At 47.7% G+C, this 72089-nt stretch overlaps 1 protein-coding gene across 2 annotated transcripts; it reads left to right on the forward strand.

Annotated features, from left to right (window-relative positions):
• Positions 1 to 1305: 1305 nt before the first annotated feature.
• On the forward strand, positions 1306 to 32598 carry LOC132208412 (utrophin-like). 2 transcript variants are annotated; one of them, XR_009444489.1, is made up of 5 exons: positions 1306 to 1462; positions 19245 to 19381; positions 21158 to 21316; positions 27871 to 28139; positions 32239 to 32598. XR_009444489.1 is itself a non-coding variant. In XM_059643997.1 (4 exons), the coding sequence occupies exons 2-4, from the start codon at positions 19309 to 19311 to the stop codon at positions 32383 to 32385; spliced, it is 489 nt and encodes a 162-aa protein (XP_059499980.1). In that variant the 5' UTR covers positions 1306 to 1462; positions 19245 to 19308; the 3' UTR covers positions 32386 to 32598. The 2 variants fall into 2 exon arrangements, 1 of the variants encoding a protein (XP_059499980.1); XM_059643997.1 differs by lacking the exon at positions 21158 to 21316.
• The last annotated feature ends 39491 nt before the right edge of the window (positions 32599 to 72089 follow it).

Below are 72089 nucleotides of genomic sequence, written 5' to 3' on the forward strand. Positions count from 1 at the left end.
GATATGCCTTCTTGACCACCCTGTCTACTTGTGTGGCTACTGTCAGGGAGTTATGATCGAGGACCCCAAGATCCCTCTGGACTTCACTGCTGTTTGGGGTCCTGCCATTAACTGTGTATCCCTTTCCTTAACACTTGGTCTCCTAAAATGTAACACCTCATGCCTGCCCAGATTAAATTCCATCGGCCATTTCTCCGCTCGAGTTTGCATTTGGTCTGTATCTTGCTGTGTCCTTTGACAACCTTCCATGCTGTCCACAAGTCCATTGGTCCTTATATCATCTGCAAACTTACTCATCCCCCGTCTACATTTGCCACCAAGACATTTACATATATCACAAACAGCAGAAGTCACATCGATGCGGAACACCACTCGTCACTGAGCTGCAGCCAGAAAAACAGCTTTCCACCACTGAGACGGCAAGAACTGTAGATGCTGGAATCAGAGTTAACCAAGTGTGGAGCTGGAGGAACACAGCAGGTCAGGCAGCATCAGAGGAACAGGAAAGCTGACATTGTTGATGCTGCCTGGCCGGCTGTGTTCCTCCAGCCCTACACTGTGTTATCTTTGTTAGCCTTCCACCGCTCCCGTCTGCCTTATATGGGCAGGCCAAGTCACCATGGATCTCATGGATCCTAATCTTCTGGATGAGCATACCATGAGGAACCTTGTTAAAAACGTTCGTAAAATCCATGTATATGTTATCAACTGTTCTACCCGAATTGATCACCCTTGTCACCTCCTTGAAAACTTCAACTGACTTGGTAAGACATAACCTGCACCGCATAATGCCATGCTGGGTGTCCCTTATTAGCCCATACTTTTGAGACATGAGACACTCACCAGTCTGTAGTTTCCTGGAAAGTCCCTGTTTCCCTGCTTGAACAGAGGAACGACTTTGTCCACTCACCAGTCTCCGCAACCCCTCCAGTGCCTGGCAAGGATATCAGATCCTATTGAAAGTAGTGTGTTGATGCATTTGTGTCATGTTTGTGTTTTGTTTGAGCCCTTACATTCAAAGCAGTGTAAGAATGTCTTTGTGCAGCAGGCGAGGTGTGATGAGACTGAGCCTTCATACAATTGCAAGATGTTGAAAATTTGCCATTATTTGTGAAAACAGTGATAAATTTCCATGATCAACATTTCTGTTACACTGCAATGATTATCCCATGGCGTGTAAAATCAGAAAGATACGATAAAATGAGACTGGGTCATTTGCAGGGAGAATGTTTGCCTTTCATGTCAAGAGAAGTAGTGAAATATTTCCATGAATCTAAGAGTCACTTTTCCGTTCATTGAAGGACACAATCATCGCCTTGGAAGCTTCATCACGATACTACTTTGCATTTCTGAAGAGGGAAGAAGAATCAATGTGCAAATTCAATTCCATGGTTTTGGAAGTCCCATTGAGAACACGATTCATTTGTGCCGGCATAATGCTCTGACCGAGAAAGAATTGAAGGTGAGTTTGTAGTTTAGAAGATCGCAGCAATTTATGCATCAACTTCTTCATCGATAACGTTCCATTGCTTTCAAACTGCATTTTCCACTCTGCGAGATAATAACTGTTAGAACAAGCAACAGCATCGGTAGATGGTCTCTGGGGAATGCAATGTTACAAAACCCGATCCATTCAACAACATATTTCAGATATGTCAACAAATTAAATATTCCAGCACAGGATAAAACAAGGAAGATGAGAGTGAGGAGGCAATAGTTCTGATGACAAAAGAACAGAAATTTACCTTTATCCATTTGAGCAAAAAAGCAGGCACACAAATAAATAATCATCTAACAATGCACGTGTGCAACGGAGGCTACCGGGGGACTAAAAATGCCGAATTGTTGTCATGCGTATTGCTGAAAGGGTGAGTGAAACAGATTCTGTGGTAAATTTGAAGAAATACGGATAATGCATCTCAGGATGTTGGACAAAGAACATTTATGGACTGAGGCAAATCGTATTGCCCTTTTCAGGAGTTAATAGGTTCATAATGAATTGAAAGACTTCCTTCTGTGCTGAAAGCTTTAGTTTAGTTGCAGCTGGATGACAATTTCTGTTCCTGGTAGTATTTAGCAAACTGTTAAAAGTGAATGTCACTGCACAGAATTCCAAACATAACTCCAATCAGTACAGAAAATATCCAAGGGGTGTGATGAGTTGTATCCTCTCATGTTGAAGAACGCAGCTGCAGATACAATGGAGGCACTGATGATAATCTTCCAAGAATCCTTAGATTGTGGAAAATTCTCAGAGGGTTGAAAGATTGTGAACATAACACCATTATTCCAAAGATACTTGGACAAAATAGTAAGCAAGTATTGCCAATTTAGGTCAACCTGGGTAGATGTTCATGCCGGCAATGAAAGATGAAATAACAGGGTACTGAGTGTGCTATAACATCCTACAGAGTTAACAGAGTTAACATCCTTTCATAAAGGGGAAATAATACTTGACAAACTTGCTACAGTGCTTTGAGAAGGAAACAAACATTACTGACGAAGGACCACCAGTTGATGTAGTACATTGAGATTTCAACAAAGCATTTGATAAGGTACAGCTCATAAGGTGTCTCAAAAGAAAAGAGCCCGTGTGTTCAAGGGTAGTATGTTCGGATGGACGGAGGACTGCATCGTAAATAGAAGTAGAGTCGTAGCAGCAGGATGGTAACTTACAAGTCATGTACAGCCACAGAGCGAGTGCTGCGGAGGCTGGACACCTCATGTTGACTGGGTTGATTTCGGAAATGGCGGAGGGGATTGCTATGCTTAGGAAAGTTGGGCGACATTCATTGGAGTTTATAAGATTGAAAAAAATCTTATGTTTTCGCCATTTAAGATTCTTAAAAGGCTTGATAGTGTATATCCGTAGAGATTACTCCCATTTGTGAAAGATTTTACGACCAGAGGCCACATTTTCAAATTGGTTGCCTATTAATTCAGGGAAGAATTACTTCTTTCAGGTTGTAGCAATTTATTGAACACTTCAACCAAGAGTTCAGGCAGACCCTCTAATAAGAGACACCTCCTCTGTATCAATTCTCTAGATTTGACAGAAGATCGGCCCTGTGAGAGGGTCAGTACTGAGGTATTGAAGCTTTGTCAGAAGGCGAATAATGAGTGCGGGCACTGAAGAAGTGCCTCATTGACAGGGGTTCAGTCCTGACCCCTGTGAGAGTTCATCATTGTCAGATGGTCAATACTGAGACAATGCTTCCTTGTAAAAGGATCAGCACTAACGATCTGCCACACATTTTTAGTGTCAGTATTGAGGAAATGCAGCAATATGAAAGGGTCCGAACTGTGGGAGTGCATTATTGTCAGAAGGTCAAGACTGAGGCAACACCTCATTCTAAGGTGAGGCAATGCCATACAAATAGAAGGTCAGTCCTGAGATATTGCTACTGTGAGAGGGTCAGAAATAAAGGTGCCTCCTTGTCAGATGGTCAGAACTGAGGGATTGCAGCATTGTCAGAGCTTCAATACCGAGGCCTTGCTTCGTTGTCAAAGGGTCAAATCTGTGGGAGTGCGATATTGTCAGAGGATCAATGCTGAGGCAGTGCCTCAGAATAATGGTGTGTTTTTGATGACAGCGTGCATCGAGGTGGTTCTTTTGTGATTCTATCAAGTGCAGTTAAAGGAATGCTTGCCAATTTTCTGAAAGATGAACATTTATTGAGGAAATAAAAGATGGAGAAAGAGTAAATAAAAAGAATAACAAGTAGAGAGTAAAAAAGAATAAGCCTCATGTTCTTGTGGCCGTGAGGGACCCCTCGATCAACGGCTGGCCTGGAGGCTGAGGTTGTTCCTGGCACCGTTCGCGGTCTCATTCCGAGATGACGTCCAGTGCCGAGGAACAAAATGCTCCCTCTGCTCCGGTGTAACAAACGACTTGGCAAAGAAAAAAACCAGTTACAGAAATAAAATTAACTGTAAAACAGGAATGCTGACAGGACTCATTCAAAGTCAACCATTTCTCAAATATCAAGAAATGTTACCCTTCAGCCCATCCTATTCATGGGGTTGGAACTGCTAGTACCACACGAATGCAGCATCACGACTGAGGCAATGCAGCACTGTGCGAGGGTCAGTATTAAGGGTCAGTTTTGAGGCAGTGCCTTGATGTTATGGAGTCAGAACATTATTGCCACATGTTCAATACAGACAGTGTGTTGACCCTCTGTCAATGCTTCAATGCCTCAGTGCCTACCCTCTGATAATGAATCACTCCAACAGTTCTGACCCTATCTTGCAAGACCTCAGTATGACCTTTCTGACCCTATTACAGTGGGCCACTGCTGCAGTATTGACCATCTGATAATGATGCAATACCTCAGTTCTGACCCTCTGGCAGTTGTGCAACACCTCAGTCCGCACCCTTTCATCATTCGGCACTTGCTCAATTATGAGCCCTTTGTGAGTTAGTTGTGAGGCAAGACTTCATTGCTGCAGTGTCAGTGCTGAGAGCGGCCTTTTTATTAGCTCATCAGTACCTAAGGTACTGGCTAATTGTCAGCAGGTCAGTTCTGAGGCAGCGTCTCTTTGCCCGAACCCTGACTCTAAACCCAGCCTCAGCCCTGAACCCATACAAACGCTCGCCTCAGGCTAACCCTCACCTCAGCATTAACCCTAACCCTAACCCTATCCTCAGCGTAAACCCTCCCTACCCTCAGCCCTAATGCTGATCCTCAGACCAAACATCTAGTCTCAGCCCTAAAGTGAGCCTCAGCCCTACCACTAGCTATGGCCTCAGCCCTAAAATGAACCGTAACACACAGCCCTAATTAACGCTTAGCCTCGACCCCAACCCTCGCCTAAGCTCCAAGTCTAACCTCAGCCCTAACCTAACCCCCAATACTTGCCTGCCAGAGAGTTAGTACTGATGAAGTGCTTTAGTTTCAGAGATTTAGTCCTGAGAATGCGCTTCGTTTTCAGAGTGACCATCTGAAACAGCGTCTCATTGAAATGGGGTCAGAATTGCTGGAATGCTACATGGAATGGTGACAGATTGTAGGACTGTCAGTGGGTCAGATCTGAGGTAGTGCATCAACGGTGGATGGTCAGTCTTGAGGGAGTTCAGAGGATCAACGAAGAGGGAATGCCTCAATGCAATGGCGACAGAACTGAGAGAGGGCCACAGGATTAGAGATATGCCACATGATTGGAGATGGTAGGAAGTACCTCATTGTCAGCAGGTCCGTTTTGTGGCCGGTCGCCATAGCTGGAGAGTCAGTTCTGAGGCAGTGCGTCTTTGTCAGAGGGTCTGTACTGAAGCAGTGCCTCATTATTCGAGAGGGTTTGGTGTGAGGCAGTATCTGATTGGTGCAAGGTCAGCCCTAAGGGAGTGCCTCTTTGTCAGAGGGTCAATACTGAGTTAGCGCCTCATTGTGAGGAGTTCAGAATTGAGGGACTGCCACGTGATGAGAGGGTCAAAACGGAGGTAGTGTGGCTGTATCTGACAGTCCGAAGGGAGTGCCATTGTTAGAAGGTCAGTTCTGAGAAACTGCCTCCGTGTAATGGCATCAGCATTGAAGCTAACCACGTGACGAGCCGATAAAAACTAAGTTATTGCAGTAGCATCAGAGGGCCAGATCTGTAGGAGTGCATTATTTTCAGAGGTGAATACTGAGGCACAGCCTCAGTGTAAGGGGGTCAAAATTAAGGGAGTGCCACACAATTACAGGGCAGTACGGACGTATTACAGCACTGTGTGCTGCACAAAATCGATGGAGTGCATCATTGTTATACAACCACAAGTGAGGCAGCGCCTCATTGCAATGGATCAGAATAGGGTCAGTACTGAGAGTCAGTACAGAGGTAGTGCAGAACTGTGGAGGTGTCAGAACTGAGGGAGAGCACCATTGTCAGCTGGTCAAAAGTGCCCCATTGTCGTAAGATCAGAACTGAGGGTGTGCCGCACGATGAGAGGGTCAATATAGAGGAAGTGACTCTCTGTCAGTGTTAATACTGAAGTATGACCTCATCTTGAGGGGATCAGTCTTCAGAGAATGCCTTGTTGTCAGAGGGTCGGCACTGCAGCAGGGCTATGTTGTAAGGGGGTCAGAATTGAAGGAGTGCCACCCATTTTAGAAGATCAGTACTGAGGTAATGTAGCACTGTCAGAGGTAAGTCCTGATGGAGTGCCTCATTGTCATTGGATCAGTTTTCAGGCAGTACCTCTTCGGCAGAGAGTCAGTACTGACGCAGTGCCTGATTGTAATGGGATCAGAATTCAAGGAGTGCCACTGCCTCACTGAGGTACTGCAGCTCTATCAGAGGGTCAGTGGCCTATTGTCAGAGGGTCTGTTTGAGCCAGTGCCTACTTGGCAGAGTGTCAGCAATTAGGGAGTTTGCCTTTATCAGAGGGTCAGAACTAGAGAGTGCATTTGTAGCAGAGCGTCAATACTCAGCCTTGTCCGCCCAAGTCCAACACCAGCACCTCCACATCATCCGCCCACCCTGAGGACTGACCCTCCACCAATGAGCTACTGCCTCACACTGGACTGACCAACAATGAGACACTGTCCCTCCAGACCCCCTGACAAAGAAGCAGTGCCTCAGTACTGACCGTCAGGCAAGGAAGGCTCTCTGTCAGTATTGACCCTCTCACAAGGAGACACTGCCTCAGATCATGACCCTCTGACAATAATGCACGCCCACAGTTCAGATTCTATGACGCTGTTGCAGTACCTCAGTACTGAGTCTCTGTTAGTGTGGCACTGCTTCAATTCTGACCCTTCTATAATGAGGCACTGCCTCAGTATCGACAGTCTGACAACAGTTCACTCCCACTATTCTGATGCTCTGACAGTGCTGCTATACCTCAGTACTCACTAATTCAATGAGGGTTAGCGTGAGAGGGTGGCGAGGGTTAGGGTTTGGGTTAGGACCAAGGCTAGGGGTTAGGTGTGAGGATTGGACTAGGTTTTGGATGAGGGTAGAGTGAGGGCGAGGGATGAGACTTGTGTTAGGGTTACTAATGAGGTTAAGTTTGGAGTTCGGGGTAGGGCTCGGGAGAGGTTTTGGGTTAAGGCTGAGGTTAGGCTTAGGGCTGAGTCTATGGTTAGGGTTAGAGCTCAGACCACATTTAGGTTTGGGGCTGAGGCTTCTGCTTAGGTTGAGGGTGAGTGTTAGGCCTGAGGCTAGGCTTAGGCCTGAAGCCGCGGTTAGGTTTGGGGTTGGACTGATTAGACCCACTCTGACCCATTCCAATGAGGTACTACCACAGAACTGACTCTCTGTCGATAAAGAACATGAGACGCTGTCAGCTTGTCCAATCAGAGGTCCAATATTAAGGAAATAGTGCACTGTTGGAGAGTTGATAAATATAATATAATATAAAGGGAGTGCTGCACTGTCAGAGGGTTAATGACGTGGGAGTGCTGAAATAGCGCAGAATCAGACCTGAGAGAGTGCTGCACGTTCAGAGAGTTAGTACTGAGGGAGTGCTATAATGTCAGAGGATTGATATCAAGAGGCACCGCCGAAGGATCAGTAGCGCAGTACTGTCCGAAGGCCAATATTGAGAGAGTTCTGCTGCGTCGGTGGGGGTCGATATTACAGAATTGCGACACTATCAGTGTCTGGATGTCAGACGGTCAGTTCTGAGGGAGGGCTACGCTGTTGGAGGGTCAATATTGAGTGTGTGCGTGACACTCAGATGATCACTTTGTTGGAGTTCTGCACTGTAACGGAGTGCCACACTGGCAGCGGGTTAATATTAAGGGAGTGCTGCACTGTCAGAGGGTTAAAGATGAGGGAGGCTTCTCTTTGTTGGGGTGGGTATGAAAGAGAACCTCCCGTTCGGGGATCAATATTAATGTTGTGGAGTCAGTAGAGAGGCAGTGCTGCACTGTGGAGGGTCAATAAGAAGCTCCACTGGCAAGGTGCCAATGATGACAGAATGCTGCACTGGCAGAGGATCAGCAATGAGGGAAAACTGTATTGTCAGAGTGTCTTCGTCAAGAAAGTGCCACTCTGTCGGAAGGCCAATATTAAGGGAGTGCTGCACTGTCACAGGATCAATATTAGGGGTGTGCTGCACTAACAGAGGGTCAGTGTTGATTGAATGTTTGACTGTTGCAGAGCCAGGACTGAGGGAATCCTGCATCGTTACGGTGTCATCGTTGAGGGAGTGCTGCACTGTTGAAGGGCCGATAGTAAGGGAGTGTGACACTGTCAGAGTGTCATTACTAAAGGTGGGCTACAGTATCAAAGGGTGAGTAATGAGGGAATGCTGCGCTGTCGGAGGGTCAGCACTGGGGTGGGCTGTACTGTCAGATCGTCAATATAAATAATCATGTGAGGGGAGTGCTGCATTGTGAGTTGGTCCATATTAAGGGAACGCTGAAACTGTCAGTGATGCTCAGGGTGTGCAACACTGTCAGAGGGAGTGATGTACTCCGAGTGTCAGCACAGAGGCTGACCTTCACTGTAATTGTGTCAGAATTAAAAGACCGGTCAGAGGATATAAACTGAGGCATTTCAGAGCCATCAGAAGGTCGAAACTGAGGTGTTTCAGATCAGTTTGAGGGTGCCTCATTTTAATGTGGTCAGACTTGAGCAAGTGCTTCATTGTCAGAGGCTCAGAACCAAGTGAGTGCCTCGTTATCACACACTGTCCTAAAGAGGGCCTTGTTGTTGGTGGCTGTGTTGTAAGGCAATTCCTCATTGCTGCAGGATCAGCCTTGAGAGTGTGCCAGTCTGGAAGGAGTGCCTAAAAACTGAGGGAGTGCTACACAATTAGAGATTCAGCACTGAGTAAGTGCCTCATTGTCACAGAGTTAGTTCTGAGGCAGGGTCACATTGCCTTAGGGTCAATTCTGAGGGTGTATGAGGAGCAGACTGTAAATACTGAGTCAGTAGCTCAGTGCATTGGATTCAGAGTTGATGGAGTACAAGATGATTAGAAGTTCAGTCCTGAAGTATTGCAGCTCTGTCAGAGGGTCAGAACTGAGCGGGCAGTGCTTTACTGTCAGCGGATCAGTTCTGCGGCAGTACCTCACTGCTGGAGGGTCAGATGTGGACGAGTGTCACATTGTCAGAAGGCCAGTTCTGAATAAGTGACTTTTTGTCAGAAGGCCAATACTCAGTCAGTGGCTCATTTTGAGCAGATCAGAATTGAGGGTTTGCAACACTTTTCGAGATTCAGCCTGGAGACATTACTGCTACACGCCTGAATTGAGGGAGTGCTGCAAGATTGGAGGGTGAAAATAAACCTGAAAACAGTGACCCCTTTCAATAACCTGTAAAACACAGGGATCACTGTAAATAACCCCTAAAACGCAGAGGCCTTTGTAGGAGTGCCTCAGTGTAATGTTTTCAGAATTGAGGGAGTGCCACGTGATTACAGATTCACTGCTGATGGAGTAGCTCATTGTCACAGGGTCAGTTCTGAGGCAGGGCTGCTTTGCTGGAGGGTCACTTCTGAGTGAGTGTATTAGTATCAGCCCCATGTTGTAGGGACTGTACTTTTCCAGGAAGACAGTTGGAATAATCTTTAATTATAAACTAATCTGAAATACTGTTTGACTTGTTAAGGTTACAATACATCCTGAGTCACCTACAGAATACGCACTTGCTCTCCCTGTGTCTCTGGGTAAGCAAAGGTAGTTTCTTTCAGACGACTCTCAGAAATAAAGTGCTGCGCTGGTGGTCGGGATTGAAGGAATGCTCCATTGTTGGAGGATCAGTACTGAGGGAGTGCTGGCCTGTCACAGGGCCAAGATTATGGGTGTGCTGTGCTTTCAGAAGGTCACAAGCAAACAAGCACTGCCAGACATAAAAAACAAAAGAACTGCGGATGCTGTAAGTCGGCAACAAAAAGAAAGTTGCCGGAAAATCTCAGCAGGCCTGGCAGCATCTGTGCAGGAGAAAACAGATTCAACGTTTCGAGTCCATTGACCCTTCCTCAGAACTGGGGATCTTCCTCAGAACAGTTCAGAGGAAGGGTCACTGGACCCGAAATGTTAGCTCTGTTTTTGCCTCCACAGATGCTGCCAGACCTGCTGAGCTTTTCCAGCACTGCCAGACAACTGACGCTCTGATTGTGAAACACTCCCTCAGTACTGACCCTCCAACACTGCGTACTCTCTGATGACTGATTCTCTGACGGTGCATCTCTGCCACAGTATTAACCCTCCGTCATACTGGTATTCTCTCAGCAATAACACTCTGAGAATGCCATGCTCCCTTACCATTGACATTCTGGCCGTGGGACACCACTTCAAATTTAACCCTTCAGCAGTGCAGCACACACTCATCATTGCCTCTCTGATATTGCAGTGCTGCCTTCATACTGACCCTTTCACAGTGCAGGACACACTAATATTGAACATCTTCAAGTGCCGCTCTCCCTCAGTGCTGACCCCCCTCTCATTTCTGACCCATTCAGTGTAGCATCCCCTTTATTCTGAACCCCTCAGTGCAGCACTCCCTCAACGCTGACCTGCTTCAGTGCTGACCCCCTTCAGTCCTGATCCCCCTCAGAACAGCACTCCCGCAGTGCTGACCCCACACTGTGCTGCACTCCCTCAGAGCTCACCCACTTATCGCTGACGACCCCCTCACTTCAGCACTCCCTGATCACCTGGTCGTGCATCACTCCCTTTCTCCGACCCCTCGGACGGTGCAGCACTACGTCAGCGCTGACCCGCCAACAAGATAATGTCAGAGAGATGTTCTCCCATCACATTGACCCTCTGAGACTGGAGCATTGGCTAATGTTGGCCCTCTCACAGTGAAGCTCTCCGTTTAGTCCCTCTGACAGGCCGCATGCCTTTTATTACAGGTCTTTTCACAACGCACTGCCCCGTCATCATTGATTCTCTGACAGTGTAGCCCTCTGTTAATATTGAATTTGTGACAGTGCACAACTCCATTAATATTTGCCCTCTGATAGTGCAGCCCTTCCTCAGTCCTGACTCTCTGACAATGCAGCAGTCCCCTAATTACTGTCAGAGGGTCGATACTGAGAGAATGCTGCACTGTCAGAGTCAGCTGCCCGCAGTCCTATCAGACATTCAGTATTGAAGGTATGGGAGAGGGTGAGTGTCAGTGAATTCTGCACTGCAACAGGGCCAACAGTGTTGTCCCATGGCCAGAGTGTCCATGGTAAGGAAGAACTGCAATGTCAATGTAACAGGGTCGGGACTGAGGTCAGAATTGAGACAGTACTGCAGGATTAGAGAGTCAGTGTTGTGGCTGAGGAGCACTCTGAGGTTCAGTCCTGAGGGAAAGCTTCATGATCAGTGGGTCAGTTCTAAAGCTGTGCTACTTTGTCAGAGGGCCATACTAATGCAGTGCCTCATTGTAATGGGATAAGAATTGAGGGAATGTCGCACATGCATCACTAGCTCATCATTGACTGTCTAACAGTGCAGCACACTCTTAGTATTGACCTTCCAACAGTGTCGAGCAGTGTGACACATTCAGTATTAAGAGAGTACTGCACTGTCAGAGGGTCAATGATGGGAGAGTGCTGTGCTGTTGGAAGGTGTGTACTGAAAGGGAGCCGCCCTGCCAGAGGGCCTATGTTAAGGCAGTGCAGCATTGTGAGAGGGTCGATATTAAGTGCATGCTCCTGTCTCAGAGGGTCAATTTGATGGGACAACATGCCTCTGAAACTAACTTGTTGGAGTGCTGCACTGCCTGAGGGTTCGTCTGAAGGGAGTGATGCCCTGTCAGATGATGAGCTTTCCCTCATCTTTAACCGTCTGACAGTGCAGCACTCCCATAAGATTAACCCGCTACCAGTGTGGCACTTGCTTACAATTGAACTTCTGACAGTGCACAAGTCCAACAAAATGATCCTCTTGAGTGTCGCACACACTCAATATTGGCCCTCCAACAGTGCAGCACTCCCTCAGGACTGACCATCTGACATTGATACGTGGATCGTGTAGCAATCCTGTAATGTTGACCCACTGACACAGCAGAACTCCCTCAATATTGTTTTTCTGACAGTATTGCACTACTGATCCTTCGGCAGTGCCCCTTGATATCAATCTTTTCACATTAGACCACTCCCTCAGCACTAACTCTCTGAATGTGCAGCACTTCTCAGGACTGATTCTGTGATATTTCAGCACTCCCACATCATTAACCCTCTGACAGTGCAGCCCTCCCTTTATATCAACCCTCCAACAGTGCACTGTTTCCTTAATATTGGACCTCTGATTGTGTGATACTCCCTCAGTGCAAAACTCTGACAATACAGCACTCTCTCTGAAATAACTCTCTGATTAAGCACTTCCTCTGTGCTAACCCTCTGAAAATGGAGCTTCCTCTCATTACTGACCCTTTGCAGTGCCGCACTGCCTCAGTACTCACTCACCACAAGTGCAGCACTCCATTAAGAGTGATCCTCTGACAGTGTGGCACTCCCCTAATGTTGGTCCACTGACTGTGTGGCACTCCCTTAATACTGACCTGCTCGCGGTGCATCACTGCTCTAATATCAAACCTGCAGCTCTATCAGAGGGTCTGTCCTGAGCAAGTGCCCCATCGTCAGCATGTCAATTCTGAGGCAGTGCCTCTATATCAGTCAGTCAACATTGAGGTAGCTCCTGACGGTCAGAATTACGGGAGTGCCTCATAGTTAGAGGGTCATTAACTGAGGGACAGCCTCATGATCAGCGGGTCAGTCTTTACGGACTGCCTTATAGCCAGTGTGTCAGTTCTGAGGCAGTGCCCTCAATGTAACAGATTTAGAAATGGGGTAGGGGGCACATGATTAGAAGGTCAGGAATAAGCTATTGGAACTTTGTCAGAGGGTCAGTACTCAGCGAGTGCCACATTGACATCGGGTCCATACAGAGGGTTTGCACTGAGGGAATGCTTCCTTGTCAGAGATTCAGAAGTGAGAAAGTGCCTCATTGTCAGAGGCTCATTCCTGAGGCAGTGCCTCATTGTCAGAGTGACATAATCAGATAGCACTCCCTCAATTCTAAACCTTAATACTGACCCTCTGACAATGAAGCACTGCCTCAGGACTGACCCTATGATAATGAAGTGTTCCTCAGGATTGAACCATTGACGATGTGACTCTCCATTCGTGTTGACCTTCTGATAATGGGGTTCTCCTGAAGTACTGACCCTCTGAAGGTTGTGCACTGCCTCAGTACTGACCCTCTAAATATCTGCCACTCCGTCAATTCTGACGACCTTACGATGAGGCATTACCTCAATACTGACTGGGGTGCAGGTCTCTGGCACAGAGTCTGTCGCTCTTGCAACGAAGGGAAGGGGGTATAGGAGGAGAGTGTTAGTCATTGGGGACTGAATAGTTAGAGGGACAGATTGAAGGCTTGTTTGGAACCGAAGAGACTCGCGATTGGTGCGTTGCCTCCAGGTGCTAGGGCCCGTGTTATCTCGGATAGTGTCTTTGGGGTCCTGAAGGGAGAGGGTGACCAGCCCCAAGCCATGGTCCACACAGGTACCAACGACATAGGTAGAAAGAGGGATAGGTAAGTCAGGCAGGATTTCAGGGAGCTCCGCTGGAAGCTGAGAGCTCAAACAAACGGAGTGGTTATCTCTGGTTTGTTACCCGTGCCAAGTGACAGCGAGGCAAAGAACAGGGAGAGATTTCAGCTGAACACGTGGCTGCAGGGATGCTGCAGGTGGGAGGGCTTCAGGTACATGGACAATTGGGGCTCATTCTGGGGAAGGTGGGACCTCTACAAACAGGACGGTATCCACTTGAACCAGAGGGGCACTAATATCCTGGGCGGGAAATTAGCTAGTGCTGTTCGGGTGGGTTTAAACTAGCTTAGCAAGGGGATGGGAAACTGTGGTGTAGTTTCAGTACACAGGAGAAAGAGAATAGGGAGGACATGGACAGGATCTCAGTGTCACAGGAGTGTGCTGGCAAACAGCAAGCTGAATTGAAGTGTGTCTACTTGACTGCCAGGAGTATCCGGAATAAGCGAGGTGAGCTTGCAGCATGGATAGGTACCTGGGGCTTCGATGTTGTGGCCATTACGGAGACATGGATAGAGCAGGGTCAGGAATGGATGTTGCAGGTTCCAGGGTTCAGATCTTTGAGTAAGATCAGGTAAGGTGGGAAAAAAGGGGGAGGTGTGGCTTTGTTTGTCGAGGACAGTATAACGGAGGCTGAAAAAACTTTTGAGGAGGACTGGTCTACTGAGGTGGTATGGGCTGATGTCAGAAACAGGAGAGGAGAGGCCACGCTGCTGGGAGTTTTTTAATAGGCCTCTGCAAAGTTCCAGGGATCTGAAGGAGAGGATTGGCAAAAGGATTCTGGGCAGGAGTGAAAGGAACAGGGTCGTCATTATGGGAGACTTTAACTTCCTAAACATTGACTGGAAATGCTGTAACCCTCGTACGTCGGATGGATTAGTTTTCGTCCAATGCACGCAGGAGCGTTTCCCGACACGGTACGTCGAAGGGCCGACGAGATGGGAGGCCACACTGGATCTGGTACTTGACAGTGAACCAGGCCAGGTGTTTGATTTAGTGGTAGATGAGCACTTTGGAGAGAGTGACCATAATTCGGTTACGTTTAGTTTAGCGATGGAGTGGGAGAGGAACATGCCACAGGGCAAGACTTACAGATGGGGGAAGGCAATTATAATTGGGCAAGACTTAGGAGGCAAAGAATGGGGCAGCAAAATGCAGGGGATGGGGACAATCGAAATGGGGAGCTGGTTTAAGTAACAGATATTGCGTGTCCTTGATAGGTACGTCCCTGTCAGGCAGGGGTCAGTGATAAGGTAGGGGAACCCTGGTTTACTAAAGAAATTATATCTCGCGTTAAGCCGAAGAGCGAGGTTTATGTGATGTTGAGATGAGATGGATCAGTTGATGCGATGGAGAGTTACAGATGAGCAAGGAAGGATTTAAAGAGAGAGTTAAGAAGAGCAAGGAGGGGTCCTGAGCAGTCATTCGCAGGTAGAATAAAGGAGCTCTGTAAAGTTTTCTCAAGGTATGTGAGGAATATAAGGATGACTGGGGTAGGAATAGGGCCAATCAAAGACAGAAGTGGGAAGTTGTGTGTGGACCGGGTAGAGATCGGAGAGGTGCTAAATGAATATTTCTCATCTGTTTTCACTGAGGAAGAGGAGAATATCATCGAGGAGACGACTGAGATACGTGCTATTAGACTTGAAAGGATTCAGGTTAGTCAGGAGGAGATGTTATCAATTCTAGAAGGTGTGAAGCTCGATAAATCCCCTGGGCCTGAGAGGATTTTTCCGAGAATTCTCTGGAGAGCTCGGGAGGAGGTGGCGGAGCCCTTGGCTTTGATCTTTGAGTCCTCATTGTCTGCAGGTTTAACACCAGAGGACTGAGGGTTGCAAATGTTGTGCCCTTGTTCAAGAAGGGCAGTAGAGATGAGCCAGGCAATTACAGCCAGTGAGCCTTACGTCTGTTGCAGGAAAAGTTTTGCAAAGGGTTATAAGAGATAGGGTTTATAATCATCTCGGAAGCAACAATTTGATTGGAGATAGTCAACATGGATTTGTCAAGGGCAGGTCGTGTCTCACAAACGTCATGGAGATTTTGAGGAGGTGACCAAGCATGTGGATGAGAGAAGGCCAGTTGACGTAGTGTACGTGGACTTCAGTAAAGCCTTTGATCAGGTTCCACACGGTAGGCTATTGGAGAAAATACGGAGCCATGTGATTGAGGGAGATTTAGCAGTTTGGATTAGAAACTGGCGTTGGGTAAAAAGGCAACCAGTGGTGTTTGATGGAAAATATTCAGCCTGGAGTCCGGTTACTCGTGGTGTGCCTCAAGGATCTGTTTTTGGCCCACTGCTGTTTGTCATTTTTATAAATGACTTGGACGCAGGCTTAGGTGGATGGGTTAGTAAGGTTGCAAATGACACTAAAGTCGGTGGAGTGGTGGACAATGTGGAAGAATGTCGCATGTTGCAGGGAGACTTGGATAAAGTGCAAAATTGGGCGGAAAGGTGGCAAATGGAGTTGTATGTGAGGTGATTCGCTTTGGGAGGAATAATAGGAAGGTACAATACTGGGCCAATGGAAAGATTCTTGGTAGTGCGGATGTGCAGAGGGACCTTGGCGTCCATGTACATAGATCTCTGAAAGTTGCCACTCATGTTGATAGTGCTGTGAAGAAGGCATACGGTGTGTTAGACTTTATTGGTAGAGGGATTGAGTTCCAGAGCCGTGATGTCATGCTGCAACTGCACAAAACGCTCGTGCGACCTGTTCTGGTCGCTCCATTGCGGGACGAATTCGGAAGGATTGGAAAAGGAGCAGAGGAGATTTACCAGGATGTTGCCTGGTCTGGAGTGAAGGTCTTATGAGAGAAGGCTGAGCGACTCGAGTCTGTCCTCATTGGAGAGAAGAAGGCTAAGAGGGCCTTTAGTAGAAACATACAAGACGATCAGAGAAAGATGAGTCAGGGTGGACGGTGAGAGTCTTTTTCCTAGGATGATGATGTTGGCTTGTACGAGGGGGCTCAGCGACAAATTGAGGGGTGATGGATTGAAGACAGATGTCAGAGGCAGGTTCTTTACCCAGAGAGTGGTAAGGGCGTGGAATGCCCTGCCTGCCAATGCAGTTAACTCAGCCACATTCAGGGCATTTGAACAGTCCTTGGATAAGCAGAAAGATGATGATGGGATAGTGTGAGGGAACGGGCTTAGATTAGTTCACAGGTTGGCGCAACATGGAGGGCCGAAGGACCTGTTCTGCACTGTATTTTTCTATGTTCACAGATGACACGAAAATGAGTGAGAGTGTAAAGTCTGAAGAGGACAATGAAAATCTGCGGAAGGATGCAGAAAGTTTAAGTGAATGGACAAGGGTCTAGCAGATGGAGTCCAATGATGGTAGATGTGAGGGTATCCATTTTGGTAGCAATTATGGAAAAATGGAGTCTTGCTTAAATGGTGAAAAATTGTAGCATGCTGCTCCGCAGAGTGAGCTGGGCAGCCTTGTGTCTGAATCAGGTAGTTTGCAGATGCGGCTGGTAATTGAGTCAGCAAATGGAATAGTGTCCTTCATTGCGAGAGTGATGCAGGTTAAAAATCGGGAGGGTATGCTACAGTTGTATAGGGTGCTGGTGAGGCTTGGTGTGGAGTAGTTTGTACAGTTTTAGTCTCCTCACTTGAGAAAGGATGTACTTGCACTGGAGGGGGTGCAAAGGAGGTTCACGAGGTTGATTCCAGAATTAAAAATGTTGCTGTATGGGGAGAGATTGAGTAGACTAGGATTGCAGTCACTGGAATTTAGAAGAATGAGGGATGATCTAATAGAAACTTTTAAAATTATGAAACAAATGGATCGGAAATTGTTTCCACTGATGGGCGAAATTCCAACTCGGGGGCACAGCCTCAAAATAAGTGTGAACAGATATAAAACTGAGTTGAGGATGAGCTTCTTCATCCAAAGGGTTGTGAATCTGTGGAATTCTCTGCCCACTGAAACAGTTGAGGTTCCCTTGTTGAATGTTTTGAAAGCCAAAACAGATAGATCTTTGAACAGGAAAGGAATTGAGGGTTATGGTGAATGGGAGGGTAAGTGGAGCTGAGTCCGCAAAAAAGATCAGCGGAACGAGCTGGAAGAGACAGATGGCCTACTCCTGTTTTATTTCTTATGTCCGTATGTCCTTAGATTGCCATCCTTGTCATTCCTCCTTCCCTGGAATCGGCCAGTTCTGAACTGAAGAGTAGGTCTTTAAATAACTCCCACGTATCAAATGTTGACTTGTTCAATAAAAGCTCCTCCCAATTAATACTGCTCAGCTCCTACCTAACACTGATGTAATTTTCCCTCCCCCAATTTCGTCCCTTCCCACAAGGCCCTGATTATCCATGGCTGTCTTAAAATGTAAGGAGATGCGATCGCCCATTTAAGAAGCTCCTGGTTCGCTGTTTTTCCCAAGTGGGAATCAGCTACAGGCTTTCTTGTTCCACGATGGGGGAGGAAATGGCCTAGTGGTATTATTGCTGGACTGTTAATTCAGAGACTGAGATAACATTCTGGGGACCTGTGTTCAAATTCCAGCACAGCAGATGGTGGAATTTGAATTCAATATAAAAGAAAATCATGAATTAAGAATATAATGATGACCATGAATTCATTGCCAAATGTCAGAAAAAGTCAGCTGGTTCACTGATGTGCTTTCGGGAAGGAAACTGCCACCCTTACATGATCTGGCCTACATGTGACTGCAGACCCACAGCAATATAGAACATAGAACATAGAACAGTACAGCACAGAACAGGCCCTTCAGCCCACAATGTTGTGCCGACCATTGATCCTCATGTATGCACCCTCAAATTTCTGTGACCATATACATGTCCAGCAGTCTCTTAAATGACCCCAATGACCTTGCTTCCACAACTGCTGCTGGCAACGCATTCCATGCTCTCACAACTCTCTGCGTAAAGAACCTGCCTCTGACATCCCCTCGATACTTTCCACCAACCAGCTTCAAACTATGACCCCTCGTGCTAGCCATTTCTGCCCTGGGAAATAGTCTCTGGCTATCAACTCTATCTATGCCTCTCATTATCTTGTATACCTCGGCTCATTAGCAGTGAAACCTTCACCTGGAACTACTTCACTTCTGGACCTGACAATTCCAATGCATTCCCTGATGGAGACCCACATTTGTCCATTGAACACTTGAGGTCGTCTAAAACTCCACTGCCTGAGTCTCAACTTGAACCAATTCCTATTCTCTGTACTTTCTACCTGACTGATACTATTAACAGTAATTTTATTAAATTCTCATTTTTGTTTACAAATCGTTACTTGGCTACGCCTGTCGCTATTTTGGTAATCTCCACCAGTCCAACCATACTTCAGGACATCTGCACTCGTCTAATTATGATTGACTTTGAACTGTCCCCGAGGCAATTAGGGATGGACAAGAAACACTGCCTAGCTAGGGATGTCCTCCTCCCATTAACAAATAAATAAAATTGGATTCTACATCTTCCGATCCAAGATCGTTTCTTGCTCTCATACTAATTTCTTCGCTTACAGTCACTTTCCCTCCTGCCTGTCTTGTTGGAATGTCGTATAGCCCTGCGCACTTAGCTCCAGTATTGATCTCCTTGTAACCATGTCTTTGTAATAGCTATAAAATCATGCCCGTCAACCTAGAAATGTGCTATTAATTTGTTGATTTTGTTCTGAATACAATGAGCACGCAAGCAAAGAGCCATGAATTTAGCTTTATCACTTGATTTCACCTCTTGACACTATTTACAGCTGTTTTCTGTTTGTACATGCTGTCTTTTCCAGTACCACGCTGAGTATTGTTATCCCGATAGTTCTTTCGTCTCAGTCCGTGTGTATTCCCGGGCGAATGTGCTCGTGTGGTCTCAGGAGTTGCGGAGGTCACGGCTCTGGGACAGCCGTTTCATGGCCCTATGCTGCAGGTAAGAAGAAAAGAAAATCTCTTGCTCTGAGCTCTGCAAACCTGGGCAATGTCAAAAGGGAAACAGGGTCAAAAGAATTTCAACAAGAATCTCAAAATTAACTGCTGAATTCATATCAACATTACGGGGATCGCCCAACTTAGTGGCCACAACATCCCACTTTCTATTCTTCACAAACAATCCAAAGGCTGAAGTATCCGTATCGCTCTTAACTTTTATGGTTTTTGAGCTAATTTCTTGTTTCTAACTTGTGCATATTTGTGGTGCCTTATGACTTGTTGCATTTAGCAATTGATAAACTCACTCTCTCACGAGTTCAGGAGAAGCTAGTTTTATGGAATCCCTAGTGTGGAAACAGGCCACTCAGTTCAACAAGCCCACAGCAAGCCTCCAAAGAGCATCCCACCTAGACCCATCCCCATTCCCCTCCTCTATCCCTGTCAGCCTCCATTTCCCATGGCTAATGTACCTAACCTAGACATCCGTGGGCACTGTGGGTAATTCAGCATTGCCAATCCACCTAACCTGCACATCTCTGGACTGTGGGAGGAAACCAGAGCACCCAGCAGAAACCCACACAGACAAGGGGAGAATGTGCAAACTCCACACAGACAATCATCCGAGGCTGGAATGGAACTCAGGTCCCTGGTGCTGTGAGGTAGCGTTACTAACTACTGAGTCACCGTGTCACCCTGAGTTATCTTGACTCCTTCTGAAACATAGGAAGGTATCCACAAGACAAAGATCCTTTTTAATCAGCTTAATTCGTACCAACTGAGGTGGATCTAGTTGGGTGTGTAAAGAAGGGGAGTCTTTCACGAGGGAACTTAACAATTTGGGAGACTCAGTCACCGAGGGAGCCTGACCCGAAGACTGGTCAAAAGAATAATGATTCGATATGAATTAGTTAGAATGCAGCTGTTAACAGTAATCCTCCATCCCTATGTGGGAGCGAGATTTAACATTCAAAATCAAAACTGAAACTCTTGAACAAGGTAGTTCAAAACAGCCAATTCTCTGATTGAGGTTGTGGACTTGCTCGCCGAGCTGGCTTCTTCTCATTCAGACGTTTCGTCACCATGATCGGTGACATCATCGGTACAGCCTCCAATGAAACGATGTTATTCTACTCTGTCTGGAATTGACACTGTCCAGTCTGTTACCATGAGTACTGTCATTTCCGGTTTTGATCTGTATGGGTTTGTGTGTGGGGGTCCAATTGGATCTGTTTGTTGGTTGCATTATGGGTGGAGAATCACGCCTCTCAGAGGACACTGCGACAAGGTAACCGTAGTACCCAAGCCAAGCATAGACACGCACAGGAATTCCGAGAGGCATGGTTCTGCACCCATTCTCCAGCCTCACAAATTTGGTCTCTTCAGTCTGAATATGATCACTCAACCATATCCTTGATGACAAACAATAGAGTCTTACTTCCCAAAATCTACAAACAGGACTGTCCAGACAGATCCATTTGTTCTCATGATATCATCTTCTGCTGGAGGGATTCCGAAATGTCTGCATTCTTCCTCAACTGAGCATTCCTTGCATTCGTGGTTGACAGAGCTGTCAGCCATGTCCATTGTGCTGCAGGGTTCCCAAGCGGAATATGAGTTGCTGTTCCTGCAACTTTGGGGTGGCATCATTTGTGGCACTGCAGGAGGCCCATGTTCAGTTTGGTTATGACTTTTGAGGAACGGATGGTCCCTTTGAGATTGAAATTGGAGAAAGATTTCAGGATTTTTTCATGTTCTTGTCTTTCTGTTATGACCCTAGGAAAAAAGCAATGAAAGTGCCGTTAATTTTTTGCACGGCGAGCTGCTGCATACTAACCGGTCTCACACCATTACCAACACCTTGCCCTTGTGAAGGCAGATATGGATAAGGTTCTCAAAGCTGATAGAAGATTGAAACCACTCTAATCCTGTGACAATGGTAAGTTTCCCTTCTTTAAAAAAAAATGCTTGCAGCTGAATTCGCATAATTTCGAGCACAGTGGCTCTGGTTAACACCACTGTCTCAATTCCACCCTTTGGTGACTTTCTGTGTGGAGTTTGCACATTCTCCATGTGCCTGCATGGGTTTTCTCCGGGTGCTCGAGTTTGCTCCGACAGTCAAAAGATGTGCAAGGTTGGTGGATTGGCCGTGCTAAATTTCCCAAGGTGTTCAGTGATGTGTAGGTTAGGTGAGTTATAGGTGGATGGGTCTGGGTGGGATGCTGTGAGGGGCAGCGTGGACATGTTGGGCTGACCGACCTGTTTCCACACTGTAAGGGTTCTCTGATTCATGATTCCATGATTTTACTGAGCGCAAAGGTACAATATTGACTCGTCATATTTGTCTCACCTCTTTACACATTGACAAGAAAGCTTTAATGTCAGTTTCTATGCATTTGCAACTTGTCTGCTGTCTCTGACAAGGCTGACGATATCTCCTTCTCTAATGCACATCTCCTGTCCCCTAACACTGAGAGGTGACACTTGCTTTTCATTTAGTACAATCAATAAAACAACAGCCTCCATATTACATCCAGCGGCTTCTCTTCACACTCACACACTGTTCTTTTTTTCCTCCAGGTATTGACCACTCATCATTTCTAATTCCTCATCTCATCTCTCTCTCATGCGCTCGTGCTTTCTCTCTCTCTCTCTCTCTCTGTCTCTCTCTCTGTCTCTCTCTCTGTCTCTCTCTCTGTCTCTCTCTGTCTCTCTCTCTGTCTCTCTCTCTGTCTCTCTCTCTCTCTCTGTCTCTCTCTCTCTCTGTCTCTCTCTCTCTCTGTCTCTCTCTCTCTCTCTCTCTGTCTCTCTCTGTCTCTGTCTCTCTCTGTCTCTCTCTGTCTCTCTCTGTCTCTCTCTGTCTCTCTCTGTCTCTCTCTCTCTCTGTCTCTCTCTCTGTCTCTCTCTCTGTCTCTCTCTGTCTCTCTCTGTCTCTCTCTGTCTCTCTCTGTCTCTCTCTGTCTCTCTCTGTCTCTCTCTGTCTCTCTCTGTCTCTCTCTGTCTCTCTCTGTCTCTCTCTGTCTCTCTCTCTCAGTCTTTATCTCTCCTCTCCCTGTTCTCCCCCATCACTTCACTCACAGGCACCAACAGAGGCTCACAGTCACACTATGTTGCACATGCATATTCTGTCCCTCATGCACAAACACACTACACACACACAAAAAAAAAAGTCAGGAACACAGTCTCTCACGAACACACTCTGTCACATTCTCACTCATTCATACTCCATACCGTCACACAGTCGTACACGGTCTTGCACACATTCTGTGGCACACTTGCATGCACTGTCGCAGGATCTTTTGCCAATGCTCTTAGTCTCAAGTACACACACACTACCACAAATCTCTCCCTCACACACTTAGGTTTGCAAATTCACTTGCTGTCAAGCTCACTCACACTTAGAGATACACTCACTCCCTCATGCATGCTGTAACACTCCCTTCTTGTGCGAACTCCCTTTCACACACTCTCAAGCACAGTCACTGGCGCACACATTCTGTCGTGCGCACACACACACTTTCATGCACTGTCTTTGCACTCTTGAGCACAATCATATGCTCACCTCTCTCTTGCACACAGTCAATTTGATTTGAGTCAGAGATAATGGGAGCTGCAGATGCTGGAGAATCCAAGATAATAAAATGTGAGGCTGGATGAACACAGCAGGCCAAGCAGCATCTCTGATGAAGGGTCTTGGCCCGAAACGTCAGCTTTTGTGCTCCTGAGATGCTGCTTGGCCTGCTGTGTTCATCCAGCCTCAGATTTTATTATCTTGATTTGAGTCATCATTGTCACATGTGCCCAGGTACAGTGAAAAGTTTTCTTCTGCATGCAGTATAGACAGGTGAGATCAAACAAGGCGCATGAGTGAAACGGAACATAGTGACAGCTGCAGAGAAGATGCACAGAGAGCAAGATCAAAATTAGATTTAAGCTTTTCAGTGTCCTATTCAGATGTCCAATAACAGTGGTGAAGAATCTGTTCTCGAATCTTTTCACGCATGTATACAAACTTTTTTTACGTCTTCCCTTCCGAAAAAGGGAGAAGAGAGTGTAATTGTGGGGTGAGAAGGGCCTTTGATTATGTCAGTTTCTTTCCCGAGGCAGCGGGAAGTAGAGGTGGAATCACCGAATGGAAGGCTGGTTTGCATGATGGACTATGCTGTGTTCATGACTCTGCAGTTTCTTGTGGTCTTAGGAAGAGCTGTTGCCAAACCATGCTGTGACATGCATCCAGATAGGATGCTTTCTCTGGTACATGAATGAAAGTTGACCTTGCGGACACTCCAAATTACCTTAGCCTGCTGGGGAAATAGAGACATTTGGTGTGCTTTTTTGCCCATTGCGACGATCTGGGTGGACCAGGAGAGATTGTTGGTGATCGACACTCTCAACTATCTCCACCTCAGCAACATCTCTCTCACTGTCTGATGCAGGCGCTCACACACTCACATTCTGTCACCTATTCTGTCTGTCTGTCTCTCCCTCTCTCCCTCATCGCCCATCTCTCTCTCTCGCGCGCTCTCAACTCATTGCTCAGTATTCCATGGTATCTGAATTGTTGGAAGAATTAACTTAGACTGAGCGTGGATTTTCTCCCAAATTAGTTATGACAAAGCAGAACCAATTCTGCCTGGAAGAAGAAAGGCAGGAGCCATAATAATTAGGGATTGTTTTGCTAGAGGAACCGTGCTGTGATATGCATCCAGATAGGATGCTTTCTGTGGTACATCAGTGAAAGTTGCCCTTGTGGGCACACGGAATTGCCTTAGCCTCCTGGGAAGTAGAGACAACGGTGTGCTTTTTTGCTCATTGCGATGATGTGGATGGACCAGTGAACTAATCTAAGCCCAAACCCCTACACGATCCCATTATCATCCATATGCTTATCCAAGGACTGTTGAAATGCCCCTAATGTGGCTGAGCTAACTGCATTGGCAGGCAGGGGGTTCCACATCCTTACCACTCTCTGAGTAAAGAACCTGCCTCTGACATCTATCTCAAATCTATTATCCCTCACTGTTTAGCTGTGCCCCCTCATACAAGCTGACGTCATCATCCTCGGAAAAAGACCCTCACTGCACACCCTGTCTCATCCACTGATCATCTTGTATGTCTCTATTAAATCCCCTCTGAACCACCTTCTCTCCAATGAGTACAGACCCAAGTCCCTCAGCCTTTCTTCAGAAGACCTTCGCTCCGGACCAGGCAACATCTCCTCTGCACCTTTTCGAATGCTTCCACATCCTTCCTGTAATGGGGCGATCAGAACTGAACGCAATATTCCAAATGAGACCGCACCAGCTTTTTGGACAGTTGCTCTGGATCTCAATCCCACTGCCAATAAAACCTAAAAGACGGTAAGCCTTCTTCACAGCACTATCAACCTGGATGGCAATTTTCAGGGATCGACATAGATGGACACCCTCTGCACAGCAACACTACCAAGAATCTTTCCATTGACCCAATATTCTGACTTCTTATTATTCATCCCAAAGTGAATCACCTCACATTCATCCGCATTGAACTCCATCTGCCACCTTTCCGCCCAATTCTGCAGTTCATCCAAGTCTACCTGTCACTTGCAACATTCTTCCACATTGTCCACCACTCCACCGACTTGAGTGTCATCTGCAAACTTACTAACCGATCTACCAATGCCTCCGTCCAAGTCATTTATGAAAATGACAAACAGCAGTGGTCCCAAAACAGATCCTTGAGACAAACCAGTAGTAACCAGACTCCAGGCTGAATATTTTCTATCAACCACCACTGGTTGCCTCCTCAGCCAAAGGCAGTTTCTAATCCAACCTGCTAAATCTCCCTCAATCCCATGTCTCCATGTTTTCTCCAATAGCCTACCATGTGGAACCTTATCGAAGGCTTTACTGAAGTCCATGTCCACCACGTCAACTGCCCGACCCTCATCCACATGCTTGGTCACCTTCCAAAATTACTCAATGAGGCTTGTGAGACACGACCTGCCCTTGACAAATCCATGTTGACTATCTCCCATCAAATTGGTGCTTGCTCGATGATTATAAATCCTATCTCTTATAATCCTTTCCAAAACTTTTCCTGCAACAGACGGAAGGCTCACTGGGTTTATAATTACCTGGGTCATCTCTACTGCCCTCTTTGAACAAGGGCACAACATTTGCAACCCTACTGGTACTAAACCTGTAGACAATGAGGATTCAAAGATCAAGGCCAAAGGCTCCGCCACCACCTCCGTAGCCTCCCAGAGAATCTGAAAGTTTCGAAGGATGATGCGTTGTATCCGGAGGTTGGTGGGGTGGTACGTTAGGACGAGGGAGACTTTGTTTTGGTTGTTGTTGCGGGGTGGGGTGAGAGGGATTTGTTGCAGGAAATGCTGGAGACACCGTCGAGGGCGTTATCAACCACAGAGCGGGGCAAGTTGTGGTCCTTGAAAAATGAGGACATCTGAGATATACCGGAATAGAATACCTCATCCTGGGAGCGCAGATGCAGAGGCAAAGGAATGGGGAATAGGGGATGAATTGTTGCAGGAATATGGTGGGAGGAGGTGTAATCTTGGTAGCTGTGGGAATTGGTGGAGTTGAAATGGATATTTGTTTCTCAGTGGTTGGAAATAGAGTGGTCCAGGTAGGAGAGAGAGGTATCAGAGATTGTCCAGGTTAACTTCAAGTTCGGGAGGAAGGTGTTGGTGAAGCGGATGAACTGTTAGAGCCCCTTGTGGGAACACGAGGCGGTGCCGATACAGTCATCAATGTAACGGAGGAAGAGGTGGGGTTGAGGGCCAGTGTAGGTACGGAAGAGGGAGCGTTCCATGTAACCTACAAAGAGGCAGGCATAGCTTGGGCCCATTTGGCTACCCTGGCCACCCTCTTTGTCTGTAGGAAGTGGGAGGAATTGAAAGAGAAACTGTTGAGGGTTGTTCAAGGACCGGAACTTGCCCCTCCTCAGTGGTCAAAAACACCCTCGACCGTGTCACCCGCGTTTCCCACAACTCATCCCTCACACCCGCACCCCATAATAACTACCAAAACAGTGTCCTTGTCGCCCTCACGTACCACCCCACCAACATCGGGATTCAATGCGTCGTCCTCCGACCCTTCTGCCATCCGCAATCCGACCCCACCACCAAAGACATTTTTCCCACCACCCTTAGGTGACCCCCTTATCCGCTCCACACTCCCCTCTAGCACTCCCTACACCCAGCACTTTTCCCTGCATATCCATAAATGTTGTCATCACAACGTTTAAAATTCACTGGTCCCGATACCTCACCCCCATCCCAGGCCCCAGGAAGAATTTCCTCATCAAACAGATGTTTACCTGCACATCTGCTAATGTGGTAGACTGTATCCACTGTTGCCATTGTGGCCCCCTCTACATCGGGGAAACCAAACAGAGGTTTGGGGACCGCTTCACCTGTGCTCAGTTTGCACTAAAGAACTGCACCTCCCAGTCGCGAACTGTTTCGACTCTCCCTACCAATCCTCAGGTAACATGTCCATCCTGGGCCTCCTGCAGTGCCACAACGATGCCACCTGAAGGTTGCAGGAGCAGCACCTCATATTGCGCTTGGGAACCCTGCACTCCATGGTATCAATGTGGACTTGACAAGGTTCAAAATCACCCCTCCCCCTCCCGCACCCCAAAACCAGCCCACCGATCCCATCCTGCCACCTCAAACCCCACCCCCATTTCCTACCTCCGAACCTCTTCCCGCCCCGGAGACCTGTTCGTCCTCCCCGCACTGGCCTATCCCCTCCCTCCCTCCCCACCTACACTCACCTCTGCTGGCTCCATCCCCACCTCTTTAACTTGTCTGTCTCCTCTCCACCTATCTTCTCCTCTATGCATCTTTGATCCGCCTCCCCCTCTCTCACTATTTATTTCAGAACTCTCTCCCCCTCCCCCTTTTCTGATGAAAGGTCTCGGCCCAACGTGTCAGCTTTTGTGCTCCTCAGATGCTGCTTGGCCTGCTGTGTTCATCCAGCTGCACACTTTGTTATCTCTACATCTCTTAACAACCTCATTAAGTGAGTTCTAGAGCGAACTGTGCAGGGTAGACTTTGGGTTTATCATTCTAACTTGCCAGTCCTGAAAGTTGAAAGTTGGTTTGTGTTGGATGTTTGTCTCATAGCTATGAAAGATATCCTGAAAGGATTTTTCAAATCTTTTGTTGAGAATTGTCCCCGTTTAGTCACTAATCCTTTTCCTTCTTTAAAGTTTCCTTGGTAGTGACAAATTTCAAATATCTGCAGAATTTTATTTGGCTTTGTATTGGTTCTCTGTGATTCTCTGTTAATGGCTCCGCGACCTGCCAGCTAATTACAGAATTTATCATTGATGTCCCTGTACCAAAATCTTTCGTCTTATACTATATATCCCAATTTCAGGAGAAAGTCCATAGAGACTTTTTAAAGGAAAGGGGATTAGAAAGAAAATCTATCGATCAAAATCATGAATAGTTGATAAATTATTTGCATTCCATATTTCCAGAACCTGCCCCGGAAGAGAGAGCCCAGAGAATTGCCAAAGCTGTCCGCAAACAGTCAACAGAAGTGAAGGAAAATTGGGAACAACTGAAAATCCGTGCGAGCAACTGGCAGAAACAGGTGGAAAAGGCGTTGGAGAAACTTGAAGAACTGCAGAAAGTTCTGGATGATCTTGAGGCTCATGTGATAACAGCTGAGGGGGTCCACACTGATCGGCAACCTGTGAGTGACCTGCTTGTTGACTCATTGCAGGATCACTTGGATAAAACCACAGTAAGTGCAATTACATTACACTTCACTTATGAACAGATGTAACCACAATGTTGTATCGAGACGATCAGTAATATGAGTACTTCAGTAATATTGATTGAATGGTTGTTAACTTAATTTGCAAATTAAAACTGAGTTGAGCATGCCTTCTGATGATATCACATGGTTAATATTAGTATAGTTGAGGATTCTATTAGTGACATCAGCTGAGTTATCTGCTTGTTGCCATGTTATCAGGGTTCAAGGTAAAGGCACGCCATTTGGCGACTCCTTAGAGAGAGACAACTGGTTATGATTTAACCTGAAGATCACCATGCCTCAGGGAAGTAGAGGGGTTGAGGCGAAGACCCTTTGTGGTCAGCTCACTGGTGTGGCAATTGAGCCCTCTCTGCAGGGCATCAGTCTGCATCACAAGCCAACTGAATTTGAATAGAGTTTAGGATTGGAGAGCCATCCATGCAATTATTTTTTTTCAATGAATGTTTCTCACTGGGACTCTCACCGGCAAACTTTTTAAAAGCCAGCTCAGCCATACAGGCGAGATCAGTTCCTGATCTCAGCTGAATTTTTTGACCTGGGGTGGGTCAGCGTTAGGAGTTCATTGATTGGAATGAATTCTCATTAAGTTAGCGAGAGGGATACTACATGTGAATAGATCGATGTTTTGAAAAGAGGATGAGATATGAGCAAAAGTTGAATTGATGTGTAAGACCAGCCACAATCATCATCGACGGTGGAGCAAGCTTGAGCGGCCATGCAACATTGTGCTGCCGCTATTTGACTTGTTCTGTGGAAAGGAAGGAAAATGGTCCAAGTGTCAAAAATGCCGAAGACCACATCATTCTACAACCTCAAAATTTGATTGTGTTCAGCATATTATCACTCCTGGTACCCCTAAATCCTGGTCTATCATCTCAGCAGCTCGACTCTGCCCAAAAGCTGGTTACTTGTGACATTTTTGAGGGATCTTCCCAAGTCTGAAAATCATTTTTGTTTTTGTACAATCAGAGTTGGCCAGTGTGGAAGGAGGTCGTTTGGCATATCGTAGCTCTTTGAAATAACTCCCCAATTCGTCCCCCTCTGCTTGGCAATGACTTCAACCACTTATAAAATCTCTTTAATGGAGGAAGACTTTGAAGGCATCTGATTGGAGTATTAACGATCCCAGAATACAACTGAGCCTTATTAAGTTGTTAGTTCTGATGATCAAGAGCTTGATGAAAGAGGATTGTTTGAAAAAGTGCCTTAAAAGAGGAAATGTACAGAGGCTAAGAGTTGTAGGAAGTTAGCGAGTTTTGAGAGGATTTGTTGCTTGGGTTGAGGTTCTGGATGTGAGTTTGCTCGCTGAAGGTGTAGGAAGTCTCTTCTTGGGTTTGAAGCCGACACAATTAAATGTTTGGCAACTAGTAGTGGGCTGTTTAAAATCAAGAGTGGGCAAGTGGACATAATTAGACGAGTGCAGATGTCCTGAAGTATGGTTGGACTGGTGGAGATTACCAAAATAGCGATAGGCATAGCCAAGTAACGATTTGTAAACAAAAATGAGAATTTAATAAAATTACTGTTAATAGTATCAGTCAGGTAGAAAGTACAGAGAATGGGAATTGGTTCAAGTTGAGACTCAGGCAGTGGAGTTTTAGACGACCTCAAGTGTTCAATGGACAAATGTGGGTCTCCATCAGGGAATGCATTGGAATTGTCAGGTCCAGAAGTCAAGTAGTTCCAGGTGAAGGTTTTACTGCTCATGAGCCGAGACAACAGACAGGTAGGCAGGATTGAAAAGATATAAAGAGACAGCTTTAGGGATTGCATGAATGTGTGGTCGGACGTTCATCATGGGATAAACAAGATGCCAAGGTTGTGCTGAGACAAGTGTAATATTACATTGTTGCCAAGGCGGAGTAATGCAGTCAGTAGGTCGTGAATAGAGATTGGTGTGGGGACCACAAAGTGGTCTTCCCAGTTTGAAATTGTTATCTCTACATAGTTGCGCAACTTTATGTTCTGTTCAAAAGGCATTACTGACAAGGAAACAGAAGTTAGCCATTTGTTTACTTGTCAATATATCTTGATTTTTCCACCATGTTCTCCAATTATTGACACAACATGTGCAGTGTACGAAGTGAACCGTTCAAACCTTAAAAGGAGATGTTAAAATTGTGGAATATAAAGTTAAATTTAGTTTATTGAAAATTTAAATAAATTACATGAAGGTTTGACCAAGACTGCAAGGAATTCAATGGATCACCAGATGAATAAAACAAGCAGTAGTAAGGTGGTATTAGCTGGATGTTCCTGAAGAAAGAGAACGCAGCCAACCTTTCTTCCATCAGGGGGATTAATTGTGTGGTGTCAGACACAGTCGATGAAATAATTCCTTCTGTCTTTACTGTCTGACTAGACTATGGTTGTAATATTTCCTTTTTTAAGCGCTCAAGGTTCGACATACTTCACTTGACATTCTCATTTTATAAATTTTAAGAAGTTGACTTATTGTCAAGTCACGGTAGGATTGAAGACACATTCTGTAAGTGTTTGAAGTCAGAAGTCACATGACACCAGCTTGTCGTCCAACAGGTTCATTTGAAATCACACAAGCTTTTGGAGTGCAGCCCCTTCATCAGGTGCAGTTAGTGAGGTGACCACAGAGAGACACAGCTTATCAGCAGAGAGATCAAAAGATCATAGAATTGGCGTGAGTGGAGTGTCAGATAATAACTCTATACAGGTGACCAAGAGTGTTAGAGGCAAGTAAAGTGTTTATAAAGTCCATGTCAGTGCTGTGTTGTCATGATAATCAGGCAACGCAACAGGAATGTACAAAAGGTGACATCTCAGGTCAGACTCTGACTTGTAGTTTAGAGGCTTGTGTTCAGAATCTGTCTTAGAGTTTTAACCTTTATTTCAAAAGCAAGAATTTATAAGATACCACACTGACTGTAACTACAAGTTGTGTGTTTCTTCAACAAAATATCTGCAAACAAACAAACATCCTGGATGAAGACTTATTATCTGACACTCCACTCACACCAGTTGTATGATGTTTTGATCTGTCTGCTTATGAATTGTGTGTCTGTGTGTTTTCCTCCCTGACCGCACCTGATGAAGGGACTGCACTCCCAAAGCTTGTGTGATTTCAAATAAACGTGTCAGATTATAACCTGATGTCATGTGACTTCTGACTTTGTCTATCCCAGTCCAACACCAGCACCTCCACATTATAACTGTTTGGAACCAAGTCAGTGCAACAGGTACATATCGAACATTTGACTTCGGAAGAATGCCGAGTGCTGAAAAGTTCATTAATAACAAAGGATTTCTTCATTATGCCATCTATCGTAACATGTTGCGTCTCACAGTTACAATGTAAGGATGGCCACTTGAATTTAGCAGGGCCAACAACAGTTATGGACATTTTTAGCATGGGAGGAGGCCATTCAACCTATTTTAACTGTCCCAGCTCTCTCCCAGCGCAACAAAATTAATCCTTCTCTCGAACTCATTCCACATATTTCACAGAATTGAAATATATAGGTACATACTTAAGAGATTTTAACATCAAGTGAGCAGTTCTCGCACTTCACCTTGTCACTAAAAATGGAAAATGTGACTTACAAGGAGTGGGTCTTTATTTTTGTTCTGTTTTGATGATGAAGCAGATGCAAGTCCAAGTGCTGGAACTGGCGTCTTGAACTTAGCAACTGTTCAACGTGTACAAAATGAATTCTGTGCACATCTACTAAAAGCAGTTTTATGGAAGGAAAAGGTACCAAAGAAGATTTGGTGTATTGTGCTTGATGCTATTATACTCCAACCTGTGAAAACAGAACTCGACGACTGTGAGTGTTGAGTTCTGAGAGGGTGCTATCTTGTTTGAATGTACATTGCGAAGCCTAGGCCTATTTTCCCAACAGCAAAATTGGTAATCCAGCAAGAAATGGCTATTTCTCACATTTGTTGGCTGTAAGTGTCTGTTTAAAGTTTGCTTATATACAGGTGCTTAACCTGCTTTTACAGTTTGAACATTTGTTGTGCCAATGAAAATTTTTTGAATGGTTTCACCTCCAGTTTTCCACTTTATACATATTTCGTATTTTTTCAGGGTAAGGACTATCTTCAAAATCTGAGATTGGGTTTTGAAAGACAGCAGCCTTTGTTTTGGAGAGATAATGGGAACTGCAGATGCTGGAGAATGCGAGATAACAACGTGTGGAGCTGGATGAAGACAGCAGGCCAAGCAGCATCTTAGGAGCACAAAAGCTGACGTTTCGGGCCGAGAACCACCTTCAGAAAATGGGGAGGGGGTGCGGTTTCTGAAATAAATAGGGAGAGAGGGGGAGGCGGATGGAAGATGGATGGAGGAGAAGATCGGTGGAGAGGAGAGTATGGGTACGGAGGCAGGGAGGGGATAGGTCAGTCTGGGGAGGCCGGACAGGTCAAGGGAGCGGGATGAGGGGAAATAGGGGTGTGGTATGAGGTGGGAGGGGGGATGGGTGAGAGGAAGAACAGGTTAGGGAGGCGGGGACGAGCTGGGCTGGTTTTGGGATGCAGTGGGAGGACAGGAGATTTGCAAGCTTGTGAAATCCACACTGATAGCATTGGGCTGCAGGGTTCCCAAGCAGAATATGAGTTGCTGTTCCTGCAACCTTCGGGTGGCGTCATAATGGCACTGCAGGAGGCCCAGGTTGGACATGTCCTCTCGGGAATGGGAGGGGGAGTTGAAATGGTTAGTGACTGGGAAGTGCAGTTGTTGATTGCAAACTGAGCGTAGGTGTTCTGAAAAGCGGTCCCCAAGCCTCTGCATCGTTTCCCCAATGTAAAGGAAGCCACAACGGGGACAGCGGATGTTTTGGATATTTCTTAAGCATTGATTTTCATTCAGAGTTGGTTGGATTTTGCTGAAGCAATAGACATAACTCAATATGACGTAGACAATGTCAGAGTTAATGTTTCGCGTCCTGTGACCCTTCCTCAGATCCCACTCTTGACTGATGCTGCCAGACCTGCTGAGCTTTTGCAGCAACTTCTGCTTTTGTTGCTGACTTACAGTGCCCACAGTTTTTTTTGTTTTTTACGACACAGACAAAACTTGATCTCTGCAGGAAGCATGATGCTGCATTCTCCAACTTCCCTGCCTTTTTGTAATATGATATTGTCTTTTTAGGACAGAAGTGGCTTTTTTTTGTTTGTTTTAACTTCCGCACATACTTTCTATGCAGGTTAAAAGTCTACACCTTTTCAGTTCTCTGCTGCATAATGAAGACTTGGAACAAGTTTTTTATGTAAAGTAGAAAATCAGTGTGGTTTGTTTTCCAAAATGTGATGTGTAAGTGCAACACTTAACAGTGTGTTCATCAAACTATTGTTTCCTTTGATCTTTGTGTTGCAGAAATTTCCAGAATCATTTCATATTTTTTTTTGATATATTTTAGCAGCTTTCCTGGAGCAAGTCTGTTTTCCTTCGGATGAGATGATTTTCAGACATACTCCCTTTATTATGAGATTTAATTACGGTAAAATGAGGAGGATTTTTATTCACTGAGACACACATGACTATATGTTTAAAGCATTGGAAAATGCGTTCTGTTCGGACTGTCATGTTATCTGGTGTTTGTACCAGGCTTTCCGATTAAATGCAAGTGATTAAGGATGCTAATGATGCCACATGTTATTACAAGAGGAAATGAACATACAAGTAAGGATTTTATGCCACATTTATACATAGCGTGGACCGTGCAGCATGGATGCAGTGACTGAGTGAAATGGGATGCAGTGACTGAGTGAAATGGGATGCAGTGACTGAGGGAAATGGGATGCAGTGACTGAGGGAAATGGGATGCAGTGACTGAGGGAAATGGGATGCAGTGACTGAGGGAAATGGGATGCAGTGACTGAGGGAAATGGGATGCAGTGACTGAGGGAAATGGGATGCAGTGACTGAGGGAAATGGGATGCAGTGACTGAGGGAAATGGGATGCAGTGACTGAGGGAAATGGGATGCAGTGACTGAGGGAAATGGGATGCAGTGACTGAGGGAAATGGGATGCAGTGACTGAGGGAAATGGGATGCAGTGACTGAGGGAAATGCTCACAGCGAATTGCCCCCTCCATCCTGACCCGCTCACAGCGACTTGCCCCTCCAGTCCAGACCCGCTCACAGCGACTTGCCCCTCCAGTCCAGACCCGCTCACAGCGACTTGCCCCTCCAGTCCAGACCCGCTCACAGCGACTTGCCCCTCCAGTCCAGACCCGCTCACAGCGACTAGCCCCTGCAGTCCTGACCCGCTCACAGCGACTTTCCCCCTCACTCCTGACCCGCTCACAGTGACTAGACCCTGCAGTCCTGACCTGCTCACAGCGACTTCTCTCTGCAGACCTGACCCACTCACAGCGAATTACCCCTGCAGTCCTGACCCGCACGTTACGACTTGCCCCTGCAGTCCTGACCCCCTCACAGCGACTCGCCCCTTCAGTCCTGTCCCAATCACAAGGACTTGCCCTCTCCGTCCTTACCCGCTCACAGTGACTTGCCCCTGCAGTCCTGACCCCCTCACAGTGACCTGCCCCCTCACTCCTGACCAGCTCTACATTGAGGAAACCAAGCAGAGGCTTGGGGACCGCTTTGCAGAACACCTCCACTCGGTTCGCAACAAACAACTGCACTTCCCAGTCGCGAACCATTTGAACTCCCCCCTCCCATTCCTTAGACGACATGTCCATCATGGGCCTCCTGCAGTGCCACAATAATGCCACCGGAAGGTTGCAAGAACAGCAACTCATAATCCACTTGGGAACCCTGCAACCCAATGGTATCAATGTGGACTTCACCAGCTTCAAAATCTCCCCTTCCCCAACTGCAGCCCAAAACCAGCCCAGTTCTTCCCCTCCCCCTACTGCATCACAAAACCAGCCCAGCTGTTCCCTTCCCCCGACTGCAACCCAAAACCAGCCCAGCCTGTCTCCGCCTCCCTAACATGTTGTTCCTCTCACCCATCCCTTCCTCCCACCTCAAGCCACACCTCCATTTCCTACCTACCACCTCATCCTGCCTCCTTGACCTGTCCGTCTTCCCTGGACTGACCTATCCCCTCCCTACCTCCTCACCTGTACTCTCCTCTCTACCTATCTTGTTTTCTCTCCATCTTCGGTCCGCATCCCCCCCTCCCTATTTATTCCAGTTCCCTCTCCTATCCCCCTCTCTGATGAAGGGTCGAGGCCCGAAATGTCAGCTTTTGTGCTCCTGAGATGCTGCTTGGCCTGCTGTGTTCATCCAGCTCCACACTTTGTTATCTCGGATTCTCCAGCATCTGCAGTTCCCATTATCAGTGGCATTTTCCTCTTCATCAAAGTTTGTGCAAAAGCAACACGATATGGGGCGGCACGGTGGCTCAGCGGTTAGCACTGCAGCCTCACAGCACTGGGGACCCAGGTTCAATTCCAGCCTCAGTCTGTGTGGAATTTGCACCTTGGCCCTGTGTCTGTGTGGGTTTCCTCCAGGTGCTCCGGTCTCCTCCCACAGTCCAAAGATGTGCACGCTCGGTGGATTGGCCATGCTAAATTGCCCACAGTGTTCAGGGGCGTGGGTCTGGGTGGGATGCTCCAAGGTTTGGTGTGCACTTGTTGGGCCAAAGGGCTTGTTTCCACACTGTAGGGAATCTAAACAAACCTGTTCCCACATCTCCATGTACCCTGCTGATCACTGCACACAGAGATGTTTGATAACAAAAGGATAACAATAATATTCAAACCCAGTGCTGGAGATGTATTTTAAATACACTGAGGCCAGTGTCGATCTCCAATTCAACTTTTATTTACAAATGAACTGTCTTCAACTTTAGCACTGCCTCATTCAGAGATAGTTGCCAGGGTGTCAGCATCTCTGACCCTCATACTTCTTATCTGTCAGCCAGGGCTCCCTGATTTGGGCTGTTAATATGGAACAATCAGGCAACTCATATTCTGTGAGGTTCTACTGGCCGACCTGGTCACAAACCAGTGCGGTGTGTTCATCGAAAATCAAACGTACTAGAAAGATACCATTCCATACCAGTGTAAAGGAAGGCATGAGGCTAAACTGGGGAGGGAAGGGAACTGCTTATTGGGGGTGGCCCAGAGAGTGGAAGAAAATTGAATGGGAAGAAGACCATTTGAGACTGAGGGAGAGAGATGTAATTGCCTGAATGAGGCATTCCAATTGCGACATGGATTTTAGTGTGTACACCATGTTCAGTTTCCCCGATCTTAATCTGTACTCCTCTTTAAATCATTAGTATCTGAAATTTCTGTATCATTTCCAAATGCTCTGTCTCTAATGTTGTGCTGTTGGAATTGGTTGAACTGCAGAGATATTATTTATTTGCACAAATGTGTTCAGTGAAATGAGTTGCATGCTATATATGTATTATTCTTCCTGATTCTATTGTACGCATACAAATTAAAGTCAGTTCCACTTTTGAACAACAAACTGCTTTTAGATGTCTGATGTATCTCATTTGCCTGCCACTTACTCTTGTTGATGAGTTGTGTTTCTGTTTTGTGAAGAAATATGAATGAGCTGGAGCACTAATGGCAATGCCCAATGTGGTGATCTTCCAACATTGCAGCTGGAAGGTGGGGCAGGGAGGGGGATGGGTTTCACAAGAACTATTACAGAGGGAAATGGAGAGACAGGTGATGTATGTGGCAGCACCGAGACAGTGAGGAGAATGAAATGCAGCCTGAAGGGGAATCTGGCTGCAGTCTCAAAGGCACGGGCTGAATGGAAGAGGGCAGAAAGGATTCACTCAGAGGAAGAGAAGATCAGACTAGACTGACTGTGAAACAGGCAGTAATCATTGGCAAGTTACTGATAGGAGGGTGAATCAATCGGGCTCACTTTAAGACTGTTTACAGTTACCATATAGTTCCTGGGAGATGTGTAGATCAGGCCAGGCTCATACAGAAACGCTTCCCGGAGTAATTAACATGGAGACCCCACTGGGAAAGAGTGAGGGGTTGGCCGTCCTGCTTCCACTGCTGCTGGTGATGTCCAGGCCAGTTATTCTGGCCAGAGACTTCAGCTGCATCATCGGCACGAATGAACAATATGGAGGGTATGACAGTGAACTGGACTCGACGTCCAGATTTCTGATGGAAATGGTTGAATTTGCCAAGCTGCATAACATCTTCAGCACCCCTGCAGACTGAGCAGAGAGGAGAAACGCCTGGTCATAGCCAGACGGGTCGATACACCCATTGGATAGATTTCCTGTTTACGCCCACACGTCCTCGATCATATCCAGTGAAGTCAAGCCGGTGTTCTTCTCTGACTACTGCCTCCTGCTGGCTGACTGTCACCTACAGGATGACCAGCGGGCAGGCAAGGGAACATGGAAGCTGAATGTGAAACTGTTGACCCCAGAAAAATCATGAAGAAGCTCAAAAGAGACCACACAGATTGGAGAACGATGAAGACCCTTTTTGCACTTGGTGGGAGGCAGTCAAAGGGAACACCAAGAAGTTCTTTGTCCTGAAAAGTGTTCAGAAGGTGAGAGAGAGCTTACCCATCAGATCCAGGGTCTGGCAGGGCTGCCCACTCTCTCGAGCCCTTTGCTGAGTCCATCAGGAAGGATGTGAGCCTGAGAAGTGTGATTATTCCAGGTAGAGCGGGCCTGCAGGTCAAAGCGTCCCTGTACGATAACGATGTCACCAATCTCTGCTCAGCCCCAGTGTCAGTGCGCAGGTTCATGAGCATCTGTGACCCTTTCAAACTGGCCTCGGGAGCCATGGTAAATCGAGACAAGAGTGAGGCCATGTCCTTTGGGATCTGGCCTGAATGATCCTTCATTCCCTTCACCGTCAGGGCAGATTACCCAAAAGTGCTGGGCACACAGTTCAGAGAGCCTGGGGCGTGCAGAAAGCCTTGGGAGGTGCACATTGTGGGTAAAATCCTGGTCATCAGGTGTGAGGCACTCTCTCTGTTGTTGTGCATGGCACAGTTCTGGCCCATCACCCACACTGCACTGTTTCCCTCATCCGAGCCATCTTCCATTCCTACTGGAAGCCTAAGATAGACCGTGTCTGCAACAACTCCATGTACTAAGCTCTGGCTAAGTGGGGGAAGAACGTACCCAATGTCACCCTCATCCTGATGTCCACCTTGTTGTGCATGAAGCTGTGTGTAGACTCTCAGTACGTAAAGACCAAGTGTCACTAGGTACTGAGGTACGACCTGATCCCAGTGTTGCGAACGAAGGGACTGGCCTCTCTGCCACGGAAAGCTCCAAGTATTTGGACCGTTCTATAACATATGTCCTTTGTTGTGAAATTTGCAAAGAAACAAACCTCTGACCGCCAGTCCATCAGGTCGTGGTCAGCACGCAGCGTGCTCGAGACCCTGTGGGAAAAGGAGAGGCTGGATCCTGTCGTGTAGTTCCCAGAGCAGACTGACAAAGTCATTTGGTACAATGTCTCATCATCAGAACTTTCCAACAAACAACAAAACATAGATTGGCGGGTGGTGAGAATCCTGTCAGATTGTTTATGTGCACCTTGTTGGCCTGTGCCACAGTACACTGCCCTGGAAGTGGCTGTGGGTGAAACCCGAAACATCAGCTTTCCTGCTGCTCTGATGCTGCCTGTCGTGCTGTGTTCATCCAGCCCACACCTAGTTATCGCAGACTCCAGCATGAGCAGTTCCTACTCTCTCTCGGCTCAGTGTGAGACCTTTTACAGTTACCGTATAGTTACAGGGAGTGTGTGGATGAGGCCAGGCTCAATGTTTACCTTCAGCAAAAAGTTATTGGGAGGTGCACGGATGAGGATAGACTTGCTGTGAGGCTGTTCACAGTCACCGTACAGTAAGTCGGAAGCATGGAGATGAGGCCAGGCCCACTGTGATACTGTTTACAATCACTGTTTAGTTTCTGGGAGGAGTGTAAATAAGGCCATGCTCGGTGTGAGACTGTTTTGTGTCCCTGTATAATTACTGGAGGTGTGTCAATGAGGTGAGGGCAATTGTCAGACCGTTTACAGTCAAGTAGGACTTCTGGGGAAGGTGGGACCTGTACAAGAAGGACGGGTTGCATCTGAACTGGAAGGGGACCAATGTCCTGGGTGGAAGGTTTGCTCGAGTAGTTCGAGAGGGTTTAAACTAGTATGGCAGGGGGGTGGGAACCTGAGCTGTATACCAGAGGTGAGCGTTGATGCAGGTGAGGCAGTAGCAAGAGGTAGACCAGCTAGTGGGAAGGATTTTCCTGGGAAGGAACCAAGGGATCGGTTAAAGTGTGTTTGCTTTAATGCAAGGAGTATCAGGAATAAAAGTGATGAACTTAGAGCATGGATCAGTACCTGGTGCTATGATGTTGTGGCCATAACAGAGACATGGGTTTCTCATGGGCTGGAATGGTTGCTGGATGTTCCAGGGTTTAGAACATTTAAAAAGAATAGGGAGGGGGCAAAAAGAGGAGGGGGTGTAGCACTACTAATCAGAGAGGGTATCACAGCTACAGAAGCTTCCATTGTCGAGGAAGATCTGCCTACTGAGTCAGTATGGGTGGAAATTAGGAACAGCAAGGGAGTAGTCACCTCGTTAGGGGTTTACTACAGGCCCCCCAATAGCAGCAGGGAGATTGTAGAAAGCATAGGTCGACAGATTTTGGAAAAGTGTGGACGCAGTAGGGTTGTTGTAATGGGTGACTTTAACTTTCCTAATATTGATTGGAACCTCCTTCGAGCAGAAGATTTGAATGGAGCTGTTTTTGTAAGGTGTGTTCAGGAGGGTTTCCTAACGCAGTACGTTGACAGGCCGACGAGGGGAGAGGCCATTCTAGACTTGGTGCTCGGAAACGAGCCGGGGCAGGTATCAGATCTTGTGGTGGGAGAGCATTTTGGTGATAGTGACCATAACACTCTCTCATTCTACATAGCTATGGAGAAGGAGAGGATTAGGCAGAATGGGAGGATATTTAATTGGGGAAGAGGAAACTATGATGCGATTAGACACGAGTTAGGAAGCATGGACTGGGAGCAGTTGTTCCATGGTAAGGGAACTATAGACATGTGGAGATGGTTTAAGGAACAGTTGTTGGGAGTGATGAGTAAATATGTCCCTCTGAGACAGGCAAGACGGGGTAAGATAAAGGAACCTTGGATGACGAGAGCGGTGGAGCTTCTAGTGAAAAGGAAGAAGGTAGCTTACATAAGGTGGAGGAAGCTAGGGTCAAGTTCAGCTAGAGAGGATTACATGCAGGCAAGGAAGGAGCTCAAAAATGGTCTGAGGAGAGCCAGGAGGGGGCACGAGAAAGGCTTGGCAGAAGGAATCCGGGAAAACACAAAGGCATTTTACACTTACGTGAGGAATAAGAGAATGGTCAAAGAAAGAGTAGGGCCGATCAGGGATAGCATAGGGAACTTGTGTGTGGAGCCTGAGGAGGTAGGGGAAGCCCTAAATGAGTTTTTTGCTTCTGTCTTTACGAAAGAAACGACCTGTGTAGTGAATGAAACCTTTGAAGAGCAGGTGTGCATGCTGGAATGGATAGAGATAGACGAAGCTGATGTACTGAAAATTTTGTCAAACATTAAGATTGACAAGTCGCCAGGCCCGGATCAGATTTGTCCTCGGCTGCTTTGGGAAGCGAGAAATGCAATTGCTTCGCCACTTGCGAAGATCTTTGCATCCTCGCTCTCCACTGGAGTCGTACCTGAGGACTGGAGAGAGGCAAATGTAATTCCTCTCTTCAAGAAAGGAAATAGGGAAATCCCCGGCAATTATAGACCGGTAAGTCTCACGTCTGTCGTCTGCAAGGTGTTAGAAAGGATTCTGAGGGATAAGATTTATGACCATCTGGAAGAGCATGGCTTGATCAAATACAGTCAACACGGCTTTGTGAGGGGTAGGTCATGCCTTACAAACCTTATCGAGTTTTTTGAGGATGTGACTAGTAAGGTTGATGAGGGTCAAGCTGTGGATGTGGTGTATATGGACTTCAGTAAGGCATTTGATAAGGTTCCCCATGGAAGGCTCATTCAGAAGGTCAGGAGGAATGGGATACAGGGGAACTTAGCTGCTTGGATACAGAATTGGCTGGCCAACAGAAGACAGCGAGTGGTAGTAGAAGGAAAATATTCTGCCTGGAAGTCAGTGGTGAGTGGGGTTCCACAGGGCTCTGTCCTTGGGCCTCTACTGTTTGTAATTTTTATTAATGACTTGGACGAGGGAATTGAAGGATGGGTCAGCAAGTTTGCAGACGACACAAAGGTCGGAGGTGTCGTTGACAGTGTAGAGGGCTGTTGTAGGCTGCAGCGGGACATTGACAGGATGCAGAGATGGGCTGAGAGGTGGCAGATGGAGTTCAACCTGGATAAATGCGAGGTGATGCATTTTGGAAGGTCGAATTTGAAAGCTGAGTACAGGATTAAGGATAGGATTCTTGGCAGCGTGGAGGAACAGAGGGATCTTGGTGTGCAGATACATAGATCCCTTAAAATGGCCACCCAAGTGGACAGGGTTGTTAAGAAAGCATATGGTGTTTTGGCTTTCATTAACAGGGGGATTGAGTTTAAGAGTCGTGAGATCTTGTTGCAGCTCTATAAAACTTTGGTTAGACCGCACTTGGAATACTGCGTCCAGTTCTGGGCGCCCTATTATAGGAAAGATGTGGATGCTTTGGAGAGGGTTCAGAGGAGGTTTACCAGGATGCTGCCTGGACTGGAGGGCTTATCTTATGAAGAGAGGTTGACTGAGCTCGGTCTCTTTTCATTGGAGAAAAGGAGGAGGAGAGGGGACCTAATTGAGGTATACAAGATAATGAGAGGCATAGATAGAGTCGATAGCCAGAGACTATTTCCCAGGGCAGAAATGGCTAGCACGAGGGGTCATAGTTTTAAGCTGGTTGGTGGAAAGTATAGAGGGGATGTCAGAGGCAGGTTCTTTACGCAGAGAGTTGTGAGAGCATGGAATGCGTTGCCAGCAGCAGTTGTGGAAGCAAGGTCATTGGGGTCATCTAAGAGACTGCTGGACATGCATATGGTCACAGAAATTTGAGGGTGCATCCATGAGGATCAATGGTCGGCACAACATTGTGGGCTGAAGGGCCTGTTCTGTGCTGTACTGTTCTATGTTCTATGTTCTATATACAGGGAGTCCCAGGGAGTTTCTCAGTACTAAAAGCGGGGACAAGGAATGTGTCAATATTTGCAGCTGGTCCCGGGGAATACATCAGTATTTACAAAGGGTCCTGGGGAGTGTGGCAGTATTTTCAGGGGTTCTCTGGGACTTTGCCAGTATTTAAAGGGTGTCTAGGGAATGTGTCAGTATTTAGAGGGCTTCCTGAGGAGTGTGACAGAATTTACAGCGGTCCCGGTGATTGCATCAGTATTTGCAGGGTGTCCCAGGGAGAGTATCGGTAGTTACAGGGGGTGGAGTGTGTCAGTGTTTACGGGAGTTCCGGGCTGTGTATCGGTATTTACAGGGGGAATGGGGAATGTGTAATTATTTCCAGGGGGTCCTGGGAGTTTATCAGTGTTTGCGGGGGTTCGGTGGAATGTGTCAGTGTTTAGGTGAAGTCCCAGGGAATGTGTTCGTGTTTAGAGGGGTCCCTGGGAAATGTGTCCGTATTTACATGCAGCCCCAGGGAGTTTCTCAGTATTTACAGCGGATTCCAGGGAATGTGACAGTAGTTACAGTGTGTCGTGAGGTGTGTGTCGGTATTTACGGGATATCCCAGTATTTGTGGTTAGTTGTGTAGAGTGTGTCTATACGTACAAGGGTCCGGGGATGTGTGTCAGTATACAGAGGAGGCCGAGGGAATTTTTCAGTGTATAAAGCGGGCCCTGGGAAATGTGTCAGCGTTTACCCTGGGAGTGTGGTGGCATTTTCAGGGAGTCTCAGGTACTATGTCAGTATTTACAGGGAGTCCTGCGGAGCGTGTCAGAATTTATAGGGGCTCGGTGCATACTGACACACTCCCCTGGAATCCCTGTAAATACTGGCACACTCCCTGGGACCACCTTGAAATACTGTAGCTCTCCCCAACACCCGCTGAAAAAACAAAGTCCACGGGCCCCCCTGTAACTACTGACGCTCTCCCCAAGTCTCCCTGTCAATCCTGACACAATCCCTGAGACGCCCTGCAAATACTGACCCTCCATGGGACCGCCTGTAACTGCTGACACACTCCCGGGAGCACCTGTAAATAATTACAAATTCCCCGGAACACCCTGTAAATACTGACACTCTCACCAAGAGCCCCTGTCAATACTGACACAGTCCCTGAACCCCTGTAGATCGCGGGATTTTTTCAGTATTTAAAGGGGGCCCCGGGAAATGCGTCAGTCTTTGCAGAGGGTCCCAGGGACTGTCAGTATTTTCAGGATTTGCTGGGACTGTGTCAATATTTCCAGGGGGTCCCACGGAGTGTGTCAGTTTTACAGGTGATTTCAGGGGCTTTGTCAGTATTTCCAGGGGGTCACACAGATGTGTCAATATTCACAGTGTGTCCCCGGGGACTCTGTTGGTCTTGACAGGGGATTACCAGGTCGTGTGTCAATATTTACAGGGTGTCACAGGTTGTGTGTGTGTGTCAATATTTACAGAGTGTCCCTGTGTGTGTGTGTGTGTGTGTGTGTGTGTTTGTGGGTATTTACAAAGAGTCCCTGGGGAGTGTGTCAGTGTTCATTGTGGGTCCAGGAGAGACTGTCAGTATTTATAGGACGTCCAGGGAGACTGTCAGTCTTTACAGGGGGTCGTCAGGAGTTTGTCAGAGGGTGAACGCTGAGGCAGTGCCTCATTATGCAGGTGTCAGAATTCAGATAGTGTCCCTTGATGAGAGGGTCAGTACTGAGGTATTGCAGCTCTGTGAGCAGGTCAGTTCTAAACCAGTGTCTCGTTGTCAAGTGGTCAGTGCTGAGGCAGAGACTCCATGCTGGATGGTCAGTGTTGAGGAAGTGCCTCATTGTTAGAGGAGCATTACGGAGGGTAAGTCTCAAGGTAATGGTGACAGAACTGAGACAGAGCCACATGATCAGAGATTCAGGGCGAAGGGATTGACTCAATCACAGCATTGTCTTGAGGCAGTCCCTCTTTGTGAGAGGTTTAGTTCTGATGGAGCGCATTTGTCAGAGGCGATCCATACTGATCCAGTGCCTCATTGTAGTGGGGTCAGACTGAGAGGCTGCTAAACAATTATCAAGTCAGTTGTGACATATTACAGTTCTATCCTGGGGTCAGTCCTGACAGAGTGCCTCATTGCCAGAGTATCAGTACTGAGGTATTGAAGCGCTGTCTGAGCATCAGGGGTGAGGGAGTGCCTCATTGTCTCAGGGTCAGAAATGTGGGAGTGCGTTATTGTCAAAGGGTCAATGCTGAGGGAGTGCTGCCATTTAAGGGGGACAGAATTAAGGAAGTTGCTCACATTTCAAGGGCTAGTACTGAAATAGTTTTGCACTGGGAGGTCAGTGTGGAGGGAGGGCCTCAGAAGCAGTGGGTCAGTATGACGGTTTCCCTTATTGTCAGGGGGGCAGTTCTGAGGCACTGACTCGTTGTCAGAGGGTCAGTACGGAGGTATTGAATCACTGTCAGCGTATCAGAACTGTGGGGCTGTTTTATTGTCACAGCGTCAAAACTGACGCAGTGCCTCATGAAAAATGGGTTAGAATTGCTAGAGACCCACACATTACGCAATCAGTAATGATGTATTGCAGCATTGTGAGATGGTCAGAATGAGAGAGGGCCTGATTGTCACAGGGTCCGCACTGAGCGATTTCATCATTTTCAGGCACTCCGTAGAGGCAGAGCCTCATTGTGATCGGGTCAGAATTGAGGGAGTGCCACTTGATTGCAGGGGCAAGACTGAGGTATTGCAGTTCTGTCAGGTGGTCAAATCTGATGGAGCTCCTCATTGTCAGGAGATCAGTACTGAGGTATTGAAACACTGTCAGAGCATAAGGGCTGAGGTGTTCCAGGTCTATGAGAGGTCAGTACTACGGGAGTGCCTCATTATCAGAGGTCCAGTACCGAGGGAGTGCACAATCGTCAGACTGTCAGTACTGAGGGAATGCCTGATTGTTCAAAGGGTCAGTACACAAGGAATGTCTCAATGTAATGTACGATTAGAGATGCAGTGCTGAAGGAGTGCCTCATTCTCAGTGTCAGTTCTGAGGCAGGGTCACATTGCTGGAGGGTTGTTCTGACTTAGTGCATGAGCAACAGAGGGTCAATATTGAGGCAGTATCTCATTTTAGGGGCTTAGAATTCATGGGTGCTACATAATTAGGAGGTTAGCCCCGAGGTATTGCAGCTCAGGTGCGGTCATAAGTGAGGGGGGAGTGCAACATTGTCAGGGGTCAATTCTGAGGTGTCAGAAGAAGTCCTGCCAGAAACATCAGCAGGACTTGACAAAATCTGTTCAAGTGAAGCAATGCCTGGCCCGTGAAATAAGAGCAGATTTGTTGGAGCCTATGTAAACGATAGACCTCAGTGTAATGGAGGAAGCATTGAGGGAGTCCTGCACTGATAATACAAGATAATAATTCATACATAATTGCAGCATTGTCAGAGGATCAGAACAGCCAGAGTGCATTATTATGAGAGACTGAACACAGAGGAGGAGCTTCATTGGAACGGGTTCAGAATTAATGGTGAGCAACACATTCAGAAGGTCAGTACGGAAGTATTGCATTTCTATTGGAGGCTCAATACTGAGGAATTACCTCTGTCAGAAGTTAGTACTTTGTCAGTAGTGAGGAATTGTGGCATTGTCACTGTGTTGGTCTGAGAAAGTGCCTCTTTATCAGAGGGTCAGAATTGATGGGAGTGCTACATGATGAGATGCTCAGGACTAACAGATTGCAGGACTGTCGGCGGGTCAGATCTGTGGGAGTGATCATTGTGAGATGGTCGCTGATATCCAACCCTAAAACATAGAGCGCCCTGTAAATAACTCCTTAAAAAAAGGCCCCTTTAACTAAACCCGAAAACAGAGCCCCCGTATCTAAGTCCGAACACACAGAACCCACGAAATTACCCCTAAAACACGAAGCTCACTGTGAATAAACCCCAAACACAGATGGCCCTGTAAATGAACACTAAAGAATAGAGCCTCCTAAAACAAACAGCACCCGTGAAATAAAGCCCAAAACACAGGAACCCCAGTGTATAAACCCTGACATTCAGAGCCCCCTGTAGATAAACACTAAAAAAAAGTAAAAACTAAAAGGAACTGTGGACACAGTAAAATCAGGAACAAAAAGAAAATTGCTGGAAAAGCTCAGCCCTCACGCTAGCCCAATCCGACACTCACCATAGCCTCAGGCCCAAACTAAACCAAGCCTCAGCCGCACTCCTCGCCCTCACACACGGAGCCGCCTGCACAGAGGCCCTCAAACACCTGTCTATAATCCGTAAAAAGCGGGCTTCACTGTAAATAACCCCTAAAACACAGAGTCCTGTTTCAACAAACTTCTACAATATCAACTTCACCCCCTGTAATTATACGCTTAAATACAGAGACCCCTTTAAACGAACACGAACACATATCCCCCAGGAAGTAAAAGGTGAAATACCGGGCTCCTTCTAAACAAAGCCGAAGGCACAGAGCACCTGTCAATACACCCCAACATCGAGCCGGCCTGTATATTATCCATAAAACAGGGCCCCTTACAAATAAACCCTAAAAGACAGAGCTGGCTGTAAGTAAAGAGCCCCTTGTAAATAAATACCAAAACACACAGTAAAAACCGGAAGAACTGCGGATGCTGCAAATCAGGGAAAATACCCAAAGTTGCTGGAAGAGCTCAGCAAGTCTGACAGCATCTGTGAGGGAAAAGAAAGAGTTAACGTTTTGGGTCAGGTGATCCTTCCTCTGAACCTCTGGCTGGCGCGTCTTCAGTAATGCAGGGTCAATTGCTTTAAAATATCCTTTTTCTGTGAGGCTCTATCACATTATAATAGAAAAACATCAGAACTAAGCAGGAGTAGGTCATCCGGCCCCTCGAGACTGCCCCGCTGTTCAATCAGATCCTGGCTGATCTTTTTGAGACTCAGCTCCGCTCACCCACTCGCTCACCATAAACCTAAATTCCTTTCATGTTCATAACGTGATCTGGTCTTGCCTTAAACACATTCAGCGAGGTAGTTTCAACTGCTTCACTGGGCAGGGTATTCCACAGATTCACAACCCTTTGGGTGAAGAAGTTCCTCCTGTCCTCAGTCTGACATCTGCTTCCTTTTATTTTGAGCTATACCCGCCTCGTCCTCGTTTCACCTGCCAGTGGAAACAACCTCCCTGTCTCCACCTTATCTATTCCCTTCATAATCTTGTATGTTTCTATAAGCTCTCCCCTCAGTCTTCTGAATTCCAATGAGTATCATCCCAGCCAACTCAGTCTCTCCTCATATTCCAACCCTCTCAACTCTAGAATCAACCAAGTCGGTCTCCTCTGTGCCCCCTCCAGTGAGAGTATATCCCTTCTCAAGTCAGGAGACCAAAACTGCACACAGTAGTCCAGGTGGAGCTTCATCAGGACCCTATACAGCTGCAGCATAGCCTCCCTGTTTTTAAACTCCATCCTTCTCGCAATGACAGACAAAATTCTATTTGCCTTTATAATTACCTGCTACAATATTACTTTGAGCGATTCCTGCACAACGACACCCAAGTCACTTTACACAGTAACATGCTGCAATTTTTTACCATTTGAACCATAGCCTACTTTGTTGTTATTCCTATCAAAATGGATGACCTCACATTTATTGACATTGAACTCCATCTGCCAGACCATTGCCCACTCACTTAGACTGTATAACCATCTGCAGGCCTTCAGTTCTTCTGCACACTTTGCTCTACCGCTCATCTTAGTGTCATCTGCCAATATTGACACACCACACTTCATCCCCGACTATAAATCATCTGTATCAATTGTAAACAATTGCAGTCCCAACACTGATCCCTGAGACACACTACTAGCCACTGACCGCCAACCAGATAAACACCCATTTACCCCTACTCTTTGTTTTCTGCTAGTCAATCAATCCTCTGTCCATGCCAATACATTACCTGTAATGTCATGCAACTTTATCTCATGTCGCAGCCTTGGCGTCTAGTCAAATGCCTTCTTGAAATCCAGATACATGATATCCACAGGTTCCCCATTGTCCACCATGCAAGTATGTCCGCAAAGAATTCCACCAAATTAATTAAACATGACCTCCCCTTCATGAACCCATCATGGCTGTTCACAATGAGACAATTTATATCCAGTTGTCTTGCTATTATCTTCCTTAATGATGGATTCACGCATTCTCCCAACAACCGAAATTAAGCCAACTGGCCTATAGTTATGTGCTTTTTGGAAAACAGCCAATGTGACACCACTGTTTAAAAAGGAAGTTTACAAGTCTACAACCAGCCCAGATTCCAGTGAATTTTGGTAAATAATTACTGGTGCAAGCCTCTTTACTATACTGTTGTACTAAAGGTCCTCTTTACCAATGTACCCACAAGCACTACATATTAGCGCTCTCATTCATTCATAACTTTACTGACCTCTTACTGGCATAGCTTGTTTAATATTACCGCATTTCATTCAAAAAATTGCCAGCTAGTCATACCTTTCACTATGAAAGGGAGACTGAATTAAAATGCTCCTTCCACCCCATTTACAGCCCTTTCACAGTTTTAATCCTCACGGCTTTATTTTGCTGACAGCTGCAAAACGTGTGTCTACATCAGTGTCTATCCCTGAGTACATGTTAATTTTCTAACCTATTCAGAACAATACCATCGTGTCATCGTTTGAAGAAGCATAATATTAATCAGCCCTCAGCAACCGTCTCCCAGGACTTGAATAGCTTGCAGGAAATCAAACAAGTTTTCTGCATTAGCAGAGATAGTAGGAACAGCAGATGCTGGAGAATCTGAGCTGACAAGGTGTAGAGGTGGATGAACACAGCAGATCAAGCATCAGAGGAGCAGGAAGATTGATGTTTCAGGCCTAGATGCTTCTTCAGAAATTGGGAAGGGGAAGGAGGTTCTGAGATAACGAGAGACAGACGGGGAGACGGATAGAAGATACACAGAGGAGAAGGTAGGTGGAGAGGAGACAGACAGGTCAAAGAGGTGGGGATGGAGCCAGTAAAGGTGAGTGTAGATGGGGATGTAGGAAGGAGCTGGGTCAGTCCAGGGAGGATGGACAGGTCAAGGGAGCGGGATGAGGTTAGTAGGTAGGAGACGGAGGTTGGGGCTTGAGGTAGGAGGAAGGACAAGGGTAGGGAGGCAAGGGTGAGCTGGGCTGGTTTTGGGATGCGGTGGGGGAGGAGAGATTTTGAAGCTTATGAATCCCACATTGACACCATTGGGCCGCAGGGTTCCCAAGCGGAATATGAGATGCTGTTCCTGCAACCTTCGGGTGACATCATTGTGGCACTGCAGGAGGCTCAAGATGGACATGTCGTCTGAGGAATGGGAGGGGGTGTTGAAACAGTTCGCGACTGGGAGGCGCAGTTGTTCAGTGCGAACTAAGTGTAGGTATTCTGCAAAGCGGTCCCCAAGCCTCCACTTGGTTTCCCCAATGTAGAGGATGCCACAATGCGAGCAGTGGATGCATTGGCAGATGTGCAAGTGAACATCTGCTTGAGGTGGAAAGTGTTCTTAGGGCCTGGAATGGGGAGTGAGGGGATTGGTGTCGGGGCAGGTGTAACACTTCTTGCAGTTGCAGGGAAAAATGTGCCAGGTGTGTTGGGGCTGGAGGGGAGTGCGGAGCAGACAAGGCAGTCACAGAGACAGTGGTCCCTCCAGAAAGCAGATAAGGGTGGGGAGGGAGAAATGTCTTTGGTGGAGTCGGATTGCAGATGATGGTTGGAGGATGATACGTTAGATCCAGAGGTTGGTGGCGTGGTACGTGAAGATGAGGGGGATTGTGTTTTGGTTGTTATTGCGGAGAAGGGGCATGAATTATGGGAAATGTGGGAGACGCGGTCAAGGGCGTTCTCGACCACTGTGGGGGTCGGGGGGAGGATTTGCGGTCCTTGAAATATTAGGAAACCTGAGATGTATTGGAGTGGAATGCCCTCATCCTGGGAGCAGGTGTGGTGGAGGTGAAGGAATTGAGAACAGGGGATGTTATTTTTGCAGGAAGGTGGGTGGGAGGAGATGTATTCTAGGTAGCTGTGGGAGTCGGTGAAATAGATATCAGTTTCGAGGTGGTTGCCGGAGTTGGAAACAGAGAGGTCCAGGAAGGTGAGACAGGTATTAGAAATAGTCCAGGTGAACTTCTGGTTGGAGTGGAAGGTGTTGGTGAAGTGGATGAACTGTTCAAGCTCCTGGTGGGAGCACAAGGCGGCGCCGATACAGTCGTTAATGTTATGGAGGAAGAGGTGGGTTTCGGGCCAGTGTAACGACGGAAGAGGGACTGTTCCATGCAACCCACAAAAAGGCAGGCAAAGCCCATGCGATGTTTCTTGTGACTGCAGCCCCCTGGCGGCCCGCCCGTGGTGGTGCTCATCTTTGCTGCGATCTGCCGGCTCGGTCCCCGAAAGGCAGCATCGGTTCCCAATCTCCGCCCTCCCGACAAACCAACCCTTTAAAGGCGGAAGGCACCCACCCCCTGATCATAAAGGTCAGGTTGCGGGGTTGGGGGGCAGGGCGAGAGGGTACCAGAGCATTTATGCCAGAGGCGCAACCCTAATCTGGGGGTTATCTAGCACCCCCGCGCCCCCAGAAACAGGGATTATGGGTGCACACCGCTAATTTTGGAATCCTCAAACAGAAGTTGACAGTCACACTATGTTGCACATGCATATCCTGTCCCTCATGCACAAACATACTGTCCAGACACGCACAGACACACACTCACACACACACACGCACAGACACACACTCGCGCACACACACACACACTCACACACTCACACACTCTCACACTCTCACACTCACACACTCACACACTCACACACTCTCACACTCTCACACTCTCACACTCTCACACTCTCACTTTGTCTCACACACACCTCCGTGTGAAGATATTTGTTCCCGTTCAGTTCAGGTGCAACCCATCCCTCTTACACAGGTCACCCCTTGCCGAAGAAGTGGACACAGTTATCCATGAACTTGAAACCCTGGCCCCTGTACCAGCTCCTTAACCATGCATTCATCTCACCTATCTTTCTATAATTTAGCTCACGAACATGTGGCTCTGGTAGTAACCCAGTAACTATGACCCTCTAGGTCCTGCCTTCCAGCCTCTTTGCTAACTCCTTGTACATACTCCTTGTGAGATACGGGAAACAGTGACTGAAAGAAATGTGATGCAGTGACTGTGGTGAAGGAGATGCAGTGATTGAGTAAATGGCATGCAGTGACTGAGTGAAATGTGATGCAGTGACTGAGTGAAATGTGAAGCAGTGACTGAGTGAAATGTGAAGCAGTGACTGAGTGAAATGTGATGTAGTGACTGAGTGAAATGTGATGCAGTGACTGAGTGAAATGTGATGTCGTGACTGCGTGAAATGGGATGCAGTGACTGTGGTGAAGGAGATGCAGTGACTGAGGGAAAGGAGATGCAGTGACTGTGGAAAATGGGATGCAGTGACTGAGGGAAATAGGATGCACTGTCTCAGTTCACTGAGATTCACTGTCTCAGTTAAATGTGATGCAGTGACTGAGTGAAATGCGATGCAGTGACTGAGTAAAATACGATGCAGTGACTGAGTGAAATGTGATGTAGTGACTGCGTGAAATGGGATGCAGTGACTGTGGTGAAGGAGATGCAGTGACTGAGGGAAAGGAGATGCAGTGACTGAGTGAAATGGGATGCAGTGACTGAGGGACACGGGATGCAGTGACAGAGTGACATGAGCTGCAGTGTCTGATGGAAATGTGATGCAGTACCTGATGGAAATGGGACGCAGTGACTGAGTTCATGGGGATGCAGTGCCTGAGCGGACTTGGGGTGCAGTGAGTGAGGGAAATGGGATGCACTGACTGTGTTGAAGGAGATGCAGTGAGTGAGGGAAATGGGATGCAGTGACTGAGGGAAATGGGCCGCAGTGACTGAGTGAAATGAGATGCACTGTCTGAGTGAAATGGGCCACAGTGACCGAGTGAAATGGGCCGCAGTGACCGAGTGAAATGGGCCGCAGTGACCGAGTGAAATGGGCCGCAGTGACCGAGTGAAATGGGCCGCAGTGACCGAGTGAAATGGGATGCCGTGCCTGAGGGTAATGTGATGCAGTGACTGAGTGAAATGTGATGCAGTGACTGAGTGAAATGGGATGCCGTGCCTGAGGGTAATGGGATGCAGTACCTGAGTGAAATGTGATGCCGTGACTGTGGGGAATAGGGTGTGGTGACTGATGGAAATTGATTCACTGTCTCATTTGAATAGGATTCACTGTCTCCGTTAAATGAGATGCAGTGACTGAGGTAAATGAGATGCAGTGACTGAGGGAAATGAGTTGCAGTGACTGATGGAAATGGGATGCAGTGACTGTGGGAATTGTGTTGCAGTGACTATCGGAAAAGGTTGCAGTGACTGAGGGAAATGGCATGCAGTGACTGAGTGAAATGTGATGCAGTGACTGAGTGAAATGTGATGCAGTGACTGAGTGAAATGTGATGCAGTGACTGAGTGAAATGTGTTGCAGTGACTGAGTGAAAGGAGATGCAGTGACTGAGGGAAAGGAGATGCAGTGACTGAGGGAAAGGAGATGCAGTGACTGAGGGAAAGGAGATGCAGTGACTGAGGGAAAGGAGATGCAGTGACTGAGGGAAAGGAGATGCAGTGACTGAGGGAAAGGAGATGCAGTGACTGAGGGAAAGGAGATGCAGTGACTGAGGGAAAGGAGATGCAGTGACTGAGGGAAAGGAGATGCAGTGACTGAGGGAAAGGAGATGCAGTGACTGAGGGAAAGGAGATGCAGTGACTGAGGGAAAGGAGATGCAGTGACTGAGGGAAAGGAGATGCAGTGACTGAGGGAAAGGAGATGCAGTGACTGAGGGAAAGGAGATGCAGTGACTGAGGGAAAGGAGATGCAGTGACTGAGGGAAAGGAGATGCAGTGACTGAGGGAAAGGTGATGCAGTGACTGAGGGAAAGGAGATGCAGTGACTGAGGGAAAGGAGCCGCAGTGACTGAGTGAAATGGGCCGCAGTGCCCGAGGGTAATGGGATGCAGTGACTGAGTGAAATGGGAATGCAGTGCCTGAGTGAAATGGGCTGCAGTGCCTGAGTGAAATGGGCTGCAGTGCCTGAGTGAAATGGGCTGCAGTGCCTGAGTGAAATGGGCTGCAGTGCCTGGGTGAAATGGGATGCAGTGACTGGGTGAAATGGGCTGCAGTGACTGGGTGAAATGGGATGCAGTGACTGGGTGAAATGGGATGCAGTGAATGATGGAAATTGGATGCAGTGACAGAGTGACATGAGCTGCAGTGTCTGATGGAAATGTGATGCAGTGACTGAGGGAAATGGGATGCAGTGACTGAGGGAAATGGGATGCAGTGAGTGTGGGAAATTGAATTCATCGTCCGTGAGATACGGGAAACAGTGACTGAAAGAAATGTGATGCAGTGACTGTGGTGAAGGAGATGCAGTGATTGAGTAAATGGCATGCAGTGACTGAGTGAAATGTGATGCAGTGACTGAGTGAAATGTGATGCAGTGACTGAGTGAAATGTGATGCAGTGACTGAGTGAAATGTGAAGCAGTGACTGAGTGAAATGTGATGTAGTGACTGAGTGAAATGTGATGCAGTGACTGAGTGAAATGTGATGCAGTGACTGAGTGAAATGTGATGCAGTGACTGAGTGAAATGTGATGCAGTGACTGAGTGAAATGTGATGCAGTGACTGAGTGAAATGTGATGCAGTGACTGAGTGAAATGTGATGCAGTGACTGAGTGAAATGTGATGCAGTGACTGAGTGAAATGTGATGCAGTGACTGAGTGAAATGTGATGCAATGACTGAGTGAAATGTGATGCAGTGACTGAGTGAAATGTGATGCAGTGACTGAGTGAAATGTGATGCAGTGACTGAGTGAAATGTGATGCAGTGACTGAGTGAAATGTGATGCAGTGACTGAGTGAAATGTGATGCAGTGACTGAGTGAAATGTGATGCAGTGACTGAGTGAAAGGAGATGCAGTGACTGAGGGAAAGGAGATGCAGTGACTGAGGGAAAGGAGATGCAGTGACTGAGGGAAAGGAGATGTAGTGACTGAGGGAAAGGAGATGCAGTGACTGTGGGAAATGGGAAGCAGTCCCTGAGTGAAATGGGATGCAGTGACTGAGTGAAATGGGATGCAGTGACTGAGTGACAGGGGATGAAGTGACTGAAGGTTATGGGATGCAGTGACTGAGTGAAATGGGATGCAGTCACTGAGGGAAATGTCATGCAGTGACTGAGGGTAATGAGACGCAGTGACTGAGTGAAATGGGATGCAGTGACTGAGTGAAATGGGATGCAGTGACTGAGTGAAATGGGATGCAGTGACTGAGTGAAATGGGCCGCAGTGCCCGAGTGAAATGGGCCGCAGTGCCCGAGTGAAATGGGATGCCGTGCCTGAGGGTAATGGGATGCAGTGACTGAGTGAAATGGGAATGCAGTGCCTGAGTGAAATGTGATGCAGTGCCTGAGAGAAATGTGATGCAGTGACTGAGAGAAATGGGATGCAGTCTCTGAGTGAAATGGGCTGCAGTGCCTGAGTGAAATGGGCTGCAGTGCCTGAGTGAAATGGGCTGCAGTGCCTGAGTGAAATGGGATGCAGTGACTGGGTGAAATGGGATGCAGTGAATGATGGAAATTGGATGCAGTGACAGAGTGACATGAGCTGCAGTGTCTGATGGAAATGTGATGCAGTGACTGAGGGAAATGGGATGCAGTGACTGAGGGAAATGGGATGCAGTGAGTGTGGGAAATTGAATTCATCGTCCGTGAGATACGGGAAACAGTGACTGAAAGAAATGTGATGCAGTGACTGTGGTGAAGGAGATGCAGTGATTGAGTAAATGGCATGCAGTGACTGAGTGAAATGTGATGCAGTGACTGAGTGAAATGTGATGCAGTGACTGAGTGAAATGTGATGCAGTGACTGAGTGAAATGTGATGCAGTGACTGAGTGAAATGTGATGCAGTGGCTGAGTGAAATGTGATGCAGTGACTGTGGTGAAGGAGATGCAGTGACTGAGGGAAATAGGATGCACTGTCTCAGTTCACTGAGATTCACTGTCTCAGTTAAATGTGATGCAGTGACTGAGTGAAATGCGATGCAGTGACTGAGTAAAATACGATGCAGTGACTGAGTGAAATGTGATGTAGTGACTGCGTGAAATGGGATGCAGTGACTGTGGTGAAGGAGATGCAGTGACTGAGGGAAAGGAGATGCAGTGACTGAGTGAAATGGGATGCAGTGACTGAGGGACATGGGATGCAGTGACAGAGTGACATGAGCTGCAGTGTCTGATGGAAATGTGATGCAGTACCTGATGGAAATGGGACGCAGTGACTGAGTTCATGGGGATGCAGTGCCTGAGCGGACTTGGGGTGCAGTGAGTGAGGGAAATGGGATGCACTGACTGTGTTGAAGGAGATGCAGTGAGTGAGGGAAATGGGATGCAGTGACTGAGGGAAATGGGCCGCAGTGACTGAGTGAAATGAGATGCACTGTCTGAGTGAAATGGGCCGCAGTGCCCGAGTGAAATGGGCCGCAGTGCCCGAGTGAAATGGGCCGCAGTGCCCGAGTGAAATGGGCCGCAGTGCCCGAGTGAAATGGGCCGCAGTGCCCGAGTGAAATGGGCCGCAGTGCCCGAGTGAAATGGGCCGCAGTGCCCGAGTGAAATGGGCCGCAGTGCCCGAGGGCAATGGGATGCAGTACCTGAGTGAAATGTGATGCCGTGACTGTGGGGAATAGGGTGTGGTGACTGATGGAAATTGATTCACTGTCTCATTTGAATAGGATTCACTGTCTCCGTTAAATGAGATGCAGTGACTGAGGTAAATGAGATGCAGTGACTGAGGGAAATGAGTTGCAGTGACTGACGGAAATGGGATGCAGTGTCTGTGGGAATTGTGTTGCAGTGACTATCGGAAAAGTTTGCAGTGACTGAGGGAAATGTGATGCAGTGACTGAGGGAAATGTGATGCAGTGACTGAGTGAAATGTGATGCAGTGACTGAGGGAAAGGAGATGCAGTGACTGAGGGAAAGGAGATGCAGTGACTGAGGGAAAGGAGATGCAGTGACTGAGGGAAATGAGTTGCAGTGACTGACGGAAATGGGATGCAGTGTCTGTGGGAATTGTGTTGCAGTGACTATCGGAAAAGTTTGCAGTGACTGAGGGAAATGTGATGCAGTGACTGAGGGAAATGTGATGCAGTGACTGAGTGAAATGTGATGCAGTGACTGAGGGAAAGGAGATGCAGTGACTGAGGGAAAGGAGATGCAGTGACTGAGGGAAAGGAGATGCAGTGACTGAGGGAAAGGAGATGCAGTGACTGAGGGAAAGGAGATGCAGTGACTGTGGAAAATGGGTTGCAGTGACTGTGGGGAATGGGAAGCAGTCACTGAGTGAAATGGGATGCAGTCACTGAGGGAAATGTCATGCAGTGACTGAGGGTAATGAGACGCAGTGACTGAGTGAAATGGGATGCAGTGACTGAGTTAAATGCGATGCAGTGACTGACGGAAAGGAGATGCAGTGACTGTGGGAAATGGGTTGCAGTGAATGTGGGAAATGGGTTGCAGTGACTGTGCGAAATGGGTTGCAGTGATAGAGGTTAATGGGATGCAGTGACTGAGTGAAATGGCTGCAGTGCCCGAGTGAAATGGGCTTCAGTGCCCGAGTGAAATGGGCTGCAGTGCCCGAGTGAAATGGGCTGCAGTGCCCGAGTGAAATGGGCCGCAGTGCCCGAGTTTAATGGGATGCAGTTCCCGAGTGAAAAGGGATGCAGTGCCCGAGAGAAATGGGATGCAGTGACTGAGTGAAATGGGAATGCAGTGCCTGAGTGAAATGGGATGCAGTGCCTGAGTGAAATGTGATGCCGTGACTATGGGGAATAGGGTGTGGTGACTGATGGAAATTGATTCACCATCTCATTTGAATAGGATTCACTGTCTCCGTTAAATGTGATGCTGTGACTGAGGGAAATGTGATGCTGTGACTGAGGTAAATGTGATTCTGTGACTGAGTGAAATGTGATGCTGTGACTGTGAGAAATGGGATGCAGTGACTGAGGTAAAGGAGATGCAGTGACTGTGGGAAATGGGCTGCAGTGACTGAGAAAAATGGAATGCAGTGCCTGAGTGAAATGGGCTGCAGTGCCTGAGTGAAATGGGATGCAGTGCCTGAGTGAAATGGGATGCTGTGACTGATTGAAATGGGATGCAGTGACTGAGGGATAATGGGATGCAGTGACTGATGGAAATGGGATGCAGTGTCTGAACGAAATGAGATGCAGTGTCTTTGGGAAATGAGATGCAGTGACTGTGGGAAATGGGTTGCAGTGACAGTGAGAAAAGTTTGCAGTGACTGTGGGAAAAGGGATGCAGTGACTGAGTGAAAAGGGATGCAGTGACTGAGTGAAAAGGGATGCAGTGACTGAGTGAAAAGGGATGCAGTGACTGAGTGAAAAGGGATGCAGTGACTGAGTGAAAAGGGATGCAGTGACTGAGTGAAATGGGATGCAGTCACTGAGTGAAATGGGATGCAGTCACTGAGTGAAATGGGATGCAGACACTGAGTGAAATGGGATGCAGTGATTGTGGGAAATGACATGCAGTGATTGTGGGAAATGACATGCAGTGACTGAGTGAAGTGCGATGCAGTGACTGAGTGAAGTGCGATGCAGTGACTGAGTGAAGTGCGATGCAGTGACTGAGTGAAGTGCGATGCAGTGACTGAGTGAAGTGCGATGCAGTGACTGAGTGAAGTGCGATGCAGTGACTGAGTGAAGTGCGATGCAGTGACTGCTTGAAGTGCGATGCAGTGACTGCTTGAAGTGCGATGCAGTGAATGATGGAAATTGGATGCAGTGACAGAGCGACATGAGCTGCAGTGTCTGATGGAAATGTGATGCAGTGACTGAGGGAAATGGGATGCAGTGAGTGTGGGAAATGGGATGCAGTGAGTGTGGGAAATTGAATTCATCGTCTGTGAGATACGGGAAACAGTGACTGAAAGAAATGTGATGCAGTGACTGTGGTGAAGGCGATGCAGTGATTGAGTAAATGTGATGCAGTGACTGAGTGAAATGTGATGCAGTGACTGAGTGAAACGTGATGCAGTGACCGAGTGAAACGTGATGCAGTGACCGAGTGAAACGTGATGCAGTGACCGAGTGAAACGTGATGCAGTGACCGAGTGAAACGTGATGCAGTGACCGAGTGAAATGGGATGCACTGACCGAGTGAAATGAGATGCAGTGACTGAGGGAAATGGGATGCAATCACTGAGTGAATTGCGACGCAGAGACTTAGGGAAAGGAGATGCTGTGACGATGGGAAATGGGATGCAGTGAGTGTGGGAAATTGAATGCAGCGTTTGTGAGATAAGGGAAACAGTGAGTGATGGAAATGGGATGCACTGACTGTGTTGAAGGAGATGCAGTGATTGAGTGAAATGGGATGCAGTGACTGAGGGAAATACGATGCAGTGACTGAGTGAAATGTGATGTAGTGACTGCGTGAAATGGGATGCAGTGACTGTGGTGAAGGAGATGCAGTGACTGAGGGAAATGGGATGCAGTGCCTGAGCGGACTTGGGGTGCAGTGAGTGAGGGAAATGGGATACAGTGCCTGAGTGAAATGAGATGCAGTGACTGAGGGACATGGGATGCAGTGACTGAGGGACATGGGATGCAGTGACTGAGGGACATGGGATGCAGTGACTGAGGGACATGGGATGCAGTGAGTGAGGGACATGGGATGCAGTGAGTGAGGGACATGGGATGCAGTGAGTGAGGGACATGGGATGCAGTGAGTGAGGGACATGGGATGCAGTGAGTGAGGGACATGGGATGCAGTGAGTGAGGGACATGGGATGCAGTGAGTGAGGGACATGGGATGCAGTGAGTGAGGGACATGGGATGCAGTGAGTGAGGGACATGGGATGCAGTGAGCGAGTGACATGGGAGGCAGTGACTGAGGGACATGGGAAGCATTGACTGAGTGAAATGCGATGCAGAGACTGAGGGAAAGGAGATGCTGTGACTATGGGATATGGGAAGCAGCGAGTGTGGGAAATTGAATGCACTGCCTGTGAGATACGGGAAACAGTGACGAATGGAAATGGGATGCAGTGACTGAGTGAAATGAGATGCAGTCATTGAGGGAAATGGGAAGCACTGATTGACTGAAATGCGATGCAGTGACTGAGTGAAATGAGATGCCTTGTTTGATGGAAATATGATGCAGTAACTGACGGAAATGAGATGCAGTGGCTGAGTGAAATGGGATGCAGTGACTGTGGGAATTGTGTTGCAGTGACTATCGGAAAAGGTTGCAGTGACTGAGGGAAATGTGATGCAGTGACTCAGTGAAATGTGATGCAGTGACTCAGTGAAATGTGATGCAGTGACTCAGTGAAATGTGATGCAGTGACTGAGTGAAATGTGATGCAGTGACTGAGTGAAATGTGATGCAGTGACTGAGTGAAATGTGATGCAGTGACTGAGTGAAATGTGATGCAGTGACTGAGTGAAATGTGATGCAGTGACTGAGTGAAATGTGATGCAGTGACTGAGGGAAAGGAGATGCAGTGACTGAGGGAAAGGAGATGCAGTGACTGAGGGAAAGGAGATGCAGTGACTGAGGGAAAGGAGATGCAGTGACTGAGGGAAAGGAGATGTAGTGACTGAGGGAAAGGAGATGTAGTGACTGAGGGAAATGGGAAGCAGTCCCTGAGTGAAATGGGATGCAGTGACTGAGTGACAGGGGATGAAGTGACTGAAGGTTATGGGATGCAGTGACTGAGTGTAATGGGATGCAGTCACTGAGTGAAATGGGATGCAGTCACTGAGGGAAATGTCATGCAGTGACTGAGGGTAATGAGACGCAGTGACTGAGTGAAATGGGATGCAGTGACTGAGTGAAATGGGATGCAGTGACTGAGTGAAATGGGATGCAGTGACTGAGTGAAATGGGATGCAGTGACTGAGTGAAATGGGCCGCAGTGCCCGAGTGAAATGGGCCGCAGTGCCCGAGTGAAATGGGATGCCGTGCCTGAGGGTAATGGGATGCAGTGACTGAGTGAAATGGGAATGCAGTGCCTGAGTGAAATGTGATGCAGTGCCTGAGAGAAATGTGATGCAGTGCCTGAGTGAAATGTGATGCAGTGCCTGAGTGAAATGGGCTGCAGTGCCTGAGTGAAATGGGCTGCAGTGCCTGAGTGAAATGGGCTGCAGTGCCTGAGTGAAATGGGCTGCAGTGCCTGAGTGAAATGGGCTGCAGTGCCTGAGTGAAATGGGCTGCAGTGCCTGAGTGAAATGGGCTGCAGTGCCTGAGTGAAATGGGCTGCAGTGCCTGAGTGAAATGGGCTGCAGTGCCTGAGTGAAATGGGCTGCAGTGCCTGAGTGAAATGGGATGCAGTGACTGGGTGAAATGGGATGCAGTGAATGATGGAAATGGGCTGCAGTGCCTGAGTGAAATGGGCTGCAGTGCCTGAGTGAAATGGGCTGCAGTGCCTGAGTGAAATGGGATGCAGTGACTGGGTGAAATGGGATGCAGTGAATGATGGAAATTGGATGCAGTGACAGAGTGACATGAGCTGCAGTGTCTGATGGAAATGGGATGCAGTGACTGAGGGAAATGGGATGCAGTGACTGAGGGAAATGGGATGCAGTGAGTGTGGGAAATTGAATTCATCGTCCGTGAGATACGGGAAACAGTGACTGAAAGAAATGTGATGCAGTGACTGTGGTGAAGGAGATGCAGTGATTGAGTAAATGGCATGCAGTGACTGAGTGAAATGTGATGCAGTGACTGAGTGAAATGTGAAGCAGTGACTGAGTGAAATGTGATGTAGTGACTGAGTGAAATGTGATGCAGTGACTCAGTGAAATGTGATGCAGTGACTGAGTGAAATGTGATGCAGTGACTGAGTGAAATGTGATGCAGTGACTGAGTGAAATGTGATGCAGTGACTGAGTGAAATGTGATGCAGTGACTGAGTGAAATGTGATGCAGTGACTGAGTGAAATGTGATGCAGTGACTGAGTGAAATGTGATGCAGTGACTGAGGGAAAGGAGATGCAGTGACTGAGGGAAAGGAGATGCAGTGACTGAGGGAAAGGAGATGCAGTGACTGAGGGAAAGGAGATGCAGTGACTGAGGGAAAGGAGATGCAGTGACTGTGGGAAATGGGAAGCAGTCCTTGAGTGAAATGGGATGCAGTGACTGAGTGAAATGGGATGCAGTGACTGAGTGACAGGGGATGAAGTGACTGAAGGTTATGGGATGCAGTGACTGAGTGTAATGGGATGCAGTCACTGAGTGAAATGGGATGCAGTCACTGAGGGAAATGTCATGCAGTGACTGAGGGTAATGAGACGCAGTGACTGAGTGAAATGGGATGCAGTGACTGAGTGAAATGGGATGCAGTGACTGAGTGAAATGGGCCGCAGTGCCCGAGTGAAATGGGCCGCAGTGCCCGAGTGAAATGGGATGCCGTGCCTGAGGGTAATGGAAATGCAGTGCCTGAGTGAAATGGGAATGCAGTGCCTGAGTGAAATGGGAATGCAGTGCCTGAGTGAAATGTGATGCAGTGCCTGAGAGAAATGGGCTGCAGTGCCTGAGAGAAATGGGCTGCAGTGCCTGAGTGAAATGGGCTGCAGTGCCTGAGTGAAATGGGCTGCAGTGCCTGAGTGAAATGGGCTGCAGTGCCTGAGTGAAATGGGCTGCAGTGACTGGGTGAAATGGGATGCAGTGAATGATGGAAATTGGATGCAGTGACAGAGTGACATGAGCTGCAGTGTCTGATGGAAATGTGATGCAGTGACTGAGGGAAATGGGATGCAGTGACTGAGGGAAATGGGATGCAGTGAGTGTGGGAAATGGAATTCATCGTCCGTGAGATACGGGAAACAGTGACTGAAGGAAATGTGATGCAGTGACTGTGGTGAAGGAGATGCAGTGATTGAGTAAATGGCATGCAGTGACTGAGTGAAATGTGATGCAGTGACTGAGTGAAATGTGATGCAGTGACTGAGTGAAATGTGATGCAGTGACTGAGTGAAATGTGATGTAGTGACTGAGTGAAATGTGATGTAGTGACTGAGTGAAATGTGATGTAGTGACTGAGTGAAATGTGATGTAGTGACTGAGTGAAATGTGATGCAGTGACTGAGTGAAATGTGATGCAGTGACTGTGGTGAAGGAGATGCAGTGACTGAGGGAAAGGAGATGCAGTGACTGTGGAAAATGGGATGCAGTGACTGAGGGAAATAGGATGCACTGTCTCAGTTCACTGAGATTCACTGTCTCAGTTAAATGTGATGCAGTGACTGAGTGAAATGCGATGCAGTGACTGAGTAAAATACGATGCAGTGACTGAGTGAAATGTGATGTAGTGACTGCGTGAAATGGGATGCAGTGACTGTGGTGAAGGAGATGCAGTGACTGAGGGAAAGGAGATGCAGTGACTGAGTGAAATGGGATGCAGTGACTGAGGGACATGGGATGCAGTGACAGAGTGACATGAGCTGCAGTGTCTGATGGAAATGTGATGCAGTACCTGATGGAAATGGGACGCAGTGACTGAGTTCATGGGGATGCAGTGCCTGAGCGGACTTGGGGTGCAGTGAGTGAGGGAAATGGGACGCACTGACTGTGTTGAAGGAGATGCAGTGAGTGAGGGAAATGGGATGCAGTGACTGAGGGAAATGGGCCGCAGTGACTGAGTGAAATGGGCCGCAGTGCCCGAGTGAAATGGGCCGCAGTGCCCGAGTGAAATGGGCCGCAGTGCCCGAGTGAAATGGGCCGCAGTGCCCGAGTGAAATGGGCCGCAGTGCCCGAGTGAAATGGGCCGCAGTGCCCGAGTGAAATGGGCCGCAGTGACCGAGTGAAATGGGATGCCGTGCCTGAGAGTAATGTGATGCAGTGACTGAGTGTTTCGTGATGCAGTGACTGAGTGAAATGGGATGCCGTGCCTGAGGGTAATGGGATGCAGTACCTGAGTGAAATGTGATGCCGTGACTGTGGGGAATAGGGTGTGGTGACTGATGGAAATTGATTCACTGTCTCATTTGAATAGGATTCACTGTCTCCGTTAAATGAGATGCAGTGACTGAGGTAAATGAGATGCAGTGACTGAGGGAAATGAGTTGCAGTGACTGATGGAAATGGGATGCAGTGACTGTGGGAATTGTGTTGCAGTGACTATCGGAAAAGGTTGCAGTGACTGAGGGAAATGGCATGCAGTGACTCAGTGAAATGTGATGCAGTGACTGAGTGAAATGTGATGCAGTGACTGAGTGAAATGTGATGCAGTGACTGAGTGAAATGTGATGCAGTGACTGAGTGAAATGTGATGCAGTGACTGAGTGAAAGGAGATGCAGTGACTGAGGGAAAGGAGATGCAGTGACTGAGGGAAAGGAGATGCAGTGATTGAGGGAAAGGAGATGCAGTGACTGAGTGAAATGTGATGCAGTGACTGAGTGAAAGGAGATGCAGTGACTGAGTGAAAGGAGATGCAGTGACTGAGGGAAAGGAGATGCAGTGACTGAGGGAAAGGAGATGCAGTGACTGAGCGAAAGGAGATGCAGTGACTGAGGGAAAGGAGATGCAGTGACTGAGGGAAAGGAGATGCAGTGACTGAGGGAAAGGAGATATAGTGACTGAGGGAAATGGGATGCACTGACCGAGTGAAATGAGATGCAGTGACTGAGCGAAATGGGATGCAATCACTGAGTGAATTGCGATGCAGAGACTTAGGGAAAGGAGATGCTGTGACGATGGGAAATGGGATGCAGTGAGTGTGGGAAATTGAATGCAGCGTCTGTGAGATAAGGGAAACAGTGAGTGATGGAAATGGGATGCACTGACTGTGTTGAAGGAGATGCAGTGATTGAGTGAAATGGGATGCAGTGACTGAGGGAAATGCGATGCAGTGACTGAATGAAATGTGATGTAGTGACTGCGTGAAATGGGATGCAGTGACTGTGGTGAAGGAGATGCAGTGACTGAGGGAAATGGGATGCAGTGACTGAGGGAAATGGGATGCAGTGACGGAGTGACATGAGCTGCAGTGTCTGATGGAAATGTGATGCAGTACCTGATGGAAATGGGACGCAGTGACTGAGTGAAATGGGATGCAGTGCCTGAGCGGACTTGGGGTGCAGTGAGTGAGGGAAATGGGATACAGTGCCTGAGTGAAATGAGATGCAGTGACTGAGGGAAATGGGATGCAGTGAGTGAGGGACATGGGATGCAGTGAGTGAGGGACATGGGATGCAGTGAGCGAGTGACATGGGATGCAGTGACTGAGGGACATGGGAAGCATTGACTGAGTGAAATGCGATGCAGAGACTGAGGGAAAGGAGATGCTGTGACTATGGGATATGGGAAGCAGCGAGTGTGGGAAATTGAATGCACTGCCTGTGAGATACGGGAAACAGTGACTAATGGAAATGGGATGCAGTGACTGAGTGAAATGAGATGCAGTCATTGAGGGAAATGGGAAGCACTGATTGACTGAAATGCGATGCAGTGACTGAGTGAAATGAGATGCCTTGTTTGATGGAAATATGATGCAGTAACTGACGGAAATGAGATGCAGTGGCTGAGTGAAATGGGATGCAGTGACTGTGGGAATTGTGTTGCAGTGACTATCGGAAAAGGTTGCAGTGACTGAGGGAAATGTGATGCAGTGACTCAGTGAAATGTGATGCAGTGACTGAGTGAAATGTGATGCAGTGACTGAGTGAAATGTGATGCAGTGACTGAGTGAAATGTGATGCAGTGACTGAGTGAAATGTGATGCAGTGACTGAGGGAAAGGAGATGCAGTGACTGAGGGAAAGGAGATGCAGTGACTGAGGGAAAGGAGATGTAGTGACTGAGGGAAAGGAGATGCAGTGACTGTGGAAAATGGGTTGCAGTGACTGTGGGAAATGGGAAGCAGTCACTGAGTGTAATGGGATGCAGTCACTGAGTGTAATGGGATGCAGTCACTGAGTGAAATGGGATGCAGTCACTGAGGGAAATGTCATGCAGTGACTGAGGGTAATGAGACGCAGTGACTGAGTGAAATGGGATGCAGTGACTGAGTGAAATGGGATGCAGTGACTGAGTGAAATGGGATGCAGTGACTGTGGGAAATGGGTTGCAGTGAATGTGGGAAATGGGTTGCAGTGAATGTGGGAAATGGGTTGCAGTGACTGTGCGAAATGGGTTGCAGTGATTGAGGTTAATGGGATGCAGTGACTGAGTGAAATGGCTGCAGTGCCTGAGTGAAATTGGCTGCAGTGCCCGAGTGAAATGGGCTTCAGTGCCCGAGTGAAATGGGCTTCAGTGCCTGAGTGAAATGGGCCGCAGTGCCCGAGTGAAATGGGCCGCAGTGCCCCAGTGAAATGGGATGCAGTGTGCGAGTGAAATGGGATGCAGTGCCCGAGTGAAAAGGGATGCAGTGCCCGAGTGAAATGGGGTGCCGTGCCTGAGGGTAATGGGATGCAGTGACTGAGAAAAATGGAATGCAGTGCCTGAGTGAAATGGGCTGCAGTGCCTGAGTGAAATGGGATGCAGTGCCTGAGTGAAATGGGATGCTGTGACTGATTGAAATGGGATGCAGTGACTGAGGGATAATGGGATGCAGTGACTGATGGAAATGGGATGCAGTGTCTGAACGAAATGAGATGCAGTGTCTTTGGGAAATGAGATGCAGTGACTGTGGGAAATGGGTTGCAGTGACAGTGAGAAAAGTTTGCAGTGACTGTGGGAAAAGGGATGCAGTGACTGAGTGAAAAGGGATGCAGTGACTGAGTGAAAAGGGATGCAGTGACTGAGTGAAAAGGGATGCAGTGACTGAGTGAAAAGGGATGCAGTGACTGAGTGAAAAGGGATGCAGTGACTGAGTGAAATGGGATGCAGTCACTGAGTGAAATGGGATGCAGTCACTGAGTGAAATGGGATGCAGACACTGAGTGAAATGGGATGCAGTGATTGTGGGAAATGACATGCAGTGATTGTGGGAAATGACATGCAGTGACTGAGTGAAGTGCGATGCAGTGACTGAGTGAAGTGCGATGCAGTGACTGAGTGAAGTGCGATGCAGTGACTGAGTGAAGTGCGATGCAGTGACTGAGTGAAGTGCGATGCAGTGACTGAGTGAAGTGCGATGCAGTGACTGCTTGAAGTGCGATGCAGTGACTGCTTGAAGTGCGATGCAGTGAATGATGGAAATTGGATGCAGTGACAGAGCGACATGAGCTGCAGTGTCTGATGGAAATGTGATGCAGTGACTGAGGGAAATGGGATGCAGTGAGTGTGGGAAATGGGATGCAGTGAGTGTGGGAAATTGAATTCATCGTCTGTGAGATACGGGAAACAGTGACTGAAAGAAATGTGATGCAGTGACTGTGGTGAAGGCGATGCAGTGATTGAGTAAATGTGATGCAGTGACTGAGTGAAATGTGATGCAGTGACTGAGTGAAACGTGATGCAGTGACCGAGTGAAACGTGATGCAGTGACCGAGTGAAACGTGATGCAGTGACCGAGTGAAACGTGATGCAGTGACCGAGTGAAACGTGATGCAGTGACCGAGTGAAATGGGATGCACTGACCGAGTGAAATGAGATGCAGTGACTGAGGGAAATGGGATGCAATCACTGAGTGAATTGCGACGCAGAGACTTAGGGAAAGGAGATGCTGTGACGATGGGAAATGGGATGCAGTGAGTGTGGGAAATTGAATGCAGCGTTTGTGAGATAAGGGAAACAGTGAGTGATGGAAATGGGATGCACTGACTGTGTTGAAGGAGATGCAGTGATTGAGTGAAATGGGATGCAGTGACTGAGGGAAATACGATGCAGTGACTGAGTGAAATGTGATGTAGTGACTGCGTGAAATGGGATGCAGTGACTGTGGTGAAGGAGATGCAGTGACTGAGGGAAATGGGATGCAGTGCCTGAGCGGACTTGGGGTGCAGTGAGTGAGGGAAATGGGATACAGTGCCTGAGTGAAATGAGATGCAGTGACTGAGGGACATGGGATGCAGTGACTGAGGGACATGGGATGCAGTGACTGAGGGACATGGGATGCAGTGACTGAGGGACATGGGATGCAGTGAGTGAGGGACATGGGATGCAGTGAGTGAGGGACATGGGATGCAGTGAGTGAGGGACATGGGATGCAGTGAGTGAGGGACATGGGATGCAGTGAGTGAGGGACATGGGATGCAGTGAGTGAGGGACATGGGATGCAGTGAGTGAGGGACATGGGATGCAGTGAGTGAGGGACATGGGATGCAGTGAGTGAGGGACATGGGATGCAGTGAGCGAGTGACATGGGAGGCAGTGACTGAGGGACATGGGAAGCATTGACTGAGTGAAATGCGATGCAGAGACTGAGGGAAAGGAGATGCTGTGACTATGGGATATGGGAAGCAGCGAGTGTGGGAAATTGAATGCACTGCCTGTGAGATACGGGAAACAGTGACGAATGGAAATGGGATGCAGTGACTGAGTGAAATGAGATGCAGTCATTGAGGGAAATGGGAAGCACTGATTGACTGAAATGCGATGCAGTGACTGAGTGAAATGAGATGCCTTGTTTGATGGAAATATGATGCAGTAACTGACGGAAATGAGATGCAGTGGCTGAGTGAAATGGGATGCAGTGACTGTGGGAATTGTGTTGCAGTGACTATCGGAAAAGGTTGCAGTGACTGAGGGAAATGTGATGCAGTGACTCAGTGAAATGTGATGCAGTGACTCAGTGAAATGTGATGCAGTGACTCAGTGAAATGTGATGCAGTGACTGAGTGAAATGTGATGCAGTGACTGAGTGAAATGTGATGCAGTGACTGAGTGAAATGTGATGCAGTGACTGAGTGAAATGTGATGCAGTGACTGAGTGAAATGTGATGCAGTGACTGAGGGAAAGGAGATGCAGTGACTGAGGGAAAGGAGATGCAGTGACTGAGGGAAAGGAGATGCAGTGACTGAGGGAAAGGAGATGCAGTGACTGAGGGAAAGGAGATGTAGTGACTGAGGGAAAGGAGATGTAGTGACTGAGGGAAATGGGAAGCAGTCCCTGAGTGAAATGGGATGCAGTGACTGAGTGACAGGGGATGAAGTGACTGAAGGTTATGGGATGCAGTGACTGAGTGTAATGGGATGCAGTCACTGAGTGAAATGGGATGCAGTCACTGAGGGAAATGTCATGCAGTGACTGAGGGTAATGAGACGCAGTGACTGAGTGAAATGGGATGCAGTGACTGAGTGAAATGGGATGCAGTGACTGAGTGAAATGGGATGCAGTGACTGAGTGAAATGGGATGCAGTGACTGAGTGAAATGGGCCGCAGTGCCCGAGTGAAATGGGCCGCAGTGCCCGAGTGAAATGGGATGCCGTGCCTGAGGGTAATGGGATGCAGTGACTGAGTGAAATGGGAATGCAGTGCCTGAGTGAAATGTGATGCAGTGCCTGAGAGAAATGTGATGCAGTGCCTGAGTGAAATGTGATGCAGTGCCTGAGTGAAATGGGCTGCAGTGCCTGAGTGAAATGGGCTGCAGTGCCTGAGTGAAATGGGCTGCAGTGCCTGAGTGAAATGGGCTGCAGTGCCTGAGTGAAATGGGCTGCAGTGCCTGAGTGAAATGGGCTGCAGTGCCTGAGTGAAATGGGCTGCAGTGCCTGAGTGAAATGGGCTGCAGTGCCTGAGTGAAATGGGCTGCAGTGCCTGAGTGAAATGGGCTGCAGTGCCTGAGTGAAATGGGATGCAGTGACTGGGTGAAATGGGATGCAGTGAATGATGGAAATGGGCTGCAGTGCCTGAGTGAAATGGGCTGCAGTGCCTGAGTGAAATGGGCTGCAGTGCCTGAGTGAAATGGGATGCAGTGACTGGGTGAAATGGGATGCAGTGAATGATGGAAATTGGATGCAGTGACAGAGTGACATGAGCTGCAGTGTCTGATGGAAATGGGATGCAGTGACTGAGGGAAATGGGATGCAGTGACTGAGGGAAATGGGATGCAGTGAGTGTGGGAAATTGAATTCATCGTCCGTGAGATACGGGAAACAGTGACTGAAAGAAATGTGATGCAGTGACTGTGGTGAAGGAGATGCAGTGATTGAGTAAATGGCATGCAGTGACTGAGTGAAATGTGATGCAGTGACTGAGTGAAATGTGAAGCAGTGACTGAGTGAAATGTGATGTAGTGACTGAGTGAAATGTGATGCAGTGACTCAGTGAAATGTGATGCAGTGACTGAGTGAAATGTGATGCAGTGACTGAGTGAAATGTGATGCAGTGACTGAGTGAAATGTGATGCAGTGACTGAGTGAAATGTGATGCAGTGACTGAGTGAAATGTGATGCAGTGACTGAGTGAAATGTGATGCAGTGACTGAGTGAAATGTGATGCAGTGACTGAGGGAAAGGAGATGCAGTGACTGAGGGAAAGGAGATGCAGTGACTGAGGGAAAGGAGATGCAGTGACTGAGGGAAAGGAGATGCAGTGACTGAGGGAAAGGAGATGCAGTGACTGTGGGAAATGGGAAGCAGTCCTTGAGTGAAATGGGATGCAGTGACTGAGTGAAATGGGATGCAGTGACTGAGTGACAGGGGATGAAGTGACTGAAGGTTATGGGATGCAGTGACTGAGTGTAATGGGATGCAGTCACTGAGTGAAATGGGATGCAGTCACTGAGGGAAATGTCATGCAGTGACTGAGGGTAATGAGACGCAGTGACTGAGTGAAATGGGATGCAGTGACTGAGTGAAATGGGATGCAGTGACTGAGTGAAATGGGCCGCAGTGCCCGAGTGAAATGGGCCGCAGTGCCCGAGTGAAATGGGATGCCGTGCCTGAGGGTAATGGAAATGCAGTGCCTGAGTGAAATGGGAATGCAGTGCCTGAGTGAAATGGGAATGCAGTGCCTGAGTGAAATGTGATGCAGTGCCTGAGAGAAATGGGCTGCAGTGCCTGAGAGAAATGGGCTGCAGTGCCTGAGTGAAATGGGCTGCAGTGCCTGAGTGAAATGGGCTGCAGTGCCTGAGTGAAATGGGCTGCAGTGCCTGAGTGAAATGGGCTGCAGTGACTGGGTGAAATGGGATGCAGTGAATGATGGAAATTGGATGCAGTGACAGAGTGACATGAGCTGCAGTGTCTGATGGAAATGTGATGCAGTGACTGAGGGAAATGGGATGCAGTGACTGAGGGAAATGGGATGCAGTGAGTGTGGGAAATGGAATTCATCGTCCGTGAGATACGGGAAACAGTGACTGAAGGAAATGTGATGCAGTGACTGTGGTGAAGGAGATGCAGTGATTGAGTAAATGGCATGCAGTGACTGAGTGAAATGTGATGCAGTGACTGAGTGAAATGTGATGCAGTGACTGAGTGAAATGTGATGCAGTGACTGAGTGAAATGTGATGTAGTGACTGAGTGAAATGTGATGTAGTGACTGAGTGAAATGTGATGTAGTGACTGAGTGAAATGTGATGTAGTGACTGAGTGAAATGTGATGCAGTGACTGAGTGAAATGTGATGCAGTGACTGTGGTGAAGGAGATGCAGTGACTGAGGGAAAGGAGATGCAGTGACTGTGGAAAATGGGATGCAGTGACTGAGGGAAATAGGATGCACTGTCTCAGTTCACTGAGATTCACTGTCTCAGTTAAATGTGATGCAGTGACTGAGTGAAATGCGATGCAGTGACTGAGTAAAATACGATGCAGTGACTGAGTGAAATGTGATGTAGTGACTGCGTGAAATGGGATGCAGTGACTGTGGTGAAGGAGATGCAGTGACTGAGGGAAAGGAGATGCAGTGACTGAGTGAAATGGGATGCAGTGACTGAGGGACATGGGATGCAGTGACAGAGTGACATGAGCTGCAGTGTCTGATGGAAATGTGATGCAGTACCTGATGGAAATGGGACGCAGTGACTGAGTTCATGGGGATGCAGTGCCTGAGCGGACTTGGGGTGCAGTGAGTGAGGGAAATGGGACGCACTGACTGTGTTGAAGGAGATGCAGTGAGTGAGGGAAATGGGATGCAGTGACTGAGGGAAATGGGCCGCAGTGACTGAGTGAAATGGGCCGCAGTGCCCGAGTGAAATGGGCCGCAGTGCCCGAGTGAAATGGGCCGCAGTGCCCGAGTGAAATGGGCCGCAGTGCCCGAGTGAAATGGGCCGCAGTGCCCGAGTGAAATGGGCCGCAGTGCCCGAGTGAAATGGGCCGCAGTGACCGAGTGAAATGGGATGCCGTGCCTGAGAGTAATGTGATGCAGTGACTGAGTGTTTCGTGATGCAGTGACTGAGTGAAATGGGATGCCGTGCCTGAGGGTAATGGGATGCAGTACCTGAGTGAAATGTGATGCCGTGACTGTGGGGAATAGGGTGTGGTGACTGATGGAAATTGATTCACTGTCTCATTTGAATAGGATTCACTGTCTCCGTTAAATGAGATGCAGTGACTGAGGTAAATGAGATGCAGTGACTGAGGGAAATGAGTTGCAGTGACTGATGGAAATGGGATGCAGTGACTGTGGGAATTGTGTTGCAGTGACTATCGGAAAAGGTTGCAGTGACTGAGGGAAATGGCATGCAGTGACTCAGTGAAATGTGATGCAGTGACTGAGTGAAATGTGATGCAGTGACTGAGTGAAATGTGATGCAGTGACTGAGTGAAATGTGATGCAGTGACTGAGTGAAATGTGATGCAGTGACTGAGTGAAAGGAGATGCAGTGACTGAGGGAAAGGAGATGCAGTGACTGAGGGAAAGGAGATGCAGTGATTGAGGGAAAGGAGATGCAGTGACTGAGTGAAATGTGA

This window comes from Stegostoma tigrinum, unplaced genomic scaffold (assembly GCF_030684315.1).
Source record: "Stegostoma tigrinum isolate sSteTig4 unplaced genomic scaffold, sSteTig4.hap1 scaffold_388, whole genome shotgun sequence".
Lineage (NCBI taxonomy): Eukaryota > Metazoa > Chordata > Chondrichthyes > Orectolobiformes > Stegostomatidae > Stegostoma > Stegostoma tigrinum.

What these genes read in the sequence shown, in the direction of transcription:
- LOC132208412 (XM_059643997.1), top strand. Translation starts at nt 19,309, where the DNA reads ATGTGCTCGTGTGGTCTCAGGAGTTGCGGAGGTCACGGCTCTGGGACA. An exon ending in TTCATGGCCCTATGCTGCAG is followed by an intron (nt 19,382 to 27,870) that starts GTAAGAAGAAAA and finishes CCATATTTCCAG; the next exon opens with AACCTGCCCCGGAAGAGAGA. An exon ending in ATCACTTGGATAAAACCACA is followed by an intron (nt 28,140 to 32,238) that starts GTAAGTGCAATT and finishes GTATTTTTTCAG; the next exon opens with GGTAAGGACTATCTTCAAAA.